The sequence below is a fragment of the Vigna unguiculata genome, chromosome 3 (assembly GCF_037176805.1).
Source record: "Vigna unguiculata cultivar grain cowpea cultivar isolate G323 ecotype 2 chromosome 3, ASM3717680v1, whole genome shotgun sequence".
Lineage (NCBI taxonomy): Eukaryota > Viridiplantae > Streptophyta > Magnoliopsida > Fabales > Fabaceae > Vigna > Vigna unguiculata.
This window is the reverse complement of record NC_140794.1, coordinates 37,729,009-37,801,097: the sequence shown is the minus strand read 5'-3', so window position 1 is coordinate 37,801,097 and position 72,089 is coordinate 37,729,009. Positions and strand designations below refer to the sequence as shown.

The window sequence follows — 72,089 nt, the reverse complement described above, 5'->3', positions numbered from 1 at the left end:
TCCTTCACCATATATGTTCTAGTGTGAAAATGTTGACATGAACATGATTATGCAATTCCAACTGAACACAAATTTGAAATAAGTTCTAAATTCATGACGTGACATTAAACTTATGGAAAACAATTAATCAATTATACTCGAAATGCATGATTATAATTGATTATCGACTAGACATATTCAATTACTTTTATCTTAGTTTTTTTCTATCTTATTATTTTTAAACTGTTTTTAAAATAGTATTATAATTTTCAAATTATGTTATATCTTGGCACTAAGTTTGTGTTAACTAGGGCTTTGACCTACCATATTATTTTATAAAAAAATTTATTTTATTCCTTGTAAATATATTCCATTTTATTTTAGTATCACTACTATTTGTTTTAATTTCTAACTCATTATTCACCTCAATAATTAAAATTCATTAAGTAAACAGAGAGAATAATGCCAAAAGGAATAAGATACTCTTGGGGCTAAAATCAAATGATAAGTTTACTTGCTTATTTTAGTCTTTTCAAAAGTTTGCTGCTCATGGTAGTGGTAGTTCTATAAAATTTTATTCTGCAGTGGGAAGGCTTGTGGCAAGGCTTGTGGGAATACTATTTTGCAGAACTCTTGCAATTTGTTGCCATCATTAAAGTGTTAGCAGGAAGCAATCACAAAATTTCACAGGATCTAGCATATACATGTTCCTCCAACGAATATACGATGCGATATTTATGCTCTTTTGGTGCCAAGAAATGAATGTTAAGAATTCACGAGTTGGATTTTTGCACATTTCGACTGAAACTCTTAATTCCAGTTTTTTGCCCATAGAAATGACTTGGTCAAACCAAGAGGGTGGGGAGTCGAGAAAGTTGCAATGAAGAAGAAAACACACAAAATTTGAATATTTAAAAGATTAGTATACACTGAGTGATATATAACATTTAAGCCTCTTAGAAAGTTCTTAAACTTAGTTGGAATTGGGTTGTCACATGAGTTCTCAAACTTCTACTATGTTTCTTAAGATGTAAATTTCTTATTATGTTATTCTTGATCGACCTCTACCTAATATGTTGATTTTTTTTTTTTTACATGTTGTGTTAACTACATGAATAGGTTTGGTGCAATTATATTCTTTACTAAGTTGGTTTCAGATAAATGTTTGAAAGAACATGTATATAGTTAACACTAGCTCTTTGATGTGGCCAAAGTGGCGAACAGAGGACACGCCCATCGATTATGAAGTATTTACAATTTGAAAAGGTTACACTCCACCTTAACAAGTAAGTTTTTCAAAGATAACAAAACTTATTTTATTATCTATAACCCTATGTTAATTACTTAATTCAACATTGATGAGATCCTAATTTGGACATGTGAAACAGTTTCAAATTATGAGGTTATGCCTTTTTTATTCAGTTATTAAGTAATTCCACTACAGGTGCACATCACGCAAGGTGATTATGATGGAAAAGCAATGACCATTTCATGGATGAACCCAAATGAACCAGGACCCAACCATGTGTTGTATGGATGTGCTTATGGAGCCTTAACCCAAATTGCAACATGTCTTGGACTTATGGACTCTTTCTTTATTGGAATCCCAACAAAGGAAATAGTTGGTTGGTATGGAAAGCTAAGTAGGCTTGCTGATATTTGTGAAGATATGTTTACTGTAGCCTTATAGGGTAAGTCAATTTCAATTACTTTTGTTAGCCTTTGTTGTTTCTTTCTCTTTAAGACTAAAAAAAAAAGGAGATTTCGGGTTTCCTTCTCCTAATCATTAATTCCCTTTTTTAAAATAATAAATAAATATACTCTTTATGATGTCTATTTTGTGACTTTGTTCTAGGACCCTAAAGCTCGCTACACTCATATGTAAGGTTGTGGTTTCTCTTTTTTTTTAATCACATTTTGTTGGTGTTGTTCAATTTGTTATTTCCTCAATAAATGGTCATATTTAGCTATATAAATTGTTGGTTCTTAGCCTGCAATAGTAGATGGGATGGGAAAACATTATTGTTAAATGGTGGTGCTATTACAGAATTGCATGACAAATTTTTGTCAACTTTTGAAGTAAGACATGTTATTGCAGTGGTATAGCCACACTGACATGTTTCTATTGTGTAATGTTGCTCTTCCATCATATTCCACTATCCACCATTAATAAAACAACTAAAAAATTGTACTCATCTATTCAGGTTCAGAAAATAGATGTTAGAACTTGTTGTTTTGATTTTATGAAGTTTAATTGTGGAATTAAGTATTAGTTTAATTAGTATACTAGCATCGATTAGTATATTAGTATACTAGAACCTATTGTTACCATTCCATATATTTCCAAAGAAACTCTATCGTATTCCATTACAAAAAATATGTAATAAAAGAATGAAAATTTTATTATATTTCATTTTCTCAAGTTCCATCTCATTCCATTTATCATAGGTATTCAAATAGTCATTTACTTAAGTTGTTCGGTAGTAGTATATTATTGCATGACTATTACTTTATGAACTTTTGCTTACTGATCATACTAATTCGTTGAAGATAACAGTGAGAAAAATTACTTATAATGTTTGTTTTTGGTTATGGGAAACAGGTGTGCAGTGCAATTTTTGCATACTCCATAAAATTTATCAAAATTATTTTTGTATTGCAGAAAAATTGGAACATGTTTAGTGTAAACATTGCAATGCCAAGGACAGGCTTATACTAACTGTCATGAAAATTGCAGTACTGGGTATTTTTATTTTAGTTTTAGATGATTTCTCCTACCCAAGACCAAGAGGTAGAGGGTTATAGACACATATTCTTCTTCATGTGATAATAGGAATACACTCACCTTGTCCCGCTCCCCAAAGTAGAGTGAACCTCATACACCAAGCCATTAATTTGATCAACAACAATAAAGTTTACTTTTTGAAGTGTACTGTTGGGTCTGATTTATCTTAAAAAGAAAGGGTAATAGGGAGGGAAGAAACGCAATTACATTTTCAATGAAAGGAAAGGTTTGTGATATTCTCTATGATACATAGTGTATTAACTTATTCTAGGCATGATTATTCCTGAGGCAGCTGTGATGAAAGAATGATGCTAAATATTTCATGTTTATGTGACTTGGGAGTTGATGCCTAGGCTATAATTTTAGTTGTTCCACATATAATTGTATTTATACTTTTGGACATGTAGTTCATTTTTAATTTTATAAGTTTCAAACAGTATTTATGCCTCCAAAATGGTCTTTAGGCTATCATCAATGTCATTCGAGTTAATAATCTGATCATAGAGTTCTAGAGGTACTTGGTTCTTTCTTTTAGTGATGATTCTGGTATTAGTTGCATTTATATATGTTCGAAGTTAGAGTGCAAGACTCTGAATATGACATGTGTTCCAAGTTATGCCTTTTATTGCTATATATATTTTTTGGCCTTTTCAATTTTTTTGGTTATGAAAAAACAAAAATCCTTTTATGATTTTTTTAGTATACCTATATTCTAATACATAAGATATTTGGGATTATGAGGATCAATAGTAAAAGTTGCAACAATTACGAGGATCAACAATCTAAATCCCAAGAACAATGTTCCTCCAATTGTCAATAGAAGTTTAGCACTAGGTATTAAGCCTTGAAATGGATAAATACACAAGTGATTTCACCCTAAAAGGAAATTCAATAAGACCTAAGCATTGAAAGCTCACTTCAACACAATATTAGTTTTGTTTAGATGTATTTTAATAGAATATATAGATTTCTTTGTTCATTTTGTTGGTCAAAAGAGTCCTCTTAGTACGGGCTGTGCAAAAGAGTGCATCAATATCTAAACGGGTCTAACAAAATAACTTTGCATAACATGGACATCATCATGTATTTTTTAGTACATACACTGTTATAAATACTAGATCAATTTAATAATGAATGCTTTTTGGAAATTTCTAATGCTCATTTAACACTCAAATTTAGGGAGGATTTAAATAAACAATTTAAATAAATACTTATTTAATAAGATTTCATTATGAGAGTTTATTCTTAAGCTTGATTATGAAGCATACTATAATAAGCTAAAAACAAATTATTTTTATAATCTTCTTTATAGAACTAATTAAAAATTGTGAAAAAGAACTTATGAGAAAGTTATGAGTCATGAAGCACTAAACTTTAGTTCACTTTACACATCCATATCTGATAAGTATATCATACTCCTAAATGTTTCACTCATAAAGTATACAAGTCTTTAAAAGAAGGGTTAAATATGTTTTTGGTCTCTCAAGTTTCAGCGAAATTTAGAATTAGTCCCTCTTCAAAACTTTTGACCAATTTAGTCATTCACCTTTGACAATACGTGAATTTAGTCATCTTAACCAAATTTTGTTAAGTTTATCTGACGTTTCAGGCGCATTTCATGATAGTATTTGAATTGTTTACACCGTTTGACACATTTTCGTTTCAATTTGAACTCAAATATTAACATAAAATGCATTTAAAATGTCAAATAAACTTAACAAAATTTGGTAAGAAGACTAAATCCACGTATTTCTAAAGATGAATGACTCAATTCGTATAAAGTTTCGAAGAGAGACTAATACCAAAATTCACTGAAACTTGAGGGACAAAAACATATTTAACTCTTAAAAGAACTATAAAATTGAATACATCTTTATACAAAACATTGAAGAATGTACAATATAGAAGTAGAACCACAGTCCCTTGATAAGGAAACAATGGAAATGTCAGCAGCCAATTTCGTCCGGATTGTAATATGTATTATTATTTATTTTATTTTATTTATTTTATTTATTTGTTTTCTTCTTCTTTCTTATCTTATTTTACTTTGATTTTATTGTGTTTTATTTTTTCCTTTCATCTTATTTTATTTTTATTTTATCTATTTTTATTTTGTTTTCAATTTTCTTCTTTTTTATTTATTTTATTATTTTTTACTATTTATTATTTAAAAAACGAGAGAACAAAATTACACAGAAGTTAACTGGCAGGAGAGAAAACATTTCAAAATATAGTTCATATCTGTAACATCCCGTCCGGATTTACTAATTTTTAATAAAATAAAGAAAATAAATAATGTCGCCATCTCAAGCCACAACTCAAGAGATGCTATTCCGAGCCACAAGTCAAGGAATACCACATGCTTAACTCCTATCCCGAGCCACAACTCAAGGGATACGTTCCGAGCCACAACTCAAGGAACACCAACAATCTCACCTTTGAAGCATCACCAAAAGCCTCGTAGATCACGCCTACAGAATCAACAACACCAATACTGCTGCAGTAAAATCGTCTGGCAGGGGACACGTACCGCCAAGCGCTGCCGCTTCCAAACCGCCTAGAAGGTATGATGAGTCGAACCTTGGCTCACATTCAATAATTAATTTTTGGAAATTTAATATTATTTTTGCACTTAAAAATTGTATTTAGTTGCATACTATATTATTGGATATTCTTGAGTTTAATAATGCAACTGTAATTTAATTTAGGTCCTTAAGAGTGTAAATAATGAATATTTTAATTCATAAATTAAGTCCCAAAATAATAATTTTGGAGAGAAATAGTTCAGGTACTAAATGCACCCCCTATTCTCATGTTTACACACCCTTTTTCCAATTGGAATATCTATTTCTAAAAAAACCTTTCTGGAGCTAGCTGCACCCCCTGTTTTCAGGTTTACACCCCCTTCTGAAATTTAACTTTCAATTTCTTCACTGCACCCCTCCCTTTTACTAAGTTGCACCCCTAAGGTCACTCAAAATCTAGTCCACCAGATTTCGTGGCAATCCTCCACTTATTAAATTAACCATTTAAAACTTGCCACGTCCTCAATCCCCCACTCACTAAAATAACCACTCACAATTTGCCACATCATCAATCCTCCATTAACTCAAATCACCAATCGAAACATGCCACCTCATCACTCTCTCTCTCCTTCACACAACCAAAACCCTAACCCTAACTCCTTCTCTCCTTCCATCTCGATGCCGCAGCCGCCAATCCCGACGCCGGCCGTCACCGCTACTCCGACCGTCGTTGCAGCTTGCCGGAACGCGACCACCAAAAACTCTAGCAACGCCTGTGCCACTACCCCCATCTTCTCGCACCAACTGCCATTCTCGCGCCTCTTCCTCTCCTTCATCCCGAAGTCACCACCGTCGCTCAATCGGCGGAAAACACAGCCCCCGTTGCTGCACTAGTTCTGCACGACATCTGCGTCCTCTCCGCAGTCCCGCAACCACCACCACACCATGACAGCTCGCGCAAGGACAGCGGCCACCACCTCCTGCAACTCCCGCGCCTCCATCGTCCTCCGTCGTGCCTCTCTCGCGCCTCCATCGCTTCCCCATGCGCGAACCAGCCTTCATGACTCATAGAACCACCACGACTTCAGCCTCGAACCACCATCTCTATTGCGTCTCGACTCCCCCTGCGTCGTTTCCGATGCCGGTAATCTGCCATTTTAGTGACTCTTGTCATGACCACACCGAACGACGCAGCCCCATCTCCACAGTCACGCCGCCAGCAGCTCGAACCTGCAACTCCCGCACCACCGTGAACCACCGCGGCGTCTTCTTCATCACGAAGTCACCACCAACGCGCACACACCAGAAACGCAACCCCTCCATCTTCGCATCACGCCGGTATCACCATGCCTGCACCATTCTCGCACACATCCAGACCCACCACTGCTGCACCAGATATGCTCTCGAGATCTGCAGTGACCAACTCAAAGCTCCATTGCGTTGCGTTCGCCACCATCTTCTTCGTTCAGCATATTGTGGGAACCACCATTGCAGCGGCACTAGCAGAATCTGCAGCAGCCACGACCACTCACGAAACCACCACCAAACTCTAATCGCGAAAGGAATTCTGATTTGGGAGAGAAACTGCTTTGACACGTGGCAGCCTCTCGTTAGACAGTCAACGAGTCAGCACTGGTCAACCATTCAACTCTGGGCAAATATTTGGTCAACAGTGGTTCAACAAGATATTTTACACTATTTTTAGTAGGTGGTTCCTCTATAGGAACCCTAAATTGCCTAAAAGAGGAAGGAATTGTCTAGCGGCAGTTCATCGCCGACCAGACAATTTCTAGAAATTTTCCAGAATCACCACTTTAATTGGAATACTACAATTCATACAAAATCATACCATATTTAGCATGCCAATCAGATTTAAAATAATCAGCGCATGAAATTACTTAATTTAGTATGCCAATCGAACTAACATATAATTAGCATGACAATTAGAACTAATATATAATTAACGCGTAAAGCTCCCCTAACCTGGTTTCCTTGGATTAAGTTTTGACACCGAAAGAATTCTCCCTTGATCACTAAGGACTCCCCTTGGTTCTTCTCAATTCGGCTCCAAAAACCTTGTTCAAACCTAACCACTCTAACAACATTCGTGCCCTATCTTTTGAGTGCAATTTCAGCCTTGCAAAACCCTTCTCCTAACCTAATTTTTGCCTTTTAAAGGTGCCTTAGGACTAGGTAATTACCAAAAACGAATTTAAGTTTTAATGGTAATGTTTATTATCATTCATTACTCCTTTATGGTCCGTTTTTCAACCAACCTTGGCTGCCCATGCATCTAGGTTTTCCTTCAACTCTTCACATTCAAGCCAAAACTAAGTTTGGCAAAAATAAAGTTTAATTCGAGTTCTCCAAGGTTTGAACCCACCCCCTTGCCAATACCAAATCAATGCTAAACCACCAAGCCAATTAATGTTTCTTGTTAACTAATATAATTCAAGTATTATATTATTTCACTACATGATTAACATATATTTAAAACAATAACAAATAAATACACAATTGGCATACATAGGACTTAAACCCAAGTCCTCTCACACAATTAAGTACTTTCAACCACTTGAGCTAGTACTTTTTCACATCATACAAATCAAAATTAAATACCATAAATGTTCTTCCTACCCACATTTATTAATTAACTAATTAAATTTCGCGGGTTTTACAATATCTAGAGCAACAAAGTAAAGAGGGAGAAAGGAGAAGCAACGAGAGCAAGGAGAACCAGGAGCTTCAAGAGGTAAGGTTTATGCCTTGAATACTTGTGGGAGAATGACATGGTGTGTTGGATTTGTTATGTTTTGTTCTCAACGAATGTGATATGAATGGATTTGTTGTGTATTGTTCTTAACAAATGTGATATGAATGCGATATGATGTATTTGTGCGTGTGTGACCTGCATTATCTCGTTGTTTATTTCGTTCATGACCCAAACTGGTTATGCTCTGTTGCTCAAATGTTCCTTTTACTTGAGTGCTGGAAAAAGGAACTGTTTAAACATCGCCTCATCCCACGATTCCCATACTTTTCTTTCCCCCTTCACGGTCTCATCCCCTCGCCACTTTATTCTCCTCGAGTCTCGTCCGCTTGTGCACACATAACACCCAAACCAGTTTCATCTGCCACCCCGTCATCCTCTCTCTTTCACCATCATTCATCACCACATAACTAGACATATCCTCACCATTCTTTGCTCATTCATCATAACATAGTTTGCATCATAAATACACCAAAAAACTTATCACCACCTTCCCGCAACATTCCCATTCGAGGACCACCACCTCAACATCACAGCACCATTTCAACCTACAAACAGAACACACAAGTAAAAAAATAGAATCACAACCCCATCCCTGCAATCCAATACCACACTGGATCAGAAACCCATTCTAGTCTCATTTTCCCCAATCAGCCAGATCCAATCATAACACGTAGATGAACAAAGGACGCGCACCAATGATAGTGGCCTTGGGGTTCGCGCGGAAGCAATTCAAGTCGCGTCTGAAAAGAGGGAGAGTGAAGGTCGCATATCCCTAGGCCCTCATCGTCGAGGTCCGTGGTTGGCGCTGCTGTCGCCAGCGGCGTCTTTGGTTGGTTACAACGGGGTGACGGTCTTGGTCGTGGCAGCCACATGATTTGGTATTAGAGTGAGTCATGTCAAGTCGGAGTTCGAGCAAAGGAGTGTGGTCGTGCGTCAGTGGTGAACCTAGTGACAGTGGCTCGCTCAAGAAGGAAAAGAAGCAACATCGTCGGCTCTAGGCGTCGACGACGAAGGCAAACGGTGACAGCAATGTGGCTACCATGTCTCGATTCAGATTTCCCAGAAAGAGAAGAGTTGTGGACGTTGGTGCAGGGGTGCCTCACGCGAGATGAATCGAACAACGATATCGTCGCCGGCGAGGCTTACGACGGTGGTCGACGTCGTCGCCGGTGATTCAGGTTGTGTAGACGCGGTCCCAGAGGCTGGACTCGTGTTATTGGCATCGAAAGGAAGGAGGTGTCGTAGTGGAGGGAATATGCTTTATTTTTAAGGTTAAATTATTTCTTTGGTCCCCATTTTTGTAGCAAAATATCAATTTGGTCCCTCAATTTTTTTTATCTCAATTTGGTCTCTATTTTAGGAAATTTGATGCAATCAAGTCTTTTTCGTTGGTGGTGTAGTAACGGTGCTAAATGGGGTGCCATGTGTTAGTTTTTGGATTTTTTGGATTTTATTTATTTTTTAAAATTTAAAAAAAAATTAAAAATTTGTCACGTGTCAAGCTGACATAGTGCCATGTGATCGTGACAGTGCCACGTGTCACAATTATGCCAAGTGTTATTTTCTCATTCTCAATTTGGTCCCTATATTTTAATTTTTTTTCTCAATTTAGTCCTAATTTTTGTAAAAATTGTGCAATTTTGTCCCTCTCCAAATTGAAACAAAAATTAACTTTTATATAAATGTTATACAAACATTTTTATTAAATTTGATTTTTTTATTCAAATTGATATTTTTATTATATATTTTCAACAAAACTAAGTTTATTTAAATTTGTTTCACATTCAATTTTACTTAAAATTGTTTTCTTAAATTTATATAATTATTCTTTTTACACCAACTAAATCATTTGTATAGAAATTATTAAATTTTATGCATTTTAAAAATATGCAATTATTTAAAATATAAATTCAAATAAAAAATAATATTAAAGTACGATGTAATAAAATATCAATATAATTTATGATTTTTTTTTGTTATTAGCATTATTCTCTATTAACAACTTTAAAACAATTTTAAATAAAGTTTAATGTAAAATATAAATTAAAATAAACTTAATATTGTTAAAAATATTTACTTGAAATATCAATTTTTATAGAAATATTTGTGCACATTTATACAAAAATTAAATTTTGTCTAAATTTGGAGAGGGACAAAATTGCACAAGTTTTACAAAAATTAGGACTAAATTGAGACAAAAATTAAAATACTGGGACCAAATTGAGAATAGGGAAATGACACCTAGCATAATAGTGATATGTGGCACTATCATTGCTACATGGCACGATGTCAGCTTGACACGTGGCAAATTTTTAATTTTTTTAAAAATTTAAAAAAAAAAATAAATCAAAAAAATCAAAAAATAAATAAAAAATTCAAAAAATCCAGAAATTGACACGTGGCACCCAATTAAACACCGTTACTACTGCACTAACGGAAATGACTTGATTGCATCAAATTTTCCAAAATAGGGACCAAATTGAGATAAAAAAATTTGAAGGACCAAATTGATATTTTGCTATGAAAATGGAGACCAAAGGAATAATTTAACCTATTTTTAATTAGGGTTTTCTTTTTGTTAAACGGATTGGATCTGACCTTTGCTCCGTGCACCTCCCATCTTAATATCTACACCTCCCCTATTTGCAGAATTGAATTGTTTCTGTGTTTTTGGTTTTCATTTGCTGACTACACCCCATTTTTCTTTTGCATTTTTCTTCCATTTTCAGTTTTTCCTCATCACACCCCTACTGTTTATGTTTACACCCTTCATGTCTTTGCTGATTGCACCTGTTTTTCTCAATTCACACACTTATTTTCATATCTTTACTTATTGCACCCTACTATGTTTTGTGCTTACACCCTCCATGCTTTTCTATTATTATTCATTTTCCAATTTTTATTTTTGTCTCCACTTTCGTACACATGTTATTTTTATTTTTATTTTTTATTTTTATTTTTATTTTTATTTTTTTATTTATTTTAACATTTAAAAATCATGAAAATTCACAAAAAATGTAAAACAAAATCTAAAAAATGAAAAATATTCTCTTCCACTTAATGGTGTATGTCCTATCGTCCGCACCGTATGATACTCATTTTTAAAAATACCAAAAATATATTTATTTCTCTTTTAGTGTATGTCTGACTGCTCGCATCGTGTGACACGTATTTTCAAGTAATTCAAAATACCAAAAAATATAAAATTTCAAAAATATAAAATTATCAACATTTTCAAACAAAGATATCTTCTTAAGAACTACATGATCCTTGATTCTCCATTGTGAGATACGTAGGAGCAAGGCCAATTCTTGTCATGTTCACTTCCAAAAAATCAAATCATTTTTCAAATAGTTTTCCAAATATCTTCTAAAGAACTACGTAACCCTGATTTCTCATGTTGAATGAGAATACATAGGACCAAGGTCAATCCTTGTCGGGCCCAAAAAATTAAAAAAAAAAGTTTGTTTCTTTTTAGCATTTTAGTCTTATTATTTTTGGTGAAAATTAACATTTTGAAAACCACATCAACTTTGCATTTTTAATTAAAGGTACCGCCCTCGAGCGGGCACTATAGGGTGCTAACACCTTCCCTACACGTAATCGACTCCCGGATCCAAAATCTAGTTTTTTTGCCGACCTGTCTTATCTTTATGATTTTCCATAGTTTCCCAGAAATAACTATGGTGACGACTCCAAATATCCTTTTAAACCCGTTTTTATTTTTTTGGTTCGTCGTCCCATCGTGATTTTGGTTACGACAGGAAATTACCCACTTCACAAATAATTTCAAGAAAGAAATAAGATCGATACTATTTCTATTTGTAAAAAAATAAAATTATAATTTATGTTCAAAATTATATATAAATTCTATTTTGTTTTAATAATGCCTAGAAATATGTTAATTTGGATTTGCATAATATCAATAAATATGTTTTACTATTTGTGTTTGAATCTTACACATTACATCTAATGTATTTTTAGATTGTATGTGATACATATCTTACTAGAAATACTTATAATATTATGGATTATAATATAAACACAAATAAGCTCTAGCAAACATTCCATTAGTCCTATGCACTCATTAAAATTCATATTAAGAAGATTCAGAAATGAAAAACTAAAAAATTTAACATTAGAGGTTCAAGTACAAAAGCTATTTATGACGACGCAATAAATAATGGCATTAGAATTTAACTATAAAATCTTACATCTATGAAATTAAAAAGGTTGTTTATTACAAAATTGATAAGATTCAATCTTATTTTGAAAATTACTTAAATTTTTTATTAATTCTATTTAAGTTAAACTTCATTTTTCTTTAATTTCGTATCTTCATACCTTTTCAATATTCTATTTTTTAGGTTTTTTTATATTTATATATGTTTGTATTTAAAAATTTTAACATTAAATTTGTATTTATTCATTACAAAATCATATTATACAATATATAAATATTTTATCATAACATTTTTTAATATTATTAGTATTATTAATATAGATATTATTAGTTATTTTCTATGATCTATTAAATATTCGTAGTTAGTTATTTAATTTTTTCACACTATCAAATTCTCTGTTTAAATATTATATTTATAACTATACATAATTATAACACTTAAATAAAATTATGTAAATAAATTATTTATTTAAATATAATAATTATATTAATTTTCTTAATACAAATAAAAAATAATTTTTATATTTAATTACTGTATTAATATTGTTAATTATTGTCAACATTCAATTTCTAATACATTTATTTTCAAAAAATAAAATAAAAAAAAAAAAAAAATTTAGTTAATGGAAAAAAAAAATATGAAACAAAATTTTCTTCAAAGATTTTCAAACTTTAATTTTAGAAAAAAAAAAGAAGAAAAAAAGAGATGAAAAAAAGAAAAAAAAAGGAAAAAAAAGAAGAAGGAAGAGCCTAATTGTTATCAACACCCCCTCTTCATGAACCCAACAACTCAACATATGTTTTACCATTTGTTCTGATAAAGAAATTAGTGATATGATTCTAATAATTAAAAGCAATATCTCTTCATATAATTAGAATCAATATTACTAATTAGGATTGATTCTTGTGCTTTGATTTGTTAACGATTAGAATCAATATTATTAAGCTGGATTGATTTTGTGCTTTGATTTGCTATGATTTGATCCCATAATGTGCTGCTATCATGACCAATTCATTCCTTATATTGTTCATTACAATTAAGATTGATATTGCAAGGTATGAGTATAAATACGCACTCAATCATGACCGAAAAAAAAAAAGATATTCTCTACACTTCTTTGATTATTTCCTATCACCACTCCCACATATACACCTCCTTTATTATCTTTCTTTAAAAAAAAAATATATTGAAGGAGGTAGAAAACCCCGAAAGAAAATATTCGCTACACTTCTTCTTTCTCTTTCATTATCATCTACATAAACACACCTCCTTTTTACCTTTGTTAGGAAAATGAGAGGGTGAGATTGATATAGAAGAGAACATATATAACACAATTTTGAAGGTACGTCATCGCCAATTTCTAATTCTTTTGATTTTTTTTTTTATTTTTCATTATATATTTTTTAATCATAAACAAAATTTTTTCTTCATTTCTTTTAGTGTATGGTCAGCCGTGTCGCGTGACACCAATTTCTCAAAATTTTTTTCTCCAGAAAATATAAAAAAATATATATAAAAAACTAAAATAAAAAAAATGTTTCCTTTGTTCAATTTTTAGTGTCTACACAACCGCTCGCGTCACATGACACATATTTTCAAATAATTCAAATTTCCAAAAACAAACATAAAAAAAGTTTTTAAAATTATAAAAAAAATCAAATCAAAAATTTTATCAAATAGTTTTTCATAAAGAACTACGTAATCCTGATTCTCCATTCACATGAAAATACGTAGGAGCGAGGATTAATCCTCGTCGGGCCCAAAAACCTAAAAAAATATATTTGTTTCTTTTGTATATCATTTTATTGTTACTTTTGGGGAAAATTAAATATTTTGAAAACCACATCTTTTTGCAAATTTAATTAAAGGTACAGTTTTACGATGGATGTTGTGAGGTGCTAATACATTCCCCACACGTAACCGACTCCCGGACCCAAAATTTGGTTTTTTAGCATACCTTGTCATATCTTTTTGGGTTTTCTGTAATTTTCCAAAATAAACTATGGTGGTTCCAAACTCTATTTTTTTTAAATTTAATTTTTGATTCGTCGTCTCGTCGCGATTTCGGTTGCGACAACTATGTTGTAATTAAATCATGTATATAATTTTAATTTTTAGATTTAATTTTACAAAATTAATAGAAATTAAATAAATACTTTAATAATAATTAAAAAAATCCGGCCTATAGATAAGCACGGGTTGTCAACTAAAAGTTTTGCCAAAGTAACATTTATGGTTACATTGAAGTTTTGATAAAAGTTTTATTCTTTAGTGAGAAGATGTTTTTATTCAAGATTAGGAATCATTTATTTTTATTATTACTCAACAAAATTATACTTTTCTCATAAATCTTTTTTATTGTAACTTTTTCTATACATATTTTAGAAAATAGCTTTATAGTTATGATAGAATTTAATATTAATATTAATGGTATTGATATTAATATTAGTATTTGAATTTATATTAATATTAATGTTAGTATTAGTAGTATTATTAAACATTAAATTTCAATACCTTATAATTTTAATTCCAACAATTACATGTTTTCTTTTACAATATATACTAATATAATAAAAAATAATTATGCCCAGGAAATTCATACAAATAATAATTAATAAAGTACAAGTAATGGTGGGTTGGGAATACCTTAAGAGAGTTTCTTGATAAGACATAGACAATGAATAATGCTAACTCAAGTGGTTGAGAGTACTTATTATGTTGATAGGATTTGGGTTTGAGTCTTGCCATTTGTATGTTTATTTAATTATGTTTTATTTTACAAATATATTGTGAATGTTGAGACATGGTTTAAGTTTGTATGTACATGTGAATTAACATGAATCGTGTGATAGTTTGTTATTTGTGTGTTTAATGGGTTGGAAGGATGTGGATTCAAGTCTTGGCTAGAGTGAAGTTATTCTCTTTATGTTTTAATATTTTTGCGTAGAGAAGGAAAAATCAAAGAATTGTAGAGATTTCTTGAGAAACCAAAAAGATATTAGTTGAAGGACATTAAAAAACGAGTAATGAGTCATTAACCCTTAATTTTTAATTAATTTCTTTTTATTATTATTTTTATTTATTTTGGTCTAAAATTGAGGGAGGGAGTGAGTGAGAAAATAGAGAGTCAAGGAGAGTGGCAGCCAAAGAGTAATGGAGGACTGCGAAATCAGTTTCCAGGGAGAGAATTTAAGTGATTGAGAGGAAATTGGAGTGAGGGCAAGGAGTGGAGCCTTTGGATACAAGAAGGATCCATTAGGAATTGCTTTTGGGAGCGAGAAAACCAACTAAGGGGAGTTGTACTGATTGATAATTGTTTTGAATGTTTGAATCCTCTGTCAATTTGTGCGATTTTTTGTAAAAATATGGGTTTCTGTCTAGAAACTGCCTAGCGGCTATGAAGGCCCGCCAGGCAACGCAACCATTGTTCATGTTTTTTGGGTTCAATGATGAACCGCCTAGCAGTGAGGAAAGACCGCCAGGCGACGCAAACTGAATTCTTGGGTTTTTGCGTGTTAATGTGGTGCTTTCATGATGTTTAGATCTTTTGCAGTTTATGAAACCATGCATGTATAATTTCTTAGCATAATTGACTGGTGATGATTGCTTTTGATGGTGAATTGGGGAATTGGGAAATAAATATATGAGGGTTAAACATGGGCTTGAAAAATGAATGCCAAATGTGATGTGTAGAAGTTGAATTTAATCCTTTTGTTGATTTTGGAAAATTGATTGGATGTATATACATGGTGGATGTATGATTAAGTAAGAATATTATGATTGAATCTATTTTTGGGAGGTTTAGGGCTCCAAGTAGGTAAGGGAAATTTTGGAATTTCTAGAATTCTAACATGTTGCCCAATGGTATGGGTATGCCGCCAGGCGATGCATGGGAGGCAGCAGCATAAATTTGGTTCGCTATTGAGAAACACAAAATCAAGGTGATGGTGTACTACCTTGGTGCATGAAAATAACATCTATTGTATGATGAAAAGATTCACATGAGGGTGGGGATGATATATGGATTATGAATATAGACTAATATTAATTTGGAATTGATCTTAGATTATAGAAAGGAAAATAGTGGAATGGACTTTAATAATATCTGTGAATTCCTTGCATGATTTGTAAGTCCAAAAGGTGGCTGTTTGGGGATTTCTACAATTGCATATATGATAATACTATAATGTGGTGTGTTCAATTTTGAATGGGGATGTGGCGCATTTGAATAAAAGTGCATTATGGGTACTGTGGTGTTGGTATAATATTATGCATAATTAGTCTGCTGGATTCTGTGATCATGTATTCCAGGTATAGGTTGGACTACACTTAAGTGAGGTTATATTTCCCAAGTTGAATGCATGAATGACTAGGTTTGATTGATGAGTAGAATTTGTGATAATGAAAATTGTGGTATGTTTAATTGTGACAATATGTAAGTGGTATTTTGGATGAGTAAATGTGATGGTTGATGTGTTAGAGTCCACTCTACTGTGCATAAACCAGTAATAACCCGATTTATTGGTGTGGCGCCCGATAGCAAGAATGTTTCCGCCAGGCGATAAGCTACAAACAGAAGGGCCATTAGGAGTGTGGCGCATGGCGACAGGGAGTTACTGTCAGGCGGTCTAGAGCACGTTTTCGCTTAGCGGCGCTTAGACAACACTAGGCGATAGTGCAAGGGTAGGGGTCCATTGCAAATGGATTTGAATGGATGATCTTGATGGCTTGGTCAGGGATATGCTGGATCAGTTACGAACAAGGACGTTCGTAACGAAGATGTGAGATGCGTGATTGATGCGGGTGGGGAGGTTCGTATCTGTTGTACTCTTGTGTGGGGATACGAGTGGGGAGGTTCGTATATTTCGTGCTCACACTTGAGGCTGCTATGAGCAGGGAGGTTCATAGTAGGTGTTCACACATGTCAGACTACGAGTGGGCAGGTTCGTAGAGTTGGACTACGGGCGGGGAGGTCCATAGAGTTGGACCACGAGCGGGTAGGTTCGTGGGAGAATGATAATCCCTAAAGACTAAGGTGGTGAATGGATCTTTCTCATAGGTTATGAGATTGGGGTGGAACGTTATAAAGAAGTCAATAAACTAAAAGTGGCTAAGATAGATTGGGTGAGGATTAATTTTTATATTTATTGATTGTAATATTTTTCTTTCTCAGCTCACCCTTTCTGTTTGTGTTTGGCGATGATCGCGTGACTTGTCACGCGGGCGTAGATGTGGATCCAGGTGAGCACGCTAATGCATAAAGATAGCGCGAGGCAGACTATGGGGGATTTTTCTCTATGTTTTATTTTGAGACATTTTGTAATAAGTTTTTATGATGCTTTTTCCTACTATGAACTTGTAATAAAGATGAAGCAATGTAATTGAACTACAGCGATATAAGTTTTAAATTTTTCGTGCTTGGGAACTTTATATATTATTCTAATTTCAAAAGAAATTATATGATATATGCTTTATCTAGTAATATTCACCCAGCATGTTACAATATTCATAACTTTCGATCAATTTCATTATTATAACAAGGACAATGATATTATGATTTTCACTTTTTACTCTCATCATTTATTTTCTGATGTGACTTAGTGTGGGTCATTGATTGATATACCATTATCTTCTTTTTTTTAAATAATCAATGACCTACACTAAACCACACCAAAAAATAAAAGATGATGGTCAAAAAATAAAAGTTAAAGTATAATTTTCCTTATAACAATTTTTAATTTACGTACTCTTTCAATAAATGCAAATTTTATTATTATTATTAGTAAAATTATTAGTAATATTATTATTATTATTATTATTATATCGTTTAATATTTTGTATTAGTATTATTACTTGAATTAATATTAACATTAATATTATTATTATTGTTTGATTTTGTTATTATTATCAGTAGTAATAAATGATTTTTATATCATGAATTTACGATGAACATCAATAAAAGACAAGTTAAAACATTTTATTTAATATAATATTTAATTAAAATACTTAATTTAAAATTTTAATTATATAACTACACATGACTAATGAATTCACATTTAAATATATATTTTTTTTTTAAAGCAAAAAGGGTTAGTTTATGATATAGGATTTAATTATCCAAATAAAACTGTTGTATTTAGCCATAAAACCAATAAAAATAAAGGTCAACTCGCTGTCGCAAGAAGATAGAAAGAATCTTATCCACATCCGCAACGTAGGAGAGGATCAAAGTTTCATCTTAGAGACACAACATAGCATAACACACCACAATATACAAAAGCAGTAACCAGAGAAAAATGGCTGCTGTATTTTCTGCATGTTCAGGTTCTTCTTCTCTTTTTCAAGGCAGAAACTTCTTCCCCTTTGCAACCAAAGGGTCTTCTTCTCTACACCTCAAAAGGCCACTCACTGCCAAATGTGTAGCTTCTCTGGGAACTGAGATATCAGTGCCTCCAGCAGTTGACACTTTCTGGCAGTGGCTCAAGGAAGAGGGTGTTATCTCTAACAAAACTCCAGTGAAGCCTGGTGTGGTGCCAGAAGGCCTAGGACTGGTTGCACTCAAAGACATTTCTAGGAATGAGGTTGTGTTACAGGTGCCCAAGAGGCTGTGGATTAACCCTGATGCTGTGGCAGCTTCAGAGATTGGGAAAGTTTGTAGTGGATTGAAGCCTTGGTTGTCTGTTGCATTGTTTCTGATAAGAGAGAGATCAAAGGATGATTCTCTTTGGAAGCACTACTTCGGTATTCTGCCCAAGGAAACTGACTCTACAATATACTGGTGGGTTTCTTTTGGTTTGCTTGTTTAAACATGCTTAATGGGGATTTTGGTTGTTTTCATATGGTTGGTTGATTTAGTTGGTAAATTGATTATTCCAGTGCAGGTCAGAGGAGGAGCTCTCTGAACTAAAAGGTTAGTTAGTTTCTTAATTGTGTCAATGTTTTAATGCAGAAGCATGTAAATAAATGATGAAAAGATTGTGTTTTGGAGTAGTTAGTTAGTTTACCTTTGGAAATGCTTGTTTTGTGCTGAGGTTTGATTGAACCGATTTGTGTAGGGACTCAACTTCTGAACACAACACTGAGTGTGAAAGAGTATGTGAAGAACGAATTTAGGAGACTGGAAGAAGAAATTATACTCCCTAATGGGAAGCTTTTCCCTTCTCCTATTACAATTGATGACTTCTTCTGGGCATTTGGAATTCTGAGATCAAGGGCATTTTCTCGCCTTCGCAATGAAAATCTAGTTGTGATTCCATTAGCTGACTTGGTATGGTCTTTTTCTTTTTCTCTCTGTCGTGAGAACAGATATAAACATGAAATTATCAATTGTTTATGTTTCTGATATTGTCTTTTCCAAATTCAATTTCTGAATCAGATAAACCATAGTGCCAGAGTAACTACAGAAGAACATGCTTATGAAATTAAAGGACCAGCAGGTCTTTTCTCCTGGGATTACCTATTTTCCCTGAGGAGCCCCCTTTCTCTCAAGGCTGGTGACCAGGTGAAGTGCCCTTGCCTCTGATTTTTTTTTTTTTTCTCTTCTCACGTTCCGTATATTAGCCAATGGAGCATGTTACGAATTAAATAAGAACATTGTTGAAATGAACTTTTCCATAAGTTAAAATAAGAAGAAAATGAAATGAACTTCTCCATAAGTTAAAATTTGATTATCCATGAATGTAGACTTACACTTGTCAAAGACTAGTATACTTACACATGACAATGGAAGGAACCTTTTACTGCAGGTGTATATCCAATATGATTTGAATAAAAGCAATGCGGAGCTGGCTCTGGACTACGGTTTCATTGAACCAAATGGAGAGCGGAATGCATATACCTTGACACTGCAGATATTTGAGTCAGACCCCTTTTTTGGTGACAAATTAGACATTGCTGAGTCCAATGGTTTTGGTGAGACAGCATACTTTGACATCTTCTACAACCGCCCACTTCCACCGGGGCTGCTTCCATATCTGAGACTAGTAGCTCTAGGGGGCACTGATGCTTTCCTTTTAGAGTCAATATTTAGAAATTCCATTTGGGGTCATCTTGAATTGCCTGTGAGCCGTGACAATGAGGAGCTAATATGCAGAGTCCTTAGAAAGACCTGCAAAACTGCCCTTGCTGGTTATCATACAACCATTGAAGAGGTATGATTTGTGTATTACTTTACCATGAAACATTGCCTTCTAGTTTATAGGTATAAAGTATCGATATATCCCATTTATAAGAGGAACCGCATGACATTTTACCATGTACATTAATAGTGTGTGTGGAAGAGAGGAGAAAAAATATGGATTACAAAGCATTTTCATTTGTTTGATGGGAAAGAATATGTAAGAAAGAAACCCAAAAACTGTCTATTAGAAACAACTTTAAACTTCTCTTTACTTCCACTTTGTCTCCAATTCAAATTCATTTTTTTTTCACATATCATTTTCTTTCCTCCCAATCAGAAGTAGCCTAAATTGTGAAAATTTTCATGCTGATTTAGCTGAACAAATAACTAACAAAGCACGTGAATGGCAGGATCAAAAGTTGAAAGAAGCTAAGCTAGATTCAAGGCTTGCTATAGCAGTGGGAATTAGAGAAGGGGAGAAGCAGCTCCTGCAGCAAATTGACGAGATCTTTGAGGAGAAAGAATTGGAATTGCCCCAGTTAGAATATTATCAGGAAAGGAGGCTCAAGGACCTTGGACTTTGCGGGGAAAGTGGTGATATCCTTGGGGACCTTGGAAAATTCTTTTAGGAGGAAGAAGCAGAAACATTTGCAGCATTTAAGGACAGGCTTTTGTCTACATTTACAAAGGACGAGAAAACCTAAGCTCGTGGTATATCACAGAAGAAGGCTTCCAAGACGAATCCATGGCATGCATCCAATTTATCTTTGAAGAGGATCATAATCAAGTTTTTTTGACTCGCCCCCGTTTATTACAACCTATTACTTGATTGTTGTTTGTGTAGAGAAAGATGTAATGAACTTTTATAATGCCTTATCAGAATTAAAGGATGCAAACATGAACAATTGTTATATAACTATACTGAACTCAAATTTGGATAAATAAATAAATTAAGGGTGAAATTGAAGATACATCTTTGCATGCCTCATTAGAAGCAGATATTTCCTTTTCTTCTTTTCCTCGTTACTTTCTTTTCCATGGCTCTCTACAAATTCATGTGTACATGATATAATTAAAAAGGCCATCATCATGTGTACAGCACTCGAGCAATTAAGTGGGAAGGAGCACTTCATAGATTCCTCTTTTAAACTGGTTGTTGGAAAGAAAAGTGCATATTTACATTATGCAGCTTGTCCTCATTGTATTTGACTCGAGTTAAGAGCACCTAGCAAGTCATCACACTTGGTTCCCTCGCAGAGGCACTCGTAAGGGTTGGCATAGAAATAATCCTCTTCCTTTGGCTTGTCTACTTCAACTCTACGACGAGTTGGCTGTCCCATTTTTCTTTCATGAACCTTTCGCACAGCATTTGCAAACTCAGTCCATGGAAAGGTTCCATTTTTATGCATATCAAGTAATTCTACAAGCTTTTTCCGGTCCAATAAGATGGACTTTTTGAAGCCAGAATACCTGCAAGAGGACAAAATAGAATTTATTTTGTGGATTTTTATCAAGGCCACTTTAGGCGAGTAAACCATCATTTTGACTCCTGAAAAATGTATGACTTATCACATTAGTCCCTGAAACTATGGAGATTCCAAATAAATAAGAAATTTCCAGTGGTTTCATTAAAGTACTTGAACTTAATCACTTCTTGTTGATTTAGTTCCTAAAACTATGTTCATGTTATTACTCAAGTCCCATTCTCTTAAAAAAATTTGTGTTATATACACTTTTAGGGACCCAAATGGTGGTTTACTTGCTTGGCCTTCTAATATAAATCAAATTGCAAGTAACAAGAGAGTGCATGCACACCTGCGGTGGCCTTCCACAAGTTTTGCCATGTTACCATAATATGTCGGAACAAAAGTGTTACTCGCTACAGAAACAATAAAATCCAAAGCTGCCATTTGTGATGAATGATTCCGAAACTGCTGCAACTCATCATTGGCCAGCAATGTCTCTTTCCTAACCTAAAAGTCAAAAGAATATTGAGACAAGCAGAAACCATTGTAAGAGAGAAATGTAGATCAGGCAGGTAAAGAATATTAAATTTTCTTTCACAAGTATTTTATTGAATTTGTAATATAATAGTTGTTATATAAACTGTAAATGGACAATTCAGCAGAATCCCCTGAATATTAAATCCGAGTTAAAAACACACGTCAACTTATAATATACTGCTATCTTTGCCACGGTTTGCAATCCTTATCTCAGCTTAAAGCTTCTGGTGAATCAGTGGGATTGTCAAGTAAAATAGTAGGATTGGTGGGGTCGTGTGGTCCTACTGTGTTACAATCTGATCCATTTTTTTTCACTTAAACTGAAAAAACCGGGAAACCTATTTTTAACCCAGTTGCACTGAAACCTGAATACTTTTTTAGGCTTCTCTTCTGGTTCTTGTGGGCCTGTCATTCTGCATTGTGCATCACTGCTTCTGTCTCTGCTCTCTCATCTAATCTCTCCTTCATTCTTTGATTCTAATGATATTTTGTGTTTGGAGTTGTTAAATTAAGCTGTTACTAGTTTTGAGTTATGTACGACCTTATGAATTTAAGTTTAAGAGTTTTGCAGTGATTTAAAAGTCTTTTGTCTCTCTTATTTATATTATTTTGTAAGCATTACATATAAATTTATGTCCACATACATATATTACGGATTTGGTAGGTTTTTCCAAACGGTGTAATGATCCAATGGTTCCAATGGTTTACGATCATTAGCTCCATTCTATATCGTAAATAGCTTCTCAAGTTTAACTATTTAGATTATATCAAATATAGAACCACCAAAATAAAAACAGAAATGACGTGGGGATAGGGTATTGGTGAACCTACAATTCTTGGAAAAGCAGCTCTCAGTTGTGCTAATCTACGTTCACCACCATAAATTTCACCAGCTGCAATATATATTGGTGTCTTCCTATCAAAACCCAAAGCTTGCAGAACTAAGGCTGCCTCCTCTGGTGTCAAAGGACAGAGACCCTGTGATCTCCTTTCTTCAGACACTATCTCCTTTTCTCTCCACGAAGGGAATGCATACCTGAATTACTCAAGCAAGATCAAAATTTTGAGACAGACCCTTTTTATGCTAGCTCATTACAAATAACACTGACAACAGGAATATTTATTTTTTATGGAGGTAACTAATGTGTATTGTCAAAGTATGCAAAAACCAACATGTCAGGTTACTCATGAACTACATAGACGGTTCCTCCATCAGCCCATGCAAATAGCATCCGGGGCTCTCTAGGATAGAACTGGAGGCATAATTAACTATCCAGAACCAATGACAATCAGCTGTGATAGAGAAAAAAAAAAAAATTCTAGTGATCAACATCTTCCCCAGCAACTGTCAGATAACAACCTACCTCTTACAAAAACCTATCCGTAAATATATGTATAGTAAAACAAGAAAAATATGATACCTCATCCGCTTGAGCTCCTCAGCTTCTTCGTTAGTGCAACCAAGCGTACAACCTGAGAAAGCCAGCATGTCCATCTCATATCTCAGATGCAATGCCACAAAGGGTCCATTTTTACTGAGTATCCGAATCAATTTTTGGCCCAAATTCTCAAGTTCAGGAGTGAACTTAAGTGCCTGGAAATTCACACGACACCTAAGTCTCTGTAGATCAAGTGGGAGACCATTATTTGCTAGACGCGAATCTGTTTTGTTGAAATGTACCACCTTATGCTTGCCAAAAAGCGGAAGAATCTGCAGTGTGGAGTCAAGAGCATCGAATTAAACTCAAGAAGACATGTACAACTCAATGAGAGAGGGAGGAAGTGAATATAATCATGATTCTGATAGTAAATTCAATACAACCCCAAATCTGTCTACTGTATCCTGCATTTTCCTGTCCATATTTTGTTTCCTCTCTAAAGGACAAGTCAGTAATAATGCATCTAGTAATTTACAAATTATCAGTTCACAGTTAATAATTGTCATCCTCTCAATAACTTCGGGAGAAAAGGGGGAAGTGTCAAGCTTTTCAAACAAGAACTTTAACGTTGTAACATGGAAGAAAATCCTCAGTTACAATTTCTCCATTCACCCACATGGACATGTGTAAAAAATTAGAGAATCAATTCATTACAGAGAAAAATATTAGCAATTTTGTGGAACTACTATTTTATATACAAGTTATCCCTGCTTTTATAGTCTAGAAGCATCTAATAACAAAATCAACAGTACAAATCTACATCATAAGTGCATAACTGGCAATCAGCAACAAAATTATAATTCAGATTAGACATCCATAATAATAGATACTCCCATATTTAATTTAGCAAGAATACAATTTCTGGCATTTGTCATCTGCCTTACAATCATGATCATATTATAAAACTTGGAAATAAGATGGCCATTATAATCTCGTACCAGTTAGTACCTATAGGGTCAACAAAAAGAAAAAATAAATAAATAAATAAACTGTAGTACACAAACAATCAGAGGTTATTTGAGAGAACCTCACTCTCCAACTATCCTTCTATTTCTCTTTTCTCCAAAAGTCTTTCCTCCTATCTCTTCAAGAACTATTTATAATAGTTCAGATACAGTTGTAGTAACTACCATAACTTTTCCTTCTTTTGCACACTATACCAAACCCACCACTACCCCCTCCATGAAGAATCACCTTGTGCTGTTAATGCAGGCAGCCCATTCCCAACTATTTTCACTTTCTCAAAGTTGTTTCCACTTAAGAAAAACTTTTAACTCCCCTTTAGTATTAGTCCAGGTGTCCTATAGTTGTTCAGGAGTCACTTCAAGAATATAATCTTTAGAAAGCATAGGAGGCGAAGTTGTGAAGAGGTGTCTGGTAGTATTGCTGGTTTGAGTAAAGATACATGAAAGACTGGACAGATATGAATGTGTTCAGGGAGCCACAACTTATATGCAACCAGCCCAATGCGTTCCACTACTTGGTAGGGTCCATAAATATCTTGGACTGAGATTTTCATAAAGCCTCCTTGCTAAGGATCAAAGTCATGCGGCTATAATTTCAAGAAAACCTAATCTCCTACTTGATATGCCAATCACGTCTGTGTTTATTACCTTGTACCCGATTTTGATCTTTTTCCTTCCACAAATTTGTCTTCAGTTCCTTCAATATTTCATCTCGTTCATCTACATCTGATTCACACTTATAGATGGGATAGTAGTTCCCTTCAAAAGTAAAGGAGGATTACTCCCATAAAGTGCTTTAAAAGGAGTCATTTTTGTTGAGGCACTATAGTTTGTATTAAACCAAAATTATGCCTAGGGTAGCCAATCTATCCATTGCCTAGGCTGAGGTCTTGTCATACAACATATATAAGTTTCAGGTCAGCGATTGACAACTTTGTTCAACCATCTGATTCATTTAGTCTCAACCTGTTAAACAATTCCCTCCAAAAAATACTCAGAAAAATTTGGTCTTGGTCAATTGAGTCACATCTACTTCACTATAGGGATGTGCAAGTGCAAAAAACAAATGAACATATATGGTCAATTTGTCCACCACTACCAAAATAGTATCCTTGCCTTTTACCTTGGGTAACCTTCCAATGAAATTCATTGATATATCTGACCCTACTTGTGTGGGAATCAATAATGGTTGCAGCAAACCTATAGAAGTCAAAGTGTCGTTCTTATTTTGTTGGCAAATTTTACATTGCATCACAAATTCCTTATATCCTTCCATATACCCGCCCAATATTAGAACACCTGCTATACTTATAAAAGTTCTGAAATAACCATTATGTCCCTCCATAGGAGACTTATTCAATTCTATTATGATATTTGAGCTTTATGAAAATTGACGTGGCAACACCAATTTTCCCCATTAATACAATCTTCAATTTTTAACTCATTTAGCTAGAGCTTTAGAGTCAACCAGTAAATCCTGCATCAAGGAACTTAGTTTGACATCCTTTTGAATTTTCGTTTCCCAGTCCTCCTATTCTTCAGATTGCAAGACAGACATGACTAAAAGTAACACATTTCTTAACAAGGCATCTGGTGTTTTTTTTCCGTTCCTAGGTTAGCATTGTATCTCAAAGTCAAACCCAATTGGTTTTGAAGCCCATTTGAATTTCTTCTCACTCAGTGGCCTCTCTTCAGTAAGGAATCTTAAGCTCTTTTGATTAGTAACAACAAAAAATTTATTACCTATCAAGTAATGTTTCCATTTCTGCACTGCCTGGACCACTGCCATGAATTCTCTTTCATAAACATACTTATTTTCTCCCCTTTCTGACAAGGCCCGACTCCAAAAAATCCAAAGGTCTGCCCTATTGTAACAACGCAACACCTAATCCCTTACTGGATGCAAATGTTTCGATGGTAAAAGATTTAGAAAAATCAAGGACTACTAAGATTGATAACTGAGAAGCAATCCCTTTGAGTGTGTCACAGTGTCAAAAGATTGTTGTGCCTCTTCATTCCATCAAAACCCTTCTTTAACAATTGAGTTAGGGGGTTTGCAATTTTGCTACAAACCTGCATAAATCTTCTATAATATCCTGTTAACCCCAAAAATCCTCTAGAAGCTTTAACATCTTCAGGAATTGACCACTTCCACATTGCTTACACCTTTCTTGGGTTAACTAACACTCCTTGACTTCAGATAATATGACCCAAGTACTCTAAGTGTTGAACATGAATTTCAAGTGAAGAGCTATAAACCAGAATATCATAAAAAAGTACCAATACAAACTTCCTTAAGAAAGGCCCGTGTAACTCATTCATGAGTGATTGAAATTTGGTGGGTGCATTTGACAACTCAAATGGCATGACTAAGACTTTGTAATGACCATCATGAGTCCTAAATATGGTTTTCTCAAGATCTTCTTCCTTCATGAGGATTTGGTGATATTCAGATTTCAAATCCAACTTAGAAAATATTGTTGCTCCTGTCAATCCATCTAACAATTCCTCTATGACTAGAATTGGAAATTTGTTACGAATTGTTATCATGTTAAGGGCCCTACAGTCAATACAAAACCTCCATCAACCATCCTTTTTCTTTACCAAAATAATAGGGCTTGAATAAGGGTTGATATTGGGTCTGATGATTCCAGCCTTATGTCATTGACCAACTTCTCGATCTTATTTTTCTGATAACGAGAATAATAGCATGACCATGTTTTCTACTTGGGGATAGTCTAGTTGGACCCTGAAAAACTATACAATTTCAACACTTTTACTATCTTAGATGGTATTATGTGGTGACTTGTTGCTTCCTTTTCTTATATCCATTCCAGCAAATACCCTGTACCTTCTTGCTTTAACTCATTCACCATCACTTTTGATAAAGTTTCAGTTTTGGATAAAGTGGGATCTCCTATCAAGGTCTATTCCATCACCCTTTCCAATAGTTAACCTTAATTTCCAAAATTCAACCTTAACTTCCCCTAAACTTGCCAACCATTACAAGCCCAAGACCACATCTGCACCTCCCAAATCAAAGATGAAAAATATGATCGAATATTCAACCTTCATAACTTTAAAACAAAACCTTAAAACTTTCCTTGGCAGCACACCTTGTGTCCATCTCCTACTTCTACCACATAAGGAAAAGTTTTCCTGCTCTAGCCCACACCTTAGTAATAATTGTTTGGAAATGAAATTGTGAAATGCTCCACAATCTAAAAAACCACCACCTTCTCATTCTCAATTCTTCTCCATACCTTCTGAGACTTCTTGGTGGTATGACCAGCCAACATAGATAGCTGCAAGCCTTTCCCTACTTCACTATCTCCATCTTCTTTGCCCATCTTGTCATCAAGAATTTCGTCATATTCAAATATGTCTTCCTTGATTATAAGGAGCATGTGAAGTTGTTTGTTTATGTAAACATGGTTAGTCCCAAACTTCTCATCACATTTGACACATAATCCTTTCTTGATCTTATCTTGCATCTCTTCATCAAATAATTTCATAAGTAACCCCACGGTTGCAGTTCCCTCCCTGATTATTGTTCAAGCTATTGATTATTTATGTTGTTTCCCCTTTTCCTCTGCCATAGTTAATGGTTCTGATCGAGAAAAGCTACCGGTCATCAAATATGGCCTATACCCATTGTTTCCTTTGTTCTCAATGAGTGCTTCCCATTTTGGCTTTTAACGATTTCTCTTCAATCATCTAAGTCTTCATCATCAATTCAACAACATGGTTGGGTTCATTTATTTTCACTTCTGCTTTAATTTCCTCTTTCAAGTCATTCAAGAATATTACTATAAATAATCTTGTTCAAATTGCTCCACATAGCTTTCTACAAAAGCTGTTTATGCTAACCCAATCAAGATTTCAAAAGAATATTTTAACATATTGGATTGGAACCTTCTTATCGTTGCAACTTTGGAAGATTCCCATGTTGGATTTGGGTTACAAGTCTCCCACCATTGGAACTAGTTTAATGCCTTTCCCTCTAAAGCAATCATCACGACTTGCATTCTTTCCTCTTCCATTACCTCTTTCAAGCAGAAATACTACTCCAACCTATTTGTCCAGCCATATGCTTCTACTGCAAAAACAAGAGTATCATGTTTCCGCCACCGTGAATGAGGGTTGGGTTGCCACCTTTCTTCCCTTTCCCCTATGCCAATTCTTTCTACCACCATGTATGGGGCATTCATTGTTTTCTTTTCACATGCTATTTTATCCACAACAGCTGTGAGACCAATTATCAAATCTTTAAATTTATGACAACCTCATGTTGCTCACTCTCGGTATTCTCTCTATCACGAATAACTTCTCACAAAATCCGTTCTAGCCTACCCATTCTTGCTTCCATCCTCATGTTCACCATACCTCTCAAAATGCAACACAGTGCCACTGTTCCAAGATATTCTTTAAAACTTCCTTCCAAGTACACAGAAAGCAATTTAGGGAAAATTTAGGAAACTGGACAAGTATAATTGTATATTACATTAAAACTAGACCCTCAATATAAATCTGACGGGTCTGAGAGGAAATATACACTCAAAAGCAATCTGATCACAAAACACATGCTTCCCTCTAAAATGCTAAAGAAGAATAGAAGTTAAGGTGAAGAATCATTAACCAATCATTGTATCAAACCTTAAATTACCAAATAAGAGAACGCTTGATTAACATACAGTACATAGTTTTAGCCCAAATGCAGCTAATACAATCTGCTGACCTGCTCCAAGTAATACTTTTCATTTGACCAGCTAACAGGAGGCATCTTCAAGGTAGTCTGCCCATTTTTCTCACTAAACTTTTTGGGCACTCTTTTCACTATTCGAACTTCATCTCGAAGAGAATCAATGAAATGTCTCACGTCAAAAATGTCCTCAAAATTGCTGAAAAAAAATGAAAACTACAAAACTTCAAAATGATATGGAAGCCAGTAGATAATACTCTTCATTTTAAAAACAAATGATATACCTAGGGTCTGCCCAAAATGATTTCTTATCAAGCTCTGGAACAACCAATGTGAGATTCAAAAGTCGAGAAATGGCCACCATGTCACAAATCTGAAATTGCCAAATCTGCTATATGAATATTTAAGATTATCATAGAATAGGAACAGAGAAATAACAACATGGAAAATACAAACCGCTGCACGCATTTGATTCAAGCCCCCATTGCAGGACACTCTCAGAAAACCATTACTTGTATAATTTCCTGAAAAATTTCAGGTCATAAGGTTTAATATTTACTGGAATGTGTAAAATGGTATAAAATTCAACTAATACCCTGACCAAACCATATACTAATATGCATTGATTTATATTACATATACTTGATTCACGTAGTCTTTTTCAAAATTAAGAATACCCAATATTGGAAATCAAAAGATGAGGCAACCAGGATGAGCATGGGCGTGGGAGCCCATCTAAATCAAGGCACAATTTTCGTCCAGCAATCGGGCAACTATCAATACTATTAATATCCAAAGCAAAACGTGCAAGTCAACAGAAAACTGCCTAAAGTGAATAGATACAAATGTATCCAATTAATATACACAGGATCATTTTATAAAATAAGTTAAAATGGAAAGACATAAAAGCTAGAAGTTGATTTTTGTGTAAGGTTAATGTGCAATTTAGTTTCACCTTATAATGGTACAAGTAAACTATCTTAGATGTGAAATTGGCTCCTCTAAAGGGAGAAATTCAATTCAGAGAGTACAATGAGATGCAAACCTGTTGGTTAGAAAAACAACAGGAAATATTTGAACAAGTACATAATTTATTATGCATTTGCAACAACAATCTTAACTGCTGGTTTCTCATTCAGTGGACATAGATTCTCACTTGTCTCTCTAAAATGAATTGCTCACTTTAAAGGAGCCAAATCCCATACAAGCATGTCTTAAAATATGCAAGTATAAAGAAGGAAATCTATAACTATAGTGTCATTTGTTTTCCAATTTCTCTTAAGCGAATGAAGATTGTTGTGGACATCACATTCAAAATTCAAGCTAGGAAAGAAATTGATATAGACTTCATTGCAACAAGTAGAATTTCTGATCACACACAAAAAGGCCATCAAGTTAAAGGAAAATTCTACTGAGAAACTATAGAATCAGAAATGTTGTGTGGAGGTGACGGCCCGCAGTGAAGAGTCAACAAGAGCCAAATATAAGTGTAGCTGAGAATTATTGAGGTCGATCAGTTGATATACAAGGAAGGATATGAAAGGGATATTGGCCTAATGTGGATCAGTTATGCGAGAAGAAAACCAAAAGATGCTTCAAATGGAAAATAATTAGACAGGGTAGACTGTGGAGGAAGAGTCACCAAGTCAGGTTAACCAAAATTTTGGTCTTGGGTAGAACCCAAAGGCATCAATTCATCAAGGTAGATGACTCAGCTAGAAGAATATAACCTGATTGTTGTTTTCTAGGGCCATAAACAGTACAAACTATAAATCAACTCATCCTTGGCAGGATTCCACAAAACATGATCGTAAATGCCAAATTAGTATTGACTTTATAAATCATAATTCATCATGATATCTGCATCTAAAGTTGAAGGGATAAATATTCCAATCTTCCTCCTTATAACTGAGTGTGAAACCCATAAATCTACTTCATGACAAGCACCAATACCAAAAAAACCAAAAATATTTTCTAGAAGATCCTACAACACATAAGCATTCAGCACCGACTTTCATCAAAGCACGATCATCACCTCCAGACAACAAATACAACTCACACTCAATAATATGGATTTCACTGCTCAAATAATATTGGAAAATCTGAAGGGGAGAAATAGCGAGGAGATCTTCACATATGAGTCACACGTAAGGTTGCATCATCACAGAACCGAAGCTAGAGTTGTCCAAACCCACATCCATAATGACTTAAACAAACCAAAACTACAAGCATGAAGTAAAGAAAAACTAACTTGGAGGAAGAAAAGTGGGAGGCGGTTGAGCAAGTTCATTATTTGTTTGGAGAGGACTTTGAATTGTGTTATGTATTCGACTTGTAATCTCCAAAAAGAAATGGGAACGCCATAGTTCACTCACTGTCACTAGCTGAAACAGACATGTCCAAAGCACAATGCTTGAACACGCTCGGATAAACCAAACCCGCAAACGGCTCCTCGGATTCACCGCACCAGCACCCTGAAGCTTATCGCTCCTCCCCTGAACACCCTCCATTCCTCTGTCACAAACCTCATTGCCACGTCATCACAACAACCTTCACATGGTTTCCAACAATCAATTACAACAAAATCAACATAAGACCTCTCACAAAAACAAAACAAGAGAAAGGCAAAGATAGGCAGTCATTCATAAACATTGCATTTAAAATACCACAAACTTGAAGACTCACCTCAGATATAAACACACTGCTCGCCATCTTTGAAGAAATTGAAAGCGACCCAGAATTGAATTTGAAGCGGGTGATTGCGGGCAAGACTCAAAATAAGATCTTTCTGCCCCCCAATTGGTTCAAGACAATTTGAATCTTTTATTCAAGAATCAGAGACAAAGAAAGTGGGAAGAGGGAAAAGAAGATGTTGTTGTGGAGGACGAAGATAGGGAGAACAAGGAGGGTAAGATCAAAAAGAAGGACGATGACAATCAAATCGGAACAGTCAGACACGGAAGATTCATGCAAATTCCTTCCCTTTCCTGGGAAAAACTTGTTTCTTTATCCCTAACGCTCTCTCCTCTTTTTTCTTTCTGTTATTTTGTTCCCCCGAATGGGAAATTAATGTTGTCTATTTCTAGAAAAAAAATGTTAATTTTCTCTCTCACACCGGCTGATCAACCTTTGCAGAATTTTGAATTTTGAAGTTGCCATGCTTTTAATGTAGGACAAAAATTAACTTTTGTAATTCAAATCACATTAACTTTTTTATTCCATTTAGCGCTCTCTAATTATTTTTCTTTAGTTCACTCACCATCTTATTGATATGAAGTAAATGTAGTTATTTTTATATGAAAAAATGTTTTTTTAGTTTAAAGACTTATTTTAACTACACACCAACGTACGATGTCTTTGTTATAAAATTTTGTGACCGGAAAGAAAAAGGAGAGCCTGAGCTTTAAGGACAGAAATCTACTGGTTCCGCAAAAGATTGATCGTGAAGTAAGCACTGATTTATTTATGATAAGAGAAAGTGATAAATGCCACTGTAATTTTTTTTTTCTCTTATTATACTCTTAACAAGAATGTTTTGATGACAATTTTTTTTTTTTTTTTGCTTTTGCCTAAAAGGATGTTTATACGTAAAGGAGGTCAAGAAATAAAATCAAGAGATTAAATTCATCTTCTCTTGAAATTGAAATGCATATAACTCGCAAAAGATGATCATTCAAAAAGTTAAGAAAAAGATTCTATAACAGAACAAAGCCAAAAGGAAAATCATCCCAAGAGAAATTTAGCTTTCATAACAGTTGTTGTGATGAAGATATGGGTGAGGTTTCCCTTTCATGACAAATCTGTCACTGACATCACAACGTGAAATAGAAAATAAAGCCTAAGCCAAATGATACATTAGACCAAAGATGTTTTATGTATTAATTAAGCCAAACTCCTCAATATTATGTATCTCAATTATTAAAGGACCATTGAAAAAGGAGGAATTTGGGTTTTTCCCGTGCTATACTAGCTATGTAGACAAGGACTTGCTAGTATTAAAAAAGGGGAGGGATTTGAATTTTATTACCTTACTTTCATGAATAAAAGAAATAGAATTTGATTTCATTGTTACTGATTATAATCGTGTAATAAGAATGATCATCTAGTAATTGATCAAAGTTAGACCTGCATGTTCTTACAAGCATGAACTTTGTCTTATAAAAATTAAACTTTTAATAATATAAACATTGCCAATATATATCTATCTACTTAAAAACTAAGAAAACAAATTACTATAAAATTTACCAAAAACCTCATATCTAATTTCGTGACACCTGTACATTTCTTTAGTTTTTTCGACCTTAGATGGACTAAAAGTAGTTTGGTGGTTAATTACCAACGTATCCTTTTTTTATTGTGCAACTGATCATTTGTAATGTCAAATTTGTCTTTGACCAAGACTTTTGAAATGGCTTTTGAAATAGCGTGAATATTGTACATGATATGATTGGATTTCTTTTCAAAGTCAGAAAGTTGATGAGGATTCTTACCGAAGACTCAAGGGGATTAAAATTTTTGAAATGGCTTTCTGAAATTTGAGATTAAACCAGAAACGTTACCTCCTTCCTCTCCCACTGAACTTCCTTAAACCCTAGCAAACCATTTTGTCATTCGGGAAACCAAAACACCTTTTGCTTTCCTATGTCATTCTTCTCCTTCCTTTTCCATGCTTTATCAAATTTATTTGCTTTCTATTAATTCTTCAAACCCTCACAAATGTCTGTCAAAATTTATTTGCTTTCTATGATTCTATCAAATTGCAATCTTTGTTTCAAGTTATATTATTTATTTGGTTGTATCAGTTCTTATCAGGCATGGGACGTGGTGGCTACCATGGAAGTTGCATCAGCAAGTTTCCATTTTTGTCTTCTAGGTTCCAAAGTTTTCATTTTTCATTATTTTTACTATCATTTTGCCTTTGTCGAACTTGTCGTTTGGTTTGATGAATGTTTCACAACTCTTTTTATTTGGTTTTGCACTATTTTTGCCTTTCCCACTCACTTCGTCTTTGATGTGACCCCAATAAGGCTTATAGCATTGGGCCAATGCCTAGGCCCATTCCTTTTTAATTTCTTTTAAATTTTTTTTTCTTTTATTTTTAATTAAATAAAACTTGTTCTAATTGGATATTTTTGTTCAATGCAGCCCATTTTCAAAGTTGCCAATTGATATTGGGCCTGCGGCCCAATTCACCACACCAATGCGGTCAACATGCATCTTCTTAGTGGCATAGTGAAGCCTTGCTTCTGTTGGGCCAATCCACGCGTGCAACCCAATTCTTCACCCAACCAATACAATCAGCGTGCATCATCATGAGGCTGAGAAGCCCAATTCTTCCAACATCCATTTCTGTAGAAGCATCATGAAGTATGGAATAAAGTTGGCCTAATGTTGGAATACGGAAGCTGGCTATTAAGGCTTTGTCTTTACTCAGCCCAATCACGTTGCATTACACGGATCAACCACATGCACGACCCAGCTTTTTCCTTTCTTTTCGTTGATCAACCTTTTCCACCTCTATGTTGCGTTGGAGCGCCATTAGGGTTTCTTGCCATTGCTTGCTTCACGTCGTTTATGCCATCCGTTTCTGCAGCCCATCATTTCACGGAAGTGATACTTTCTTCCGCACACCTCCAAGCTGCAAAATGACATCCAGCACCTTACTCCTTAATTGGGCCCGAGCCCAATTCATCTATACATTCGCGTAACCAACCAACACCCATCAAGGGCATTCAGTGTTCAGCCTCGCGTCCTAGTGTCTGCTAGGGTTCACCATGAGAGAAAGCCTTCTCTTCTTCCCCTTCACTTGAAACACGTCTTGCATTAGGGTTTTCATTCACGTTTTTTTCCCTTTTCATTGTACACGGAAATTGGTCGTTGGTCCACTTCCCTTCCTTCTGTTAGGGTCAGTTAGCAAAACCATTTCCCTCTTTCACCGTTAGGTTGTTGTTAGACGGTGTTCACCATTTGTGTTGTGTCTGGCTGCCTTCACCTATAAAAGGCAGGCCACTCTTTGTAAAACTCAGCTTTGATGAATGAGATATTCCAGTAGAGATCATTCCCACATTCGTCAGCTCACCCTAAACCCTAGGTTAGGTCCTTACCTACTCGGGTTGCCCCAAACCAGTGAGAAACCATAGCGAATCAAGCATAATCTTCATCTTCGAGTATTTCCATTGCGTTTCCCTCGCTCTCCGCGAGATTCAATCAGTGGAACGTCGATTGGAAAGCTTTTCCGGCGAGTACCGCGACGGAGGAGCCTCATTAGTCTTCACCCCCAATGACGTTTCTTTTGGATTATTCGTGGTTATGGTTGATGAGTTGGGTAAGTTTCGTGGTTTTTGAAGAGAAGATGGAATGTTTTTGAAGATCAAGATGAAGTTCTCATGCAAAAAGACGAAAAAGGTTTAACTTTTATTATTTCTCCATTTTCTTAGTTTTATTTTAATATTTTTGTTCTCTGAGCCAATCTATTATGTTGTTTACTGGGTCATGTGACAAAAGGGTTCTTCCCTACTACATCTCAATCCATACAGCTGGTCAAAGGTATATCCTTTATGAACAATATGGAATTTTGATTGGGAATAATGATGATTTATTGTGTTATAATTATGTTTTCAATGTTTGTAATTCATCAATCACTCAGTAGTTATATTTTCTCCGTATCAATTTGTATGTTGTTTTTTATTATAAGTTTCAATATTATATATTTGGTGTCACCGAGTGTGTGGTGGATGAGGCAATAAGGCTTGTGGCACGGATTAGAGTTGTAAGCTCAATACATATTTTGTTCTCTTGGATCATGTAAGTGATTTTAGTTTTTTAGGATGTGAAACATTCCATTGAAAATATGATGTGGAACGATGATTGTTGTCATATTATTTGGTTCCACTATGTGAAAATGAGGTTGAAAATGCTTGTATGTGTGGTCACTAAATTGAATATATATAATCCAAATAAACAAGGTCTAAATTAATATTCTAACTAAATTTATTTGTGGCGATTAGGGATGTCAAAAAAATCCGTACCCGCGGGTATCCGTGGATAAAACCCGCAACAGGTAGGAAATGGATATTAAAAATGGATACTCGCTACCCGTGGGTATGGACATTTTTGATACCCGCATGTTAACAGGGCGGGTACGGGTATCATAGTATCCGTACCCGTGGATACCCGTACCCGCTAAACATTACTCTTATATATATATATATATATATATATATATATATATATATATATATATATATATATATATATATATATATATATATATATATATATATTAGTAAAAAATATTATGAATCTTCATTCAATAATGGTGGTCAGATTCTTACCCCACAAATGAGTAAATTACTTCCATATATTGTGGAGACATTGATGTGTCTCTAAGACTGGTTATGGACCAACATGGAAGGTAATGAAATTAACACTTTTACTTAGATATTTTAATTAAGTGATTGTTAGAAATTTTTACTGAACTTCTTATGTTTTAAGGTTTTTCTAGATTAAAATTGGACAACCATGAAACTTTATACAATGTTGCAAGAGGTGGACATTGATGAAGTTAGTAATTTCTTTAATATTTTATTCAAAAATAAACTACAATATAAATTGGTAGTAATTTTTTATTTGTTTGTTTTTTAATAATCAATCGGAGAAAGGGGATGAACTTATTGATCTAAGCACTAATTATGGTTAAATATTTATTTTTTAAAATATTTTTGTAAATACCCGCGGGTACCCGTGGATACCCGCGGATATGAAAAAAATAGACGGGTACCCGCATAACGGATACCCGACGGATATGGGTACGGGTACGGGGCAAATATTTATCCAGCGGGTAGGGTACGGGGGAGCTACTACCCGTACCCTACCCGCCCCGTTGACATCCCTAGTGGCGATATAGAATTCTAAGTTTCACTTAATTGTCTTGGTAGGTGGAATCAAATTCATGATCATGGTACAAGTCATTTATGTGTATAGATCTTGAGAGAAATGCCATTTCCATGACTACTATTGTAAATGCATATTTTGGTTCAAAGATCCTTTCACCAAGTACTGGAATAGTATTGAACAATGAGATGGATGATTTTTTCATGCCTAGAAATGTTTCCAAGGATGTTCCACCGCCAGCTCCTGCCAATTTCATTGTGCTAGGAAAGTGGCCACTATCATCCATGACACCAACTATTGCCCTCAAGGTATCAAATCCTTGACTCTTAAATTTGGCTATCTTTTTCCACATTATCATCTATGTGGTTTTGAAATGTTTCATTATTATTAGTTAAGGTACTCATTGTTCTTTTGCAATGATTTCTTACTATGTCCATGCAGAATGGGAAGCTAAAAGTTGCAGTAGGTGCAAGTGGAGGTGCTTTCATTATTGGTGGAACTTTAGAGATCCTTTTTCTTCTGTAACGGCTCCAAGGGTCTATCATCAGGTATCTTAAAATTTTAAATTTTTTCCCTGACTCCAATTGATAAGCTCTGGTTTGCACAAATTGATATAAACTACTTTTCTATAAAACAACAATAGAATAAATGTTGATATAGAAAGTTGAAAAAAATATGATTATTGTTGATACTATTGCTATGGACCATTTCATGATTGTAGAATAAATGTTGATATAGAAAGTTGAATTCGCAAGAATCATTTAGAAAACTATGATCATTTTTATTCTATTTTTGTCCAGTTAACGGTTTAATGGAACAATTTTATTTTATGAATCAAAGAAAGCATGGCGGTTTATTTTGAAGAATTGAAAAGTTTTACTCCACGAAGCATGTGTTTATTTATTCATGTACTGTTTTAAATCAACATCTATATTAGGGTGGTAAATTGTGTAAATTAACTCTATTGGGATATCAACTGATATATAAGAAACAAAGGTGTAATATATGCTTTCCTTTTCCAGTTATTAGAATTTGTTATTTTTCTGTCACAGCCACTAAAACTATGAAATGCTAAAAATTACTTTTCCTGCAAATGAGTGGAAGCGATCTTGGAGTATCGGCTTTCCCTAATGGTGAGAATATTTTTACATGGATTGGTACAGTTAAAGGTGGAAAAGGAACTTTGTATGAGGGTTTATCTTATAAACTCTCTTTATGTTTTCCCCCTGGACTACCCTTTTAAGCCCTACAAGTGAAGTTTGAGACAATGTGTTTTCATCCAAACATTAACCAGTTTGGCAACATTTGTTTGGACATCCTTCATGTATTCATTATTTGTGTTTAATTGGGTTTTGCTCTGCCATTAATATGAATGCCAAGTATATTTATAGATGAAATCTTGATTTCCATTGCATCAATTTGCACGAAGTGTTCCATCCATCACACATTATGTTTGGGCTAATAATTGTCCTACTTGTGTGTTTCTACATGACAAGTGTTCTTCAGCTTATGATTAGAGCATTATTCTTCTATATATTCAATGTTTATTGGAAGGTCTGGTCTTGATATTGATATGTTTTGAGCTTTGCATTCATCTTTTTATGCTTGTTTGAGCAATTTACTTTCTAATGAAAGAGCCTATCTTTGAGAGTCCTTTGAACCACTATGCTGCAACACAATGGAATGATAAGGAAGGTTTGGAAAACTATTTTTAAGCTACCAACGTTGTATCTGTTATAAACTTGTAATGATTTACACAACCTACGTTTATTGTTTCGCTCCCCAGTTTTTTTCATTTGATTTGCTCTTTAATCATTATATTTCTAGACAAAGGTTGTTGGATTTTTCTTAACTTAAGTTCTTGAGATTTTGTATATTTTAATTGGGACTGTGAATGGAATATACCTTGCAGATTACTGGAGAATGGTTCACAAACAGTATTTTTTCAGAGAAGCTCTTGAAAGTTGATTGATACAATTCCAAAGTAAGATCAATTAGTTTCCATGTGATTGTTGCAAATGTTTGTCTGAAGAAACATTTTGCTCTTTATTAATGTCATTTTTTTTTCATTTGCTTTGATATTGTAACCTAAAACTACGAGAGTTCTAAGTGATTTGAATGTCTTTTAATAACATTTTATATAAATATCTTGTTATTATTTATTTAAATTAAGTAATTTCCAGTAGGGACTTTACATTTGGTATCAGAGCAAAAATTTTAAAGATTTTTGGGGAAGTTGGGGAGTGAGCTTATCGTGTTTCGTTTGCGAAACTATTTTGTGTTATTGATTGTTAAGATTTGATTGTAAAGTCATAACTTGAGCTATTTAAATGTGAACAACTGAAATATGTGGCGTGCGCAGGCTATGACTAACATGAGGCGTAGAAATAACGTTGGAGCTGATGAAATTGCACATGCAATTCATAAGATGGTCGACGCGATGTAGCCTGTTGCAGCGTAGCCAAGGGCCATGATTCCACAAATCCGACCTGTGACGATGGAAGACTTCATGCGACATAAGCCATCAAAATTCACCGGCAAGGCCACCCTAAATGAGGCAGACGCGTGGCTACGAGAATGTGAGAAGATTTTCATGGTGATTGGCTGCACGAAAGCGTAGAAACTTACCTTTGCCACCTTCTTGTTGGTGACCGACGCAGAGTATTGGTGGATGGGGATGCAACAACAGATGCAGACCCGAGATGAGGAGGTGACTTAGGTAAATTTCATGAAAAGGTTCTTGGAGAAGTACTTCCCAGACAACGATAAACATGAGCGCGAAGCTGAGTTTCTCACTCTACAGCAAAGGAACATGTCGGTACAGGCATATGTGGACCAATTCGAGTATCTGGCGAGGTTCTACTCATAGGTGGTCACAGATGAATGGCACTGCAGGAAATTTAAAGGTGGCCTGAAACATGAGTTACATCGGTTCATTGTGCCCTTGAGGGTTAGGGAGTTTCCTGTCTTGGCGGAGCAAGCCAAGAGTGTCGAGCAACTAGAGATGGTACCTAGCCGGGTCAGTCGACCCCAAAAGAGTGGTTTGATGGGCTGGCAACAGAAGAAGCCCTACAGTCGACCCAATCAGCCTCACAGAAGTTACGGTGTTATAACTAGTGTTATAATTGTGGAGGAGAGCACCTGAGGAGGGACTGTACTAAGCCGGCGGGCAGTGAAGGAGGCAGTGGTATCAATCGCAAGTGCTATGCTTGTGATCAGCTGGGGCATTTTGCTAACAAGTGTCCTAATAAGAAGGCCACTCCTGGATCACGATCTCAGTTACCTGCTACAGAGAGGCTTAGAGCAACGGGCCTGGTATTTACCATGACCAACATAGAAGCCACCCGGTCAGGTAATCTTATCCTAGACTACTATTTATTGCTTGGTAACAGTGTGTTAGTATTGTTTGACTTAGGAGCTACACACTCCTTTATATCTCATGACTACGTGAAGAAACTGGGATTATGGACTCGTGACTTGGGATGTGAGTTAATGGTCACAACACCAGCATTCAGACATGTTTCAACAAATTATGCATGTGTTGGATGCTCAATGGAAGTAGAGGGCTGAAAATTCAAGGTGAATCTTGTATGCTTGCCTCTAGAGGGACTGGATGCAATATTGGGAATGGACTGGCTGTCTATCAACCATGTTGTAATTGATTGTGGATGGCGCAAAGTAGTATTTCTAGAAACATAAGGGATATGGTTGGTGTTGACACAAAAGGCCATAAGAGGAATGAAAGAGGGAGCTACTTGTTTCGTAGTAGTGGCTCATACTGAAAAGAAAAGCACAGAAGAGCAAATCAGAAGTATACCAGTGGTGGATGAGTATGTCGACGTGTTTCCAAATGAAATATCCGAATTACCACCAAGTAGGGACATAGATTTCTCTGTTGATCTAATCCTTGGAGCGAGTCTAGTGTCGGCTGTAACGTCCTAGCCGGAAATTACTTATTAAAATCAACAAAAAAATAAATAAATAATTTTTTGATAAACAACCTCATTTATTAATCATCAATTTCCCAAAACCACGGGAAACATTTAAAATCTTAAGTTCAACGCGGCAACACAGATAAAATAAGTCGCATCAATACGTATTACAAATAAAATTGTCTATAAAATTATTACAATAAAACCATAGTTCAACAAAAATAACTAGTGATAAAATCCCTGAGAGATCCCCACTCCATCTCTATGCATCTGTCTGCTCACCTGCATCAACATCTGCTCCCATGTAACAAGTTACATGATCATCGCCACACACACAGATAGGGTGAGCTCATTTAAATAAAACCAAACAATATAATATTAAATACAACATCAACATATTTAAACACAGGTTAGTACATTTCCCCCTTTTTCTTTTACTCCTTCATTTCCAACACTTGCCTTTAGATGTCTATTATCTTTATACCCTTTAGGTGAGATCAATGATTGATCTTTTCTGTACGAGTGTCTACTCGCCCCTCCGACTACAGCCACCACCTAATAGTCCACACGTGGGAATAACTTTGCCACAGCATCTCACCGTGACACCAAGTGGAGTTCCCCAAAACAAACCTAAGTTTGTAGTTGTTTCCAGACTACCAAATCTCTATCAGAATCCATTGAAGAGGGTAATCATCCGAAATTTCGTCGTATGAGCCACAATCCGCACACTCCACTGGACTTCCTAAACCACCAGGCTACAGCCTAGAGTGGTCACGTGTTACCCCAATACAAGATGCACTCGTAATTCGGCCCCCAGCCAAAGCATCGCATCATGAACATCCCCTAAAGCAGTGTAGAGAGCTTCCTCGTGCACCATCACTGGACCAAAATCGCCTAGCGCACATCACACGCCGTTAGGCGGAATTTAGCTCCAGCCTGCCTGGCGGGCATCACACACTAGCAGGCACCACCCACCTGTAGAATCATCACTGCACCGTCCCCGCCTAGCGGTCACACGCACTACCGCCAGGCGCCACCGAACCATCAGTGTTTCTGCTGCACGATTCCGCCTGGCGGAACTCACCCTACCGCTAGGCGCCCTACTCGCACTGTGACCACTATCATAGGTTTGTGTCCCGTCCGCCTGGCGGCTCGCCCACGCCGCCAGGCGCCATACCAGTAGTGTAATGCTACTGGTTTCTTGGCACTTTAACAAATCCCCAAAGGGTCTAGATCACACCATATACAAACTTGTAGTACAATTATTGCACTCCAGTCACAATTCTATACTAAATCACAAAGCACTCAATCCATCAAATTATAGTACAATTATGGCATTTTAGGTATGATTCTAAAACTAGATTACCAATTTTCACAAAATTCAAGCAACAATAATTTGCAATGTATCTCATACCTTAGATGACTCACATATTGTACATGCAATCCAAACCAACCCAAATATCAATTTCACACATCTAACCAGAATTTTCAACAATTAAATACCATATTCTATTTCATGCTCATCAATTTTACCCTTTTGACCGAATTCCCATAGTCATCAAATTACATAATATAATGTCCCATTTACAATTTACAATTGAAGATGATCTCTGTACCCAAGCATGACCAAGCACCCCAATTCCCGAACACACTATCATGTTGCAGTGACTCCATTATACCCATCATACAAAGATCAATGCACTCATTTAAACATTATTCATATATATATATATATATATATATATATATATATATATATATATATATATATATATATATATATATATATATATATATATATATATATATCCCCACATGTCCATAAATTTACCAATTCAATGCTTACTCACCAACGCTAACATAATCCGAAATTCCCCTTTTCATTCTCGAATTCAGCAATCCATCACGCATACATTAATATTTACCATAGTCATCAATCAAACTGAACTCCATCAAGTCCCCAACATAAACCCTAACCCTTAATTCATATAGAATTCATGCATTCAACATAACCATAACTACACATCCAACGATAATCATCAAAACTTGCATTCAAGTATGAGATCATCACAACGAAATCACAATTACCACAAAATACTCAAAACAGCGAAAAAGTCCCGTAATCATGCCTGCGCCGCTTGGCGGTTCATCCTCTGCCGCCAGGCAGTTCGTGAAGAAAAACCCAGAAACTGGGTCTACAGCTTGTGTCGCCTAGTGGCGCATGCATGACCGCCAGGCGGTTTCTGGAAAATTCCAGAAACCCGACTGAATTCAGATGAAACTAACAACACGCAATACCAAACACTTTAACAATTCACGATTACGTACAGTAGCAATTAAACCAATCAAAAGGAACTCCCCTAACCTGGTTTCCTTGCTCAAATTGATAAATTTGCTACTTCCTCTTTGTTTGCCAATCCTTCTTGCTCTTCCGCCAATTCAAACCCAAAAACCTCACCCAACACTCACCCAGACTCTCCTTTCGTTCTTTGTTTATGCTATAGTTCCAGCCTTGCCAAAACCTCTCCCTATACTCCACTCTTTCCTTTTAAACGGTGCTTAAAAATCAGTTCAAAAATACAAAACGAAATTTCCAGTTAATTGATGGTTAATTGCCATTCATTGTCTCTTTTGTGGTTGTTTTACAACCCCCCCCCCCTTGGCTGCCAGAACAATTAGGGTTTTCCTTTAACCCTTTCCATTCTATCCAATCTAATATTAGCAAAACAAAAAGATAAAGTTAAGTTTTGGTCTTCCCAAGGCTTGAACTCACAACCATGCAATGCTAAATTTATGCCAAACCATTCAACCAATTCATATTTCATGCCAACTAACATAATTCATTTACTATATTCTTACTTATCACGCACCTGCACGTTACTAAAACAATAAAAATTAAATATTACACAAATGGTATACATAGGACTCGAACCCAAGTCCTCTCACATAATAAAGTACTCTCAACCATTTGAGCTAGTACTTTTCCACGTCATACCATTTAGAATTAAATGCTATTAAGGCTTCTACCACCCGCATTTATTAATTATCACTTATTTAATTATTTCAATTTAGTTGGTCTTACATCGGCAACTCCTTATAGAATGGCACCGATTGAACTAGCAGAATTAAAAAAGTAAATTGAGGATTTGTTAGAAAAGAAGTTCATCAAACCTAGTGCATCGCCATGGGGAGCTCATGTGTTACTAGTAAAGAAGAATGATGAGAGTTCTCAGCTATGTGTAGATTATCGGCAGCTGAATAAAATCATGATAAAGAATAAGTATCCACTGCCGAGGATTGATGATTTGCTAGATCAGTTGAGAGGGCAGGTGTGTTTTCCAAAATTGACTTGATGTCTAGATACCATCAGATCTTAGTCAAACTGGAGGACGATCAGAAGACAGCGTTCAGATCGAGATATGGACATTACAAGTACGTAGTAATTCCATTTACGGTGACTAATGGACTAGTTTGTTATGATTTTCATAGATGACATTCTCATCTACTCTAAGAATATGGAGGACCATGCTGACCATCTGAGAGTTATATTGCCAGTACTCAGGGAGCATCAACTTTATGGCAAGTTGTCAAAATGTGAATTCTGGCTGAAAGAGGTACAGTTTCTGGGGAATGTTATATCTGCAAACGGTATTGTGGTAGAACCCGATCAAGATTGAGGCAATGTTGAAATGGGAACAACCGCGGACTGTGACTGAAGTACGAAGTTTCTTGGGATTGATCGAGTATTATAGGAGGTTTGTGGAAGGGTTCTCTAAAATGGTGAGTCCTTTGACACAACTCACTAGAAAAGACCAACCCTTCTCTTGGATAGAGAAATGTGAAGAGTGCTTTGAGGAGATGAAGAAGAGATTAACTACGGCTCCGATACTAGTTATCCAAGACACAAGCAACAAGTTTGAGGTGTATTGCGACACATCCTATTAGGGTTTGGGGTGTGTGCTGATGTAGGAGAAAAGACTAGTGGCGTATGCTTCTAGGCAATTTAAAGTTCATGAAAAGAACTACCCCACCCATGATTTAGAATTGGCTATTATAGTGTTCGCTCTTAAGACATATAGACATTACTTGTATGGCTCCCAGTTCCAAGTTTTTAGTGATCACAAAAGCCTAAAATACTTTTTTGATTAGGAGCTGAATATGAGACAAAGGTGATGGATGGACTATCTCAAGGATTATCATTTTGAGTTACTTTACCATCCAAGTAAAGCGAATGTGGTAGTAGAGGCCTTGAGTCGGAAGAGGATGCATATGTCAGCACTAATGGTGAAAGAGCTGAAGTTGATTGAGAAACTTAGGGAGATGAATCTAGGTATACAACTGGGAGAGGATTCTATCCGGTGCAGTGTACTGACGCTGAGCAACGACATCTTGAGAATGATCCGAGATGAGCAGAAGAATGATGTTGAGTTGTAGTAGTTTGTAAGTTGGCTGGGTATAAAAAAGGGGAAAGATTTCAGGATGGGATCAAAGGGCATTCTGCGGTTTCGAGATAGAGTATGTGTACCCGAAAATTGGAGTTTGAGGAAGCAGATTCTAGAAGAGGGTCACAAAAGTCGTCTTAGCATACATTCGGGTATGACTAAGATGTATAAGGACCTGAAATAGTTATTATGGTGGAATAGAATGAAAACTGATGTCGCTGACTTTGTAACATCATTCTTGGTGTGTCAAAAGGCTAAAATTGAACACTAGAGACCAAGTGGTACACTACAACCACTAGACATTTCGCAGTGGAAATGGGAAAGAATCGCCATGGATTTCGTGACTCATTTGTCGAGATCTTCTAAGGGGCATGATTCAATCTGGGTGCTTGTGGACATGTTGACCAAGTATGCTCATTTCTTGGCAATAAATCAGAAGTTGTCGATGGACAAGCTGGTTGAGTTATACATTAGAGAAGTAGTCAGACTGCACGGGGTGCCAACTAGTATAGTGTCGGACAAGGATCCGTGATTCACTTCTCGCTTTTGGTAATCTTTACAGGCAGCGTTGGGAACCTAGTTGTGGATGAGTTTCGCATATCATCCTCAGACGAATGGCCAATCTGAGAGGATGATCCAGTCATTGCAGGATCTGTTGCAAGCTTGTGTGTTGGATCATATGGGAAGTTGGAGTGAAATGCTTCCTTTAGTGGAATTCACTTACAACAACAATTATCATTCCAGTATTAGTATGGCACCATATGAGGCCTTGTATGGGCGACGATGTAGGACACCACTATGTTGGAATCAGGATGGTGAATCACTTCTACTAGGTCTAGAGTTTTTACCATAGACCTCTGATAAGGTCAAGGCGATCCATGACTGAATGAGAGCAACTCAGAGCAGACAAAAGTCCTACACAAATAGGAGGAGGTGGCCTTTGGAATTTGAAGTAGGGGATCATGTGTTTCTTAGAGTCACGTCGACTGATAGTATTGGAAGGACTATCAAATCAAGGAAGTTGACTCCGAGATTTGTAGGGCCTTATCAAATTTTAAGGAGGATCGGCACCGTAGTGTATGAGATTGTCCTGCCACCGCACTTGGCGAACTTGCACAATGTATTTCATGTTTCTTAGTTGAGGAAATACATAGCAAGCCCTTCACCTGTGCTGGAATCAAATGACATTCAGATTAGGGAGGACTTGACAATGAACACAGGACCGGTGAGGATACTAGACTCCCAAGTGAAGAAGTTGCGAGGAAAGGAGATTCGGACGGTTAAAGTTCTCTGGGATGAGGCTACACAGGAGATGACTTAGGAGATGGAGGATCACATGAAGCAATCATATCCGCACTTGTTTCCTAGTAAGTTCAATTTTTGAGGACGAAAATCTTTTAAGGTGGGAGAAATGTAAGACCCAAGAAATTTAAATAGTTAAATAAATAATTATTTAATAAATACGAGTAGTAGTAGCCTTTATGGCATTTAATGTGGATTGTTATAATGTGGAAAAGTACTAGTTCAAATGGTTGAGAGTACTTGGTTGTGTTGAGAGGACTTGGGTTTGAGTCCTGTGTATGCCAATTGTATTTTATTTTAATAAGTGTATTATTTTAATGTTATGTTTGAACGTGAGTAGTGATAATGTAATCCTAAAATCATAGGAATTATTATGAAACATGTATTGGTTGAATTGGTTATGCATTTGCTTTGTAATTGAATGGTTGTGTGTTCAAACCTTGCTAAGAATGAATTAAGCTTCTTTTTTGGTCAAATTTCTTTTTGGCATGAATGACAAGGGTCAGCAAACCCTAGCCGTCAGAGTGAGCAGCTATAAGGTCTGTAAAACCATCAAGTTAACGAGGATTGATGGCCAATAAACCTTACAATAATTATTTTCGTTTTTTATTAATTTAATTAAAATAGAAGTGAAAAAGGGGGATTGAAAGGAAATAGTTGGAAAAGTGCAGAGGAATTTGGTATGAGAGTGGAGAAGTTTTGGGTGCGTGGAGAAATCAAAGAGGAGGAGGTTATTGTGGTTATTAGAAGCAAAGGAAAGAAGGTTTGTGAAAGAAGAGTGAGAAACTCAATTGGAGTAAGGATTCCAAGTAAGGGGAGATGTTTTTACATGTTTTTACTCGTATTTGATGTATTGTATTATGCCATGATTGAATGTATGAAAATTCTTCTTGTTCTCGCTGATTCTCAAAGGTTTCCGAGTTTCTGCCCATAAATCGCCTATCGGTGATGAACGTGCCGCCAAGCGACTCATCCTGTCTGGCCAGTTTTCTTGGTTCTGGTATGAACCGCTTGGCGGTAAGGTGGACCCACCAGGTGACACGCAGGGGTTTCTGTTTCCTTTTTGTTTTTGTAAAATTGTGTGTGGTGAATTCCCAATCAAATTGCTATGTCCATGTAAATGCTTGAAAATTACATTATTGCTACCACTATGCTAATTGCGAATTTAATTGGGGTTGGTAAACATGAAAGAGTTCATGTTACCATTATTGAATGAACCTAACTTCTTGGAGATAAGTATAAATTATGATTGGATTGGGAATTATGATGATACAAACTGTTTGAGTATGAGGAAATTGAGAAATTATGCAATATTGGTGCGTTTGGAGATTACTAGAGTAAAGGTTAGACTATAGGGTTATAGGTGCAGGAAACATGAGTTTTTCCCCAAACACTGATGTGCCGCCTGGCGGCATCTTATTGGCCGCTAGGCAATGGCAGTGCGGGATTACAATGCTGGCAATTTTGCGGAATGGTGGACAGTGAGATTCTAGGAATTTAATTGGGTGGTTGGGATTGAGGTTTTAAGAGTTGAATTGGAATGGAATTATACTTGTACTATTGGAGTAAATGGACAGAGAGTTAATTGTGACAAAGCCAATGAATGGAATAGGATGGTGTGCTAATAATGAGGAAAAAATTGAGGTTGTACATAATATAGAGACTACCTTGGTGGTTTAAGGTGTTGGAGGCAAGGAGAAAAAGATATAGAGTAAGTGAATAGAAGAGGTCTGAAAATGTGGGTGTCTTAAAGTGAGAAATTTTGTGAATTCGTACATATTAATTGGAAGGTAGTTGAGTGAAAAGTTTTGGTACCATTACGGTGTAGTAGAAATAGGTTGTCTGATTTTAAGATACTGAATTGGTGGTTATTTTCATAAGCTTGATTGAGTTATTATGCAATGATAGAGAACTTGGTAAACCATAGGTCTTGAATAGGGGAATTGGTAATTATGAATTATAGGCACTTGAACCATATGAGGGTGGCAGATTACCAAGAGTTTGACATTGAGAATGAGAGTATGTTGATACCTTAGGAGGCATTTTGAGAGTGTAGGATAATTTGTTTGGGTGCTAAAAACCAACAAAATGTCGCTACTGGTGTAGCGTTTATGGCCTACGAGTGTCCACCAAGCGATAGGACGAGTATGGGTGTCCCTGCAACACGTGGCGCCTAGCGGCAAGGTGTGATCCGCCAGACGATAGCCCTAAAATAGTGGGTCTGGAAGCGACTTGGCGCCTGGTGATGATGATGTCCCACCAGGCGGTTTAGACAGGATTTTCGCCTAGCGGTGCTTAGGCAGCGCCAGGCGATAGTGCTGTAGGCAGTGGTTTGCGTGTGTTGTTTGTACGTAGTGATGCGAGACTTGGATCAAGAGATGTTGTGCCATGAGAGAGTAGGTTCATGGATGGTTGTGAACACATGATGATATGAGCAGGGAGGTTCATATCTTGATATTCTCGTGTGAGGATCACACTTGAGAGATGCTGTGAGCGGGGAGGTTCGTAGCTAGTGGATCACATGTGTTAAACTACGAGCAGAAAGGTCTGTAGAATTGGACTACGAGCGGGGAGGTTCGTAGAAGCAAGACTACGAGCGAAGAGGTTCGTAGAGACAGGACCACTAGCGGGCAGGTTCATGGGAGCATCATATATCCTGAGTCCATAGTCAATTATTTAAGTGAATTGAAGGTTGAATTGCCTTGGGGTATTAAGGTCTTGGCCAAGAACTAACTAGAATAAAATAGTTGGGTGTACATTGATTTTATTGACTTATGTGTTAATTATTATGAGTTCACCCTTTTTGTTTGTGTTTGGCGATGATCGTGTGACTTAACACACGGGAGCAGATGATATTCCAGGTGATGTTGTTGACGCATAGCGATGGAGAGAGGGCTAACTTGGGGACTTTTGAGCTAGGGATTTTATTTTGTGTTGTGTTATCATGTCGGATTTTGGAACTTATAACAACATTATTACGCTAGTTTTATTTGAATTATGGCGCGTTGAAGAATATTTCAATTTTCCCGTGTTTGGGATTAATAAAACTTTGATGTTTGGTTTTATGTATTAAATATCTTGTTATTATTTATTTAAATTAAGTAATTTCCAATAGGGACATTACATTATGTGTGCTGAACATTTTGAAACTCGTGCTCGGGCAACCAAAGTTCTTTACCATAGTATCCCTCAACCTGGGAAGGCCATCTGACTCCAACTGATGTTGATCACGAACAATGGACCACTCTTGATACTATCGTACTTTAGTGGATCCATTTTACCATCTCTTTTTATTTTCTCACTATTGTCATGGCGTCAGCTCCAACTGATGTTGATCACGAACAGTGAACCATTCTTGATACCATCGTACTTCAATGGATCTACTTTACCATCTCTTTTGATCTTTTCGTCGCTATCATGGAGAAAGGCTCCATGGCTATGGCTACCTAGAATTGTTTAGCTACCATTTGTTAGGAAAATAAGAATTCTCATGTTGTTACTTTGAGCAGGATTTCTCTTCCACTCGAATGGGTGGCTTTTCGAATGTTTCTGCATATTGTTAGCAACTCAAACAAATTACTAATCAGTTGGCGAATGTTAGTACTCCTGTCAGCAGTCATCGTTTGGTATTGCAACTAGTATCTAGTTTGTCTAAACCCTTTCATGGTGTAGCCACCCTGATTCTTCAGAGCAACCCTTTGCCTCCTTCCTCTAGGTTCGCTCTATGTTGACTCTCAAGGAATCTGGTTTAGGAAGATGCACACTTCAACCCCATGGAACCCTGATCACTCCTCATAACCACACTCTAACCGTAACTCAAACAATTGTTCTGGGTCCTGTCAGCAGTCATCGTTTGGTATTAGAACTAGTCTCTAATTTGCCTTAACCCTTTCAAGGTGTAGCCACCTTGATTCGTCAAAGTAACTTGTTGCCTTCCTTCCTTTAGGTCCGCTCTATACTGACTCTCAAGGAATCTGGTTTGGATGTAGCCACCTCAATCTTTTCCTTGGAATCCTTGTGGTTGGACTCCCCCTCCTTGGGGCGTGGCTCCTTGTCCTTATCCCAAATCTAAGTGGACTCATCCCAAAGGACCTTCAAAGAAAGCCGACATTTTGGGTCAATGTCCTCAAGCCCACACCACCATAGTTCTGGTCACACAATCCTTCCTACATCGAATCATCATAAACCTCTAAACCTTAAGCATGTTTCCACATGCCACATATTATAAATAAAAAATTTATTTTTTATGCGACAATTCACTACTAATAATAAAATTTCTATTTCCTTTTACCCTTTTGGCTTCTCTATTACTGATTTCAAGACGGGGATCCCTCTTATGAGATATGAAAGCATTAGCGACCTCTTTCCAATCCCCAATTTCACTTCTTTTACTAGTTTACCTTCTGGTATCTGGCTTAATCATCATGGTCATCCCAATTCTTCTGTTTTGCAGTCTTTTCGAAGGAATAAATTCATTGTCTCTGAACATTTGAATTCAAAAACTATTTATGATTCATGAATTTTGGCAAACATGTTAAGTTGCCTTTTGTGTCATCCAATAATGTTACTTTAATGTCTTTTGATATTTTACAGAGTGATATTTAGACATCACTTGTTTTAATCTGGTCATCACTAATGTTTTTTTTCTAAATGATTACTCTAATTTCCTGTGGACGTTTCCTTTAGGTACTAAATCTCAAATTTTTTAATATTTCACATCTCTCACTAATCAAATTCAAACACAATTTTTGTGAAAAGTTATATGCTATCAATATGTTGTTTCATCGATTTTGTGATAATAATGATCTTCTTTTTCGGTTCTACTGCCCTCATAGTTTTTCTCAAAACGACAAAGTAGATCATAAAATCTGAACCATTAACAACATGATTTGCATTTTCCTTACTCATTCCTTTGTTCCTCCTTCGTTTTGGCATCACGCCCTTAATGGTCACTTATCTCCTTAATATACTTCCTTGAAAGGCGTTGTCCAATTGGTCTTGCACTCAACTTTTGTATTATTGTGATCCTCCTATACACATTTGTGACTTTTCAATTGTCTTTGTTATCCTTTGTTCCCCTCTCCTACCATTAACAAACTACAATCATGGTCGACTCCATTTATTTTTTTAGGCTATCCCCTTAATCACAGAGGTTATAAATATTTTGATTTGTCCCATAAGAAGGTAATACTATCGCGGCATGTCATTTTTTATGAAACAAAATTTCCATTTGCCCATATGCCTTCCTCTCATATCTCTACTTATGACAACTTCACAAATGACATACATCCCTCCTTTGTTCATCCCTGGCCCAACCATGACTTGAAGCCTTTGCCTAACCTATAGCCTATAAGATTACCCTCCCCTTCATCCAACACAACAACCTCCACGACTAACCCACCTACCTCTTTTTCTTCTTTAGACCAGCCTACCCTGCCTTCGAACCCTACCCTTCCATCACGACCCACCCTTTCTACTAGAACCATGGCCACCTGTAGTATGACCAGTGTCTCCAAATCCAGAAACCTCTTTAACCTTTATATATCGATTGTCAACCTTGTAATATCACCTCTTTCCAAAAATTCAACCCTTACTTTATTGGACCCTAATTGCAAATCTATCATGCAGTCTGAATTTGATGCTCTAATTAAAAATAATACGTGAGATTTAGTTCTACAACCTTGTGATGTTAATATCATTCATTGTATATAAATTTTCAGACATAAAAAGAAATTTAATGGTTGTTTTGAGCGCTACAAAACTCGTCTTGTAGGTGATGGTGAGTCTCTAAGAAAATATTATTACAAAATAAAATGAATTTCAATTTTTATTCAAATAAAAATTATTTATATAATACCCGAGAAATTCTTAATTTTTTCTCCTCGCCACTAGGTGCATGTTTCAATAACTATTACAATTTTATTTTATTCCTAAAAATACATCCAAAAACTTGGAAATAAGAAAGTAATTATTATTGATCGAATTAAAATCAACACTCAATAAACTCCATTACTTGATTAGTTAACACTAATAACATGGTTTTACTGTAAAGATACCCACGTTTGTAATAATATCTCTTTTTTAATTCTTCATTCCTTCTATCTATTTTCTACATTAAATATAGCTTATCATATATGTATTTTTTTAATGTCATATTATCTTAATATCATATTTATAATTAGGGATGATAACGAGACAGGACGAAAACAAGTTTCATTATCTCTATTCCTCAAGTAAAAATTCATACTCATTTTCATTTCCAATGAGTATAAAATTTACTCTCATCCTTATCTTCACCGGGTGACAAGTATACTCGTACACGTGTCCATATCTACTTTCTTACAATTTCATTATCAATTAATTAATTTTTATAAAAAAATCATGAAAATAAAATATGATATTATCATATATTCAATATCAAAAGAATATATTTAATGTCAAATATTTAGAAATGAATGATAATTATATACTTTTAAACTAGAGTATCAAATAATAATTTGATAAAAGTAAAAGAATTATATAAAATATTACACAATTACACATAAATAAAATTTCATAACAACCAAAATAATCATTAATTTTGAGAAGTTAATGAAAGAAAGTTGATAAAGTTAAAAAAAATATTTTTTTTTAAATTAAAAAGAGAAATCAAATATTTAACTTTTAAAGTATTTCAAATGTTTATTTACTCTCTCTAAATTATAATGAAATATCCATTTTATACATTGAGAAAGTTTATAATACACTATTTAAATGAAATCACACATAGAGAAAATGTTAAACTAATAATAATTCAAATTTAGACATAAATCTTTCATCTTTTGATAATGACATTAAATTATTATATTATAGTAAATGAAACGTATTTATACAATTATGATGGTAAATTACATTTATGAGAATGGGTTAGAAAATAAAAATAATTATATAAAAAAATATTAAAACAATATTCTACATGATAAAAAAAAGAGAAAAAAATATTAAAAAGTAAAAATGATCAAATGTGTCCCTAAAAACGATTTGATACACTATTGAATGAAATTGCACAAAGGAAAAAAATATATAATTAAGGGTATGATGACATAGAAAGTACCATGAAGATCTGTTTCTAGATATCAAACTAGTTGAACCCTTGAAAGATAATGAAAATTTTTTTAGCGAAACAAAAATTTCTTCGAACAAAACAAAAAATTAAGAAGAATAGAGAATAAAAAATATGTTTTTTTATATTACCTAGTAAATGAAGAGTTTACGAGATTGAACACAAACAATAAACAATAAACAAAAATACTAAAAAAGAGTATAAATAATTGAATATCAAACTTAGAAGTTTTCTATTTATTGAAATTTATAATGCATAATTTGAATATAGCTACACAAAGAAAAAAATGTGTAACCAAAATTGTGATAAGAGAGAAATTACCTTAGAGATGTGAGTGTAAAACAAGTCAAACAAGTAGAAGAAGTAAGAAATAAGTGTGTAGCAAAAAAGAAAGGTTTATGAAATGTTATATATATATATATATATATAGTTATTTAGGTTACTTAATAAACTATGAAAAACTTGTAATAATTTAAATAAAAACAAAGATGAAGAGGGAAATGAGTATTGAAATGGGTATGGGGATGGGGATGAAGCAAATATATACATACCCACTAGGATGACTCGAGAGATGAGTTTGAGTATTAAGAATTAGGCCTTTTCATTTACTAGTAAAACAAGTTATGTTAAAATGTATTATAATTTTATTTAAAAATTAATTTTTTGAACTTTTTGTGATGCAAAATTATTTATTAATTGTCATAATTAATTTCATTTAACAATTATTTTTCAATAAATAATAAGGTCAATCCGTGTAATATTTTTTTACACATTGTTGAACTTAAATAAATTTTCATAATATTTAGCTTTGGAAAACTTCTCTTTGTTGAAACAACCGAAATTTAAATTGTTAACATTATTCTATAATTAGTCATCTTCTTTTTGTGTTTCTCTCCATTAAGAAATATTTGAATATAATTTGATAAAGAAAAGTGTCTAGAATATTTATCCTTTGGGAAATCTATATAAGTGATTTTAGTGATTTTAATAGGATCATTTTATAGTAATAAATCTCTCAAGTTTGTATCAATACTCTTCCATTAGCTTGAGTAATATATATTTTCATCAAGATTAAAATTATTATCTAGTTTTTCAATCTCCTCTTCGTTATCATGACTTTGAGAATCATAATTATCCTCATCATTAACTAGTTCTCTTTCTCTATTATTACTTTCACATATATGTATATTGTTATTATGATAGATTTTATACATTTAATGAAACATGTGTTTAGAATATTCTTTTCATCAAAAAGAGTTGAAAATGAGACAAAGAAAACAGGTGAAAATTTGAAGGATTATTGATGAAGGATTATCTTGTTTTCTTTTTAAGATTATTGAATATGGTGAAGTTGATTGAGAAAGCTAAGTGAAATCCCCACTGGACATTAAGATAGCAAGCTATCTAGATGTGAAGGTTCCTTTCACAAAGCTCAAGAGAAGAAGATAATGGATTGATTCAAACAAAAAGGAAATGGAAAACACATAAACCATAGAAAACCAAGAACAATTAAAGGAAGAAAAAAACATAAAATGGAAAGGAAAGAAATGGTAAAAATGTGAGAAGCACGCCACTACAAGGCTAGGCTAGAAGCCATGACAACCTTGAAGATGAGTGGATGTGTGCCGCCACTTGCTATGCAAGATAAGGCTTAAAAGTATTCACTCCCTAGGGAGGAAACTCTCACAAATGGTTGAGACACAAGAGTGTTTTTACTTCAAAATGTTCAACCCTTTTACATGTCTAGGAGCACCCCTTATATAGAAGAGTTTAGGGGCTTCTAAGCAAATAAAAGATACCTAAGGATGTCTCTACAAAAACCTAACCCTAGCTTCTAGAAACTAGGTCAAATAAAGTTACAAAAATGAGAGACAAAGCTAACTATGGTGTGTGCAAGGCTAATTTCGTTCTAGCACAAAAGGAGACAAAGAATGTGTCTCATATGTCTCCAAAAAGTGGTCATAGTGTGCTAAAAACAAAGAAGACCAAAGGTACATAGGTACACTTGCTTTATGCCTTTTTCTTTATGCTTTATGCCTTTGCTTTACTCTCTCCTCCACATCATTTATGCTCCCCAATCACCATGTGCCACCTAGCATTGATTTCTTACTCCTAATTAACCTACAAAGGAAATAAACATAGATTAGCATGTTGGCTTAAGTCAAGTCAACTATAGTCAACAAGTCAAACCTAGTCAAAGGTCAACAAGTCAACTAAAGTTGATTCAACTAAGTCAACTTAGGGAATCAAAATAGCAAAGACAAATGAAAGGGATGAAGGATTAGTGAACTTCCTTTCTAAACATGCTTAGTCTTCTTAAACATTTGCCTTCATCCTTGATTGGGGTTAATCCTTCATCAATTATGAATTCCAACTACTATTCAGGTAAAGTTAATGCAGACGGAAAAAAAATGTTGCACACCTCTTTGTTGGTTTTAATATGGTAAACATATGTGGAGCTAGAGTTGTGGTAGTAGATTGCTCAAAAGTTCAACAAATACAAAACTGAATGAAAACTTCTCAAAACTGAATGAAAACTTCTCAAAGAAATAAAAATTGTATACAAATTAAAAGAGACCTTTAGATTTTGCAGTGAATGTTCATGTGTTTATAAGATTTTCTTTAATGACGAACGTTGGGCAAGTAGTTGGATAAGAAATTGATTCATAAATTTATTAGATTATTTTATTCTTTAAAAGATAGGTCAAGTACCTTACAGTGTTGTTTTACCATCTTATCTAACCGATTACAAAATGTTTCATGCATCTTAGTTGAAGAAATACATATCGTATCTTATAACCAAATGAGGTTTAGATATGAGAGGATTTAGAGCGGTAAACATCGAAAATTATGATATCATATGACTTAAAGGAGAAATATCACAATGATTAAAGTTTTGTGGTATCTAAAGAGAGGTGATTGTGAATAGGAGTTAGAAAAGAAAGTCAAATCCTTCTCTTATCCTTAGTAATTTAAATTTTCAAAATGAAAAGTTTTCTTGTTATTGAAAATTTAACGCTTAAGGTTTTCATTGAGATAAATTTTAAATGAATAAAAAAAATATAAATTCTATAAGTATGTTATAAATGTTTATTCTTCATTTTATTTAAATTTAATCTCTCAACTTCAAATTATTTAAACTCTCTAAGTTTAAAGGCAACTAGAAAATTGTTGCGTTGACATAATATAATTTTGAGAAGGTAGCAAAAAGTACTTAACAAGTTGAATTTATACTAACAATTTAATTTTTTATAACCACTCCAGCATATTTTTCAATTGTCTCTCCCAACACCAAACTTACTCTTAAAAAGTCAAATTTTGATTATCAACACAAATTCTAAACATCATGATATTTCTTGTTATCACCATAATTTTTCAACTTTGCCTCTCAAAAGACTATAGTGTCGCAAGCATATTGTTATATATTAATTCTCAATTCTTTATTTCCTAATTTAAACCCTAAAAGGAAGTTTTTTTTTTTTTTTAAAATACCTTTATCAACCCCATTAATCCTTCTCCCGTAGTTGTACAAATTAAAATTGTTAGCTTTAAACTTTTAAATGTATTTAATTTATTATTTAAATATTTTCTTGATTCCTTAATTTTTATTAAAAAATAGAATTAATCTATTTTTTTGAAATTTTGACTCAATTTAATGTCATAATTCTAGAAATACATGAATTTAATCATTTTAACCAAAGTGTGTTTACTTTATTTGGCGTTTCGAATATGTTCCATGATTAGGGATGACAAAATAGGTCAGGCCCGCCGGGCCGGCCCACCAGCCCGCCCAAAAAAGGGTGGCCCGGGTTGGAATTTCTAACCCATCAACCCGTTGTAACTCGGCCCGCATGCCCCGCCAGTTTAGCGGGCCAAAACAGGCCAGCCTACAGACCAGCCCGACAACCCATTTTTTTTGTAATTCTTTTATGTTTAAAATTAAAAATAATTAAAAAATAATACTTTTTTATATTATATAAATAAATTTATATATATAAAATAAATTTATAAACAAAATTTTAATAAAAAGTTAAAAAAAATTAAAAAAAAATTAAAAAAAAAAAGATGGGCCAGCTCGCGGGCCAGCCCGTTGGTCCGCTAGCTCGTCTGAAGACGGGACGGGTTACAGTTTTCGGTCCGTTTATTGATGGTGGGCCAGCCCGGCCCGACCCTTATTGGTGGGTCACAGGTAGGCCGAGCCAAAACGGGTCGAGCTGATCCGTTTGCCACCCCTATCCATGATAGTATTTGAGTTGTTTATACCATTTTACACATTTTCACTTAATGTTAGCTATTAAACGCGTTTGAAACGTCAAATAAACATAATAAAATTTAATTAAAATAACTAAATTTACATATTTATAAAGAAGAAAGACTAAAGGTTTAAAATTTAAAAAAAAATTAATTTTAATTTTCACTTAAAATTAAAGAATAAAAATATATTTAACCTTTAATTTTTTTGTTAGACTTTCCTTCACTATAAAAAATACACAATTGGATATCAAAGACTAAAGATCATATTTCACAGAACCAATCTTTGAAGCATTATATATAACAAAAATTTAAAATATTCATTCGGATGATAATTTAGTAAAAAATTATCTAGGAGTAACTTTTTTTTTCATATTAAAAAATATAAACTTTAAATATTAAAAAGAAAACTCATAAAAAAAAGTAAGACGTGTTATTCTTATTTAAGGGTTAGAGACAGAAACGAGTTGTAGGATATAGAAAAAAAAAATCCGAGTTTCCACTACTCTATTACTTTTGAAAAAATACTTGACTAGAAGAATTTTCAGGTAAATGAAGTTGGATCTGTGGCGCAATGGTAGCGCGTCTGACCCCAGATCAGAAGGTTGCGGTTGGATTCACGTCAGGTTCACCTTTTTCTTTGCATATTTTACTATGGTTTCATTTTTCTATTTTCTATTAAAAAGTAAATATAAAAAAGTGTTCTGTTCAATTAATCATTTTAATCGTAAGTATTCAATTTTCTTAAATTTTTAATAAATAAATAGTGTTCTTTTTTCTAACTCCTAAACAAATATTTATTTCCATATTATTTTTGGAATGACATTCATATTTATTACATTTTAAGGATTAATATTAAAATTCAAAAGATTATTAGACTGATTTGTTTTAATGGAAAATGGATCTGTGGCGCAATGGTAGCGCGTCTGACTCCAGATCAGAAGGTTGCGTGTTCGATTCACGTTAGGTTCACTTTCTTTAAATCATTTAACAATTTTAGATTACTTCAAAAACGGAAATATAAGTTATCAATATTTTACTTTAATCATTTAACAATTTTAGATTACTTCAAAAACGGAAATATAAGTTATCAATATTATACTTTATTAAGAAAAAATTTAGGATTTTATAACTTACGTTTAATTGAACTGAAATTTTGGAAAGCAAATAATTATTTCATCTAAATCAAATAAAAAATAACCTATTTTAAAACAGCTTAACTAAACTTGCGAAGGTGCTTTTTAATTTTTAAAAAATTTAAGTTAAAATTAATAACAAATATATAATTAATTTTTAAAATAGTTGTTAAATGTAAAATTAAAAAAATAAGATATATACAAAAAAAAGTTTTTAAAATAATGGTCTAAGACAAAAGATGATTTTAGAATAATAATTAAAAGTAAATTATTTTTAAAATAATTAATTTTTAAATAATTAAGGATAAAACTGGTATTATAAAATATGAACATAAAAGAGGAATTTTTTTTATATATTGTTATAGATTATGAAAAATGTAATAATTTAATAATGCTTAGAAAATATAATGTTGCAAAATTTGAAGTGTTGACTTATTTGGTTGATTTATCAACACCTAATTGAAATTTCATGATGCATATTTTTATATTATCATATTTTTCTTAGCATTTAATCAACAATAAAGAAAACAGTTGACAATTTAATTTAATTTTCGATCCTATCATCTAAAAGTTAAAAATAAAAACATAAATTCAATATTAATAAGCTTTTAAAAATGAAGAACATAAATATAGTTATAAAGTGTCACACTTACATTCATTAATCAAAGAAGGTTATTATATCATGCTATAATATTTAGTAATGGCCATAGAACACCTCATTCACATTACAAATTACAAATTGATTTAAATGTGTGTAAATATAGTCTTTGCATTGACCTCCACAAAGGCTACTAAATCAGGTAATCTCATTCTAGAACCATGTATACTGTTGGGTCAGATAGTTTTGGTGTTGTTTGATTCTGGAGCAACACATTCTTTCATTGCTAATGCGTGTGTGGGGAGATTGAATTTGGTGACACGCGATTTGGGATGTGAGTTGCTTGTTTCAACTCCCTCCTTAGGTCAAGTGGCTATCAGTTCAGTCTGCGTTGGGTGTTCAATGGAAGTGGCAGGTCGCAGATTTAAGGTGAACTTGTTGTGCTTGCCTTTGGAGGGACTCGATGTAATCTTGGGGATGGACTGGCTGTCTAACAATCACATCATCATTGATCGTGGACGGCGCAGTTTGGTATTCCCAAAACATGAGGGATTGGAGCTAATCTCGGCTTAGAGGGCGATAAACGAAGTAGAAGCCGAAGCCACCTGCTTTATGATAGTGGCTCATGCAAAGAAGAATAGCACCACCGAGAAGATCAGTGTGATTCCAGTAGTGGAGGAGTATGCTAATGTATTTTCAAATGAAATACCCGAGTTGCCACCGAGTAGGGATGTGGATTTTTCCTTCGATCTCATCCCTGGAGCTGGCCCAGTGTCCATGGCGCCCTATAGAATGGCACCAGCGGAGTTGACTGAGTTGAAGAAGCAAATTGAAGATTTGCTTGAGAAGAAGTTCATCCGGCCGAGTGCATCACCCTGGGGAGCACCGGTACTCCTAGTAAAGAAAAAGGACGGCAGTTCAAGGTTATGTGTGGATTACCGTCAGTTGAAGTGTCCATGGCGCCCTATAGAATGGCACCAGCGGAGTTGACTGAGTTGAAGAAGCAAATTGAAGATTTGCTTGAGAAAAAGTTCATCCGGCCGAGTGCATCACCCTGGGGAGCACCGGTACTCCTAGTAAAGAAAAAGGACGGCAGTTCAAGGTTATGTGTGGATTACCGTCAGTTGAATAAGCTGACCATAAAGAATAAGTATCCACTGCCGAGGACAGATGATCTGTTGGATCAACTGAGGGGAGCCGCAATGTTCTCTAAGATTGACTTGAGGTCTGGATATCATTAGATCTTAGTCAAACCGGAGGATGTGTAGAAGACGGTGTTCAGGTCACGATACGACCATTACGAGTATGTAGTGATGCCGTTTGGGGTGACAAATGCTCCTGCCATTTTCATGGACTACATGAACAAAATATTCCGATCGTACCTGGATCAGTTTGTTGTCGTGTTCATTTATGACATACTGATATACTCTGAAAGTCGGGATGTACATGCAGATCATCTGAGAGTGATGCTGGGAATTCTCAGAGAGCATAAATTGTATGGGAAGCTGTCAAAGTGTGAGTTTTGGTTGGATGAGGTACAGTTATTGGGCCATGTGATCTCAGCCCAAGGCATAGCGGTGGACCCAGCGAAGATTGAGACAATGGTGAATTAGGAGAGATCGCAGACCGTTACTGAGGTGAGGAGCTTCTTGGGTCTAGCGGGTTATTACAAGCGGTTTGTGGAAGGGTTCTCCAAGATGCTGAGTCCATTGACTCAACTCACTAGAAAGGACCAACCTTTCTCTTGGACAGACGAGTGTGAGGTCTGTTTTGAGGATATGAAGAAGAGATTGACCACTGCACCAATATTAGCTATTCCTGACACCACCAAGACATAAGGTGTACTGTGATGCTTCATACCAGGGTCTAGGTTGTGTGTTGATGCAGGAGAAATGACCTATTGCGTATGCATCTTGTCAGCTGAAGGTACATGAGAAAAACTATCCTACACACGACTTAGAATTGGCGGCGGTGGTTTTTGCTCTCAAAACATGGAGGCACTATTTGTATGGGGCACAATTTCAGCTATTCAGTGATCACAAAAGTTTAAAATACTTGTTTGATAAGAAGGAATTGAATATGAGGTAGAGGCGCTGGATGGAATACCTGAAGGACTACGATTTTGAGTTGTTATACCACCCTGGTAAGACTAATGTCGTAGCAGACGCTCTGAGCAGGAAGAAAGCTCATGTGTCAGCTATGATGATTAAGGAGTTGGAGCTGATTGAGAAGCTGCGAGATATGAATCTGGGATTGGATATGGAGGCAGGTCACATACAATGTAGCATGTTGAGGATCATTAATGAGTTCCTGGATGAGGTTCGAGTGGAACAGGGTAAGGATCAGGAATTGCAGCATATTATTAGTGAGTTGGGCACCGAGAAGAGAAAAGACTTCAGGATGGGTAGAGATGGTATTCTGCGATTCAGAGAGAGGGTGTGTGTACCCAGCAACTGATGAAGGATTATGTTGTTTTCTTTTAAGATTATTGAATATGGTGTGAGTTGATTAAGAAAGCTAAGTGAAATCCTCACTGGACATTAAGATAGCAAGCTATCTAGATGTGAAGGTTCCTTTCACAAAGCTCAAGAGAAGAAGATGATGGATTGATTCAAAAAAAAAAAAGGAAATTGAAAGCACATAAACCATAGAAAAGCAAGAACAATTAAAAGAAGAAGAAAATATAAAATGGAAAGGAAAGAAATGGTAAAAATGTGAGAAGCACGCCACTACAAGGCTAGGCTAGAAGCCATGACAACCTTGAAGATGAGTGGATGTGTGCCGCCACTTGCTATGCAAGATAAGGCTTAAAAGTATTCACTCCCTAGGGAGGAAACTCTCACAAATGGTTGAGACACAAGAGTGTTTTGACTTCAAAATGTTCAACCCTTTTACATGTCTAGGAGCACCCCTTATATAGAAAAGTTTAGGGGCCTATAAGCAAATAAAAGACACCTAAGGATGTCTCTACAAAAACCTAACCCTAGCTTCTAGAAACTAGGTCAAATAAGGTTACAAAAATGAGAGATAAAAGACCTAACTATGGTGTGTGCAAAGCTAATTTCGTTCTAGCACAAAAGGAGACAAAGAATGTGTCTCATATGTCTCCAAAAAGTAGCCAAAGTGTGCTAAAAACAAAGGATACCAAAGGTACATAGGTACACTTGCTTCATGCCTTTTACTTTATGCTTTATGACTTTGCTTTACTCTCTCCTCCACATCATTTATGCTCCCCAATCACCATGCGCCACCTAGCATTACTTTCTTACTCCTAATTAACCTAGAAAGTAAATAAACATAGATTAGCATGTTGGCTTAAGTCAAGTCAACTATAGTCAACAAGTCAAACCTAGTCAAAGGTCAACAAGTCAACTAAAGTTGATTCAACTAAGTCAACTTAGGGAATCAAAAATAACAAACACAAATGAAAGGGATGAAGGATTAGTGAACTTCCTTTCTAAACATGCTTAGTCTTCTTAAGCATGTGCCTCCATCCTTGGTTGGGGTCAATCCTTCATCAGCAGTCGTGTATTGAGGAAAATGCTCTTGGATGAAGGGCATAAGAGTCATCTTAGCATACATCTAGGTATGACTAAGATGTACAAAGACTTAAAGGCGACCTTCTGGTGGACGGGCATGAAAACTGATGTGGTAGATTATGTAGCATCCTGTTTAGTGTGCCAGAAAGCGAAAATAGAGCATCAAAGGTCGGGTGGTACATTGGAGCCTCTTGAGATTCCTCTGTGGAAATGGGACAACATTTCCATGGAATTTGTTACACATCTACCGAGGTTAGTGAGGGGGCATGATTCCATATGGGTAATAGTGGATAGATTGACGAAGTGCACACACTTTCTACCCATTAATCAGAAGATGACTCTAGATAAACTGGCAGAGCTGTACGTCAGGGAAATAGTCAGATTACATGGTGTGCCTGCGAGTATCATATCAGATAGAGATCCGAGATTTACCTCGAGGGTCTGGCAGTCGTTGCAGAACACCTTGGGCACTCAGTTGAGAATGAGCTCGGCATATCATCCTCAAACGGATGGCCAATCTGAGAGAACCATATAGTCTCTGGAGGACTTATTGAGAACATGTGTTATGGATCATCTTGGGACATGGAGTGATGTGCTACCACTGATGGAGTTCAGTTACAATAACAACTACCATTCCAGCATTGGGATGGCACCTTACGAGGCCTTGTATGGCAGAAGATGTCAGACACCTTTGTGTTGGCAGCAGGATGGAGAGTCTGTGGTTCTTGGCCCAGAATTTTTACAACAAACTACTGAGAAAGTAAGGGTAATACAGGATCAGATGCGTGCAACTCAGAGTCGGCAGAAATCCTACGCAGATAAGAGGAGGAGGCCACTTGAGTTTGAGGCTGGTGACCACGTATTCCTCAGAGTTACACCTACAACAGGTATTGGGAGAGCATTGAATTCGAGGAAGTTGACTCCTCGATTCATCGGTCCATATCAAATTACGAGGCGAATTGGACCGGTGGCGTACGAGATTGCATTGCCACCTCACTTGGAAAACCTGCACAATGTTTTCCATGTATCACAGTTGAGGAAGTACGTGGCGGATCCTACTCATGTGCTAGAGCAAGATGATGTACAAGTGCGTGAGAATTTGACTTTGGGAGTTGGACCGGTGAGAATTCTAGATTCTCAAGTCAAACAACTCAGAGGGAAGGAGATTCGGACTGTGAAAGTTCTCTGGGACGAGGCAACCCAGGAGATGACGTGGGAGATGGAGGACTTCATGAGGAAGTCTTATCCTCACCTTTTTGCTGGTAAGTCTTATTTTGGTGGACAAAAACTTTAAAAGGTGGGGGTAATGTAAGACCCGTGAAATTAATTAATTAAATAATTAATTAATTAATAAATGCAAGTAGAAAGAGCCTTTATGGCATTAATTGTTGTTTGGCGTGACGTGGAAAAGTACTAGCTCAAGTGGTTGAGAATACTTTGATTTGTGTGAAAGGACTTGGGTTCGAGTCCTATGTGTGCCAATTATGTGTTGTATGATTTATTTATTATTTTGTTTTGGTAATGTAATTATGAATGGTGGGTGATAGTATAATCATAAGATTATAATGGTTATCACCAAATGTGATTTGGCATAGTGGTTATGCTTTGTTCTTATGAGTGGAAGGTCACAGGTTCAAACCTTGACGGGCATAGAGTAAGCTTTATTTTTGCTAACTATTATTTGTGGTAGGGATGTGGAAAGGTAGAGAGAACCTAGCAGAATGGGGCAGCCAAGAGGGTTGGGAAAAAACCACCAAATAATTACATTGAAAAGGAATTAAAACCCACACTAAGCCCAAATTCGTTTTATTTTTAAAACCCATCTTAAAGGTACTTATAAAAGCCAAAATTTAGGTAAAGGGAAGGGTTTTGGCATTTGTGGTGAACTGCTATAGAGAGAAGCACGAAATTGAGGTTGTGAGGTGAGGTTTTGGGTGTGTAAAGGGTTGAACGGAGAGGGAGTCTGTGGCACGTCATTGGCAAACCAAGGAATTCCAATTTTCTTCCCAATTTCAATCAAACTTTCAAGTTAGGGGAGCTGTACTTTGCGTATGTAAATAATCTGTTAAGTGTTATGATTTTGAGTCCCAATTGGTTCTTGTTTGATTGGGAAAATTCGTACCATATGTGCTGTGATTGGGAATTGGAGTATTTGAGTTTGGGTGCATGATTATGTATGGGTAATGTGTTGTGGGATGAGGGTTTTGATATTGATGATTGTATATTCGAATGTGGGTGTCAATATGTGTGAAAAGCATGGTTCTGAGTGCTACTTGACATTACAATTACATTGGTATCGATTGAATGTTTGGTGGTATATTTTTGGGTATGATTTGACACTGTTTTAGGTAAAATGCGTGTGTGACAATGAGGGAACTCTGCAAGTCTCGCCTAAGCGAGTCTATCTCGTCTAGGCGAGAGTTGCAGAACCTCACGTCTGGTTTGGGTCGCGCTGCTCGTTCAGGTGACCTTGGTTTGGGTTGAGCGAATTAGTCTCGCTCAGGCGAGAGACACTCGCCTAGGCGAGGTCGCGAGGAAACTTATGCACTTTGAGCGCGATATCTCGCCCAGGCAAGAGGTATTGGTGTTTTGAGCGACTTAGTCTCTTGCTCAGGCGAGAGGCACTCGCCTAAGCGAGGTCATGATGAGAAATGATGTTGTTTAAGTGGATCCTCGATTAGGCGAGGTGTGGATAATATTTTGAGCGATGTTATAGCTCGCCCAAGCGAGGGGATCTCGCCTAAGCGAGATAACGTGATGTTGTGGTTGTTTTAAGCTCGCCCAAGCGAGGTGAACTAGCCTAAGCGAAGCAGAGGGCTTAGCTTGGGCGAGAGGCCCTAGCTTAAGCGATATTATGTGAATTTATCATGTTTGTATGACCTTGTGTGTGTGAAATGACTACTTTTCTTAAGTATAGGAAGTATATGCATGTGTTGTGGTGTGTAGGCTTGAAGGACTAAGTCCAATAGGGGTCTGGGATGTGCTTGGTGGTTGGACACATGATGGGCATGGAACTGGTTGAGTTCCCGTCGGCTACTAATGGGCGAGGAGTCCTTAGTATGGTGATTGCATGTGTCGGGCGCACAATGGGCAAGGAACTGTTAGGTTCCCGTCGGCTACTATTGGGCGAGGAGTCCATAGTATGGTGATTGCGTGCGTGCCAGGGTCCAAGTATGAGACTTGGATAATTTACTATAGACGAGGAGTCCGTAGGGTAGGATTATGAGTGGGATAGGCTCATAGGGTTGGACCACGAATGAGTCAGTTTCGTGGGAGCACAAGGAAGTCCCAAAACCTAGTACATGTATATGACTCATGAAGGACTATGAGGTCATGGTTGGGTTAGTTGAAAAGTATGAGAATTTTAGTTATGTTATTTTGGGTTGGGGAACATATTTATATTCATGTTTTGTTTATATATATTGTGCATAGCTCACCCTTTCTCTGTGTGTGTGGCGATGATCGGATAACTTGTTATCCGGGAGCAAATGATATGACAGGTGGGGCAGGAGATGCTTAGACTCGGAGCGAGGGCTAGTAGGGGATATTTTTGTATATATATATATATATATATATATATATATATATATGTTTATTATTTAGCTTTGAGGATATTATGTAACCCTGTCGGGAGCCATTGACTTTTATTTTAGTTTTATGAATTATGGACTCCTGGTTTTATTGCTAAATAAATTGAAGTTTTAAAATTTCCCGCGTTTTGGGAAATAGTTTATATTAAATGCGGTATTATTTTATTTCAAATTTTATTTATTTAATATCAGTAATATTCCTTAGGGATGTTACAATTATCATTTGTATGAACTTTTTCCAACTCCAACAACTTAGCATCCAAAGCATCACGTATCCAATGATACCTCACATCAATATGTTTGGATCTAGAATGAAAAGTTGGATTTTTTACCAAGATGGATAACACTCTGACTATCCACAAATAATGGATAGTTGTTCTGCACAAAACCAAGCTCTTGCAAGAATTTCTTCAACCATAGCAACTCCTTGCATGCTTCAGTAATAGCAATGAACTTTGCCTCTATAGTAGACAACGCTACACACCTCTATAGTCTTGATTGCCAAGCCACAACCCCCCCTACAAACTTTATCAAATAGCCCGAAGTGGACTTTCTGGAATCAATGTCCCTAGCCATATCTGAGTCTGAGTAACCCATTAAAGTAGGTTTATCACCTCCAAAACAAAGCTTCATATCAACTGTACCACGAAGATATCTCAAAATCCATTTCACAACATTCCAATGCTTTCTACCCGGATTTGACAGAAAACGACTAACTATACCAACAACATGTGCAATATCTGGTCTTGTACACACCATCACATACATCAAATTGCCCACTGCAGATGCATAAGGAACTTTGCTCATGTATGCCTTCCCAGCTTCATTTGAAGGACTCCGTTTAACACCCAGTTTAAAATGAGTAGCAAGAGGAGTACTCATAGCTTTAGCATTTTCCATCTGAAATCTCTACAACACCTTCCTAATGTATTGCTCTTGTGATAGATAAATCTTCTTTTCTCTTCTATCACGTGAGATACCTATGCCAAGAATCCTTTTAACAGCTCCCAAGTCTTTCATGGCAAAAGACTCGCCAAGTGTCTTCAGGTACATCACCAAGATCATCATCATCATGTTCCTCTTGAGCATCATCAATTGGAACCTCTACTCCACTTCCAACCTGTTGATCATCAACATCACCATGTTGCTCATCATCTTGAGCTTCCGTTTCAACATTCTCCAGATTGTGAGCGGGCAACCTCATCGGATTACCATCAGTGAGATTACTATCTTTCTCGGGTGTGGTCTTCTCCACCTTATCAATGTCTTTAATGGTCTGGTCTTCCATGAATTGTACATCACGACTTCTAACAAGCTTCTTCTCAATAAGATCATAAAACCTGTAGCCAAATTCATCCTCACCATAGCCAATAAAGATACATTGCCTTGTCTTTTTATGTAACTTGGATATTTCATCCTTAGGAACATGAACAAATGCCTTGCAACCAAAGACACACAAATGATCATAGCTAACATTCTTACCAAACCAAATTTTGTCTGGCACCTCAATATTCAAAGCAACTGCGAGACTGAGATTAAAAACATGCATAGCTGCAAGCAATGTCTCTCCCCAAAAGTGCTTAGGCAACTTTGCTTCTGAAAGCATACATGTAACCCTTTCAACCAAGGTCATGTTCATCCTCTCTGCTAGATCATTCAACTGAGGAGTTTTAGAGGAGTCTTCTCGTGTCTAATACCATGTTGCCTATAATAAACATCAAAGGGTCCACGATACTCACTAGAGATGGCAAATAAACCCGTCCCCGTGGGTATTGCCCGAACCCATCCCCGTTTTGACGGGGAATTCCCGCATTGACTGGGTATGGGTATGGGGGATCCCCGACTTTTTCAGTTGGGTATGGGGATGGGTATGGGAATGTACATATACCCGCCATAATACCCGTCCCCGCCATATCTCCATTCTCGTTTAAATTATTAAAATATTCACAATTAATCAAGTAACTCCTCTATATATATATATATATATATTTTTTTTTTTTCTATTTTTTTTCTTTTAATTATTTCATTTGTCATGAAACTCATTCTCATTTCCAATATATTTTTTATCTTATCATAACCTTTATGTAATTATGTTAAAATGATGTATGTTAATAAAAAAAATATTATGTCTCACATTTGAATATTTATATTATTTTTTAATATTTTTATTTATTATAAATTTTCCTTTCACATGAGAATGTTTATACTCTCAATTTAAGGTAATATAAAAAAAATTCTTTACTTATTATTATTATTATTATTATTATTATTATTATTAATTTTTATTTAATTTGAAGAACTCTTTTGTTTCATTAAAATAATTTTCGTTATTTTTCAACCATTAAGTATATATGTTGATATTTGAAAAGTTTTCTTAGTTCTCTAAAATATTTTTCGTCTTATCATACCTTAGTTATACATTTGATTTCCTTTGTGTGATTTTTTTCGATAGTCTCTCAAATTATTTCTAAAACACACATTTGTTAGTTTTTTAATATTTTTATTTATTGTTTTTATTTTTATCATGTAGAATAATATTTCAATATATTCTATCTAATTATTTTTTATTTTATAACTCATTATTAATCATAATGTAATTTTTTCACTTTAAGTTCGGTTTGAAGTGGTTAAAATTATATATATATATATATATATATATATATATATATATATATATATATATATAATGATATTTAGGAATAGTATATGATAATTCACTACAAGAAAAACATGAAATGGTGACTGATTTAGTCAGTAACCCATATCAGTCACTATTTTTCGTCATTGGTGGTAGTAGTTGATTCATTGTCTGAATCAATGACTAAATTAGTGACTGATTCAATGATCGAATCGATACTTGATTTAGTGACCAATTTAATTACTAATATATTTGTAATTTAATGACAAATTTTTTGGTCACTAATGATATTTCTATTTAATTTTAACCACTTCAAACGTAATTTAATAATTAGTTCTCTAAGGTATTTTTCATTTTATCATACTTTAATTATACATTTGATTTCCTTTGTGCGATTTCTTTCGATAGTCTCTCAAATTATTTCTAAAACACACATTTGTTAGTTTTTTAATATTTTTATTTATTGTTTATTTTCATCATGTAGAATAATATTTCGATATATTCTATCTAATTATTTGTTATTTTATAACTCACTATTAATCATACTGTAATTTTTTTCACTTTAATTGTATAAATAACTTTTATTTACTACACTATAAAAATTTAATGTAATTGCTATGAATATTTTTTTGTCACTATCCAACATATATTGAAGTTCAAAAGATACAAAATCTATGTCAAAATTTTATTATTATGTTTATTATTTGTTCTTTGTGTCATTTTGATCAAGTGATGTATTATAACTTTTATTAGTGTTTAAAAAAGAGATTTATTATAATTTAAAAAATTGAAGTAAACAAACATTTAAAATATATTTTAATTTGAATATTTGTTTTCCTTTTATTATTATGTTTATTATTTGTTCTTTGTGTCATTTTGATCAATTGATATATTATAACTTTTATTAGTGTATAAAAAAGAGATTCATTAGAATTTAAAAAATTGAAGTAAACAAACATTTAAAATATATTTTAGTTTGAATATTTGTTTTCCTTTTATATTTTTTTGAAATATTTTTTAATTTTATCAACTAAGTTCATCAATGTTGTAGTTTGCAAATTTAATAAATGTTTTGGTTCACATGAAATTTTATTTGGTATTCTAATATAAAATGTAAACAATTATAATTTATTTTAAGGTATTTGGCATCGAAGAAAATCCTCCTAATATTGAATATTTCATAATATTATGTTTTCTTTACCGTAATTTTTTTTCTTTTATAAAAATTAATATTGAAGTAGTTAGAACACGGGTACGGGTATGGGTACGAGATTATACCCGTTACTCGGTGGGGATGGGGATGAGAAAAAAGTTTGATACCCGTTGGGTTTGGGTATGGGGATGGGGATGATTTTTTTATGCGGGGATGGGTATGGGATAGCAAAACCCGTCCCCGCCCCGCCCCGTTGCCATCCCTAATACTCACCACCATTATCACTACGGATGCATTTCAGCTTCTTGCCTGATTGCCTCTCAACCATAACATGAAATTCCTTAAACTTTCAAGTACTTGATCTTTCCGCTGAAGAGCATAGACCCATAGCTTCCTGGAACAATCATCAATAAAAGTAACAAAGTAAAGTGCATCACTAAATGACTTTACCTTTAATGGGCCATAAACATCATAATGCACCAATTCAAGCAATTCTGACTTCCTTGAGGGAGGATGCTTCTTAAAAGATACTATGGTTTGTTTACTAGCCATGCAATGAGAACATTTCTGCATTCTTCAATCCCATAAACACATCCTTTTTAGCTAAACAGTTTAGCCCTTTCTCACTTATATGACCAAGCCTCTAGTGCCACAAAGATGCCTCTATATACATAGTATTCACACTATCTTTAGCAACCAAAGCTTTAGTCCAGTACAATTTAGAGTGTTTCTCCCCTTTAGTCATAACCAAGTTACCTTTAGTGAGCTTCCATTTACTAGAACCAAAGTGATTGTCATAACCACAATCATCAAGTAACTGCACAGAGATTAAATTAAAACGGACATCCGAAGCATGTTTGACTCCTTTAAGCAACAACTGCACTCCCATGTTGGTTTGCAGGTAAACATCACCAACACCAATAACCTTTGAAACACCATCATTACCCATCTTTAACACTCCAAAATCACCAGAAGTGTAAGATGTGAAGAACTCCTTCCTAGGTGTAACATGAAGTGTAGCACCATTATCAATAATCCA

General features: G+C 35.1%; 3 protein-coding genes, 1 long non-coding RNA gene and 1 other non-coding gene across 11 annotated transcripts; 3 read left to right on the top strand and 2 right to left on the bottom strand.

Moving 5' to 3' along the window:
• Positions 1-7,747: 7,747 nt before the first annotated feature.
• LOC146887813 (uncharacterized) lies at positions 7,748-9,271 on the bottom strand. The gene is made up of 2 exons (XR_014993542.1): positions 8,756-9,271; positions 7,748-8,607 (listed from the first exon to the last, which is right to left on the bottom strand). It is a non-coding gene; the product is annotated as an uncharacterized LOC146887813 (long non-coding RNA).
• Positions 9,272-18,467: 9,196 nt separating this feature from the next.
• On the top strand, positions 18,468-21,336 carry LSMT-L (Rubisco methyltransferase family protein). Its single transcript, XM_028063472.2, has 6 exons — positions 18,468-19,024; positions 19,128-19,156; positions 19,302-19,513; positions 19,622-19,747; positions 19,992-20,396; positions 20,776-21,336. The coding sequence occupies exons 1-6, from the start codon at positions 18,543-18,545 to the stop codon at positions 20,992-20,994; spliced, it is 1,473 nt and encodes a 490-aa protein (XP_027919273.1). The 5' UTR covers positions 18,468-18,542; the 3' UTR covers positions 20,995-21,336.
• Positions 21,271-32,607, bottom strand: LOC114177882 (rhamnogalacturonan I rhamnosyltransferase 1-like). The gene is made up of 9 exons (XM_028063471.2): positions 32,160-32,607; positions 31,726-32,024; positions 29,931-29,998; positions 29,759-29,847; positions 29,511-29,673; positions 23,790-24,079; positions 23,200-23,404; positions 22,181-22,338; positions 21,271-21,835 (listed from the first exon to the last, which is right to left on the bottom strand). Exons 2-9 carry the CDS (start codon positions 31,982-31,984, stop codon positions 21,562-21,564), a joined length of 1,506 nt encoding a protein of 501 aa, XP_027919272.1. The 5' UTR covers positions 31,985-32,024; positions 32,160-32,607; the 3' UTR covers positions 21,271-21,561.
• A 2,313-nt stretch (positions 32,608-34,920) lies between these two features.
• Positions 34,921-50,117, top strand: LOC114179850 (uncharacterized). Of its 7 annotated transcripts, XR_014993390.1 has the most exons (7): positions 34,934-35,879; positions 35,979-36,020; positions 37,579-37,675; positions 37,809-37,915; positions 39,280-39,351; positions 39,730-40,719; positions 49,893-50,117. XR_014993390.1 is itself a non-coding variant. In XM_028066330.2 (6 exons), exons 1-5 carry the CDS (start codon positions 35,832-35,834, stop codon positions 39,337-39,339), a joined length of 354 nt encoding a protein of 117 aa, XP_027922131.1. In that variant the 5' UTR covers positions 34,926-35,831; the 3' UTR covers positions 39,340-39,351; positions 49,893-50,117. The 7 variants fall into 7 exon arrangements, 3 of the variants coding, with proteins under 3 accessions (XP_085526732.1, XP_027922131.1, XP_085526731.1); XM_028066330.2 differs by lacking the exon at positions 39,730-40,719 and having other exon boundaries at positions 34,926-35,879; XR_014993391.1 differs by lacking the exon at positions 35,979-36,020 and having other exon boundaries at positions 34,932-35,879; positions 37,412-37,675.
• A 9,179-nt stretch (positions 50,118-59,296) lies between these two features.
• Positions 59,297-59,368, top strand: TRNAW-CCA (transfer RNA tryptophan (anticodon CCA)). The gene has a single exon. It is a non-coding gene; the product is annotated as a tRNA-Trp (tRNA).
• Positions 59,369-72,089: the final 12,721 nt, after the last annotated feature.

Excerpts from the sequence above, each read along its gene's own strand:
- LSMT-L (XM_028063472.2), top strand. The coding sequence starts at position 18,543 with ATGGCTGCTGTATTTTCTGCATGTTCAGGTTCTTCTTCTCTTTTTCAA. Across the intron at positions 19,025-19,127 it reads ACTGACTCTACAATATACTG|GTCAGAGGAGGAGCTCTCTG; the intron begins GTGGGTTTCTTT and ends ATTCCAGTGCAG. Across the intron at positions 19,748-19,991 it reads CTCTCAAGGCTGGTGACCAG|GTGTATATCCAATATGATTT; the intron begins GTGAAGTGCCCT and ends CTTTTACTGCAG.
- LOC114177882 (XM_028063471.2), bottom strand. The coding sequence starts at position 31,984 with ATGGAGGGTGTTCAGGGGAGGAGCGATAAGCTTCAGGGTGCTGGTGCG. Across the intron at positions 29,848-29,930 it reads TGAATCAAATGCGTGCAGCG|ATTTGTGACATGGTGGCCAT; the intron begins GTTTGTATTTTC and ends TGGCAATTTCAG. Across the intron at positions 29,674-29,758 it reads TCATTTTGGGCAGACCCTAG|CAATTTTGAGGACATTTTTG; the intron begins GTATATCATTTG and ends ATTTTTTTTCAG.
- LOC114179850 (XM_028066330.2), top strand. The coding sequence starts at position 35,832 with ATGTTTTTGAAGATCAAGATGAAGTTCTCATGCAAAAAGACGAAAAAG. Across the intron at positions 36,021-37,578 it reads ATCCATACAGCTGGTCAAAG|AAATGTTTCCAAGGATGTTC; the intron begins GTATATCCTTTA and ends TTTCATGCCTAG. Across the intron at positions 37,676-37,808 it reads CACCAACTATTGCCCTCAAG|AATGGGAAGCTAAAAGTTGC; the intron begins GTATCAAATCCT and ends ATGTCCATGCAG.